Genomic DNA, 72,089 nt, shown 5'->3' on the forward strand with positions numbered 1-72,089 from the left:
GTTATCCAGCAAAATGTCCTAGTGTTCCCCAGTACTGGGCTGGAACAGGAAGCAGCCAGGCTTCCTCCCCTAAGCCAATCACAATGCTGCAATGTAGCGTTGTGATTGGTTTGAATGCCGTGGATCGGCGCTCAGCCAGGAAATGGGAATCTGGGCATGTTCTCCATGCATGCTGTAATGCAGCCTGAATGGAGAACATGCAAAGTGCGCATGACTGTTTTGGACGGCCCCAGAGGGCTGGCCAAAATGTAATTGCACACTTGGAGTGGGCAAAACACTCCTCCCCTGCTCTGAGATCAGAGCAGTTCTGCACAACCCACAAAGCTGCGCAGCAGTAACAAATACAATGATAACAACCTTGAGTTATAATCATTGTATTTGTTCTTTCTTTCACTGCTTTCCAGCAGTGGGGCGATGCTCGTGGCCTTAGCGGAGGATCCGCCACTGGATATGGTTAATTCTGTCTGTGGGGTAAGCCTACAAGGTGTAACATAAGAAGTCCCTCCAGATGAGGTGTGTGCAGATGGCTCTGCCAAGACCTATCACAGGATTGTCAATTCATCAGGAGGCCCCATATAAAAAGGGGTTGATATGTTGGACAGGGTCTCCCTAGAATAGCAGTGGTCAGATGTCTAACCCACTGGCACCAAGGACTTAATGTTGCAAATCAAATCACAAATCTAGTTGGACAACAGCCTATAGTATACACAACCCACTGAGCAATATTATAGTGTAGGAATTGTTTCCTGGTAACAATCAGTTAATTAGGCAATTTCTAGGTGCTAAGCTAGCATGTGCTGATCAATAAATAATAAGGCCATTCTTGAGTTTGAAACGTGGGAAGAAAACCAGACAAGAGATTCTGTTTTTCTCTCTGGGATAGCAAGCCTGCTATTCTGGGCACAAGGGCCTGGACAATCGCATCTGCACAAGAACAAACACAGCCACTGCACCAGCCAGTGAAGGCAAAATGCTTTCATAATAGAAAACAAAGATGATAATCACAGATACTATGGGTCTGATTCAGATCTCTGCGGATGGGTTACTCCGTCACAACGGTGACAGATATCACATCTGTGGAAGTATAAATCCCATTAAATCCAATGGGATTTATATTTCGGTGGACGGGATATCCGACATCATTGAGTAACCTGACCGCCAAGACCTAAATCAGGCCCTCTGTTTAAAAACAGCAAGATGTTATAGTAAACTCACCAACTATGATAAATAAAAATAATGTGAATCCATCAGCTTGATTATCATATTGGTCTGATAAATTATTCATATTTAACCAATCTTGAAAAACAGGTTCACCTGATGCAAGCGTGTTTAGCATTTCCTGATTATCAATTAACATACATTTTGAACAGGCCTGGTCTGGTGGCTCAGTACACAAATGTGACCACTGCAGGAGGCTGTATTCGACCTCATGGTCACAGGTTCAAATCCTGGTGAGTCCACTCAGCCTTTCATCCTTCTGAATTAGATAAAATGATTACCATTGAGTTGGGAAATATTAAACATCTCTTATTTAGTGCCAAGATGCCTATGGGTGAACGTGCACTTTGCAAATACACCCTGGGGCATATTTACAAGCCGCAAGGGGCTTGTAAATCTGCCCCCCTATGTTCTATAGGAGACAGGGGTACATAAAGGAAAACACGAAATGCTTAGGAGAAGGCCAGCTCCCTTGCACCCCCCTTTGAATACCATCGTCGGTTCTCCTTCTAGGACCCCGTACACTTCAACGGAGCTTGCTGGTTCAGTTGATGCACCTGTACTGCAGAGGGCAGGAAACCTCTCATGGGTGACATTTTCCAGTCTGTCAAGGGTCGTTCATCCCACAAGGGCCACTGCGACCTGGATATCAATGAGAAGGGGGCCCTTTCCTTCATACTAAACTTCATAGGAGCATCTTATGAAAGACTGTATATCTGCACACCTTGATGCCGGGCTATGGCGACAGGGCTGTAGGTTGCGTGTGTGTTTGAACTGCTAGGTTTTTATTTTACTACAGGGTAGTCAAAACGACTGGCCAGAGGATGAGGAGGCATTCAATTGGCATGTCTGAGTAGGGTGTTTGAAGCATAGGGTTGTTTGCCCATGCCAATCGGTAAGACCAGCACTGGCATGCTCAGCACGAGTTATTTACTTTGAGTTTGATGTTCCTGTAATGCACACCATCACGTGTCCCTGTAAAGTACATGGCTGTTCTTTCAAACCCTAAGAAAACAAAAATAAGCTAATTATCAGAAAGGAGCATTAAAAAAAGGTGAAATTCATACCCAGCAAAGGAGGCGGACCCACTGGGGCAGTCTGAACATTTGAGAAATAACAGCTTTGAATGGTTTAGTTGGTAAAAGACAGATAATATTAGACGTTGACTTTGGTTTCCGTCTTGGTCGTTGGCATAGGAATGAATAAAAACAGTCCCAGGTGATTTACTTTACAAGATCAGTCGCATCAGGTAGGAGGCAGCCCCTCTCGGGGCCACCAGGGGCTTGAATGCACATCAGACTTAAATCTTTCATGTGTTTATTGGTAACATCGGATTAATTAAGCAGTAGAAATGCTACTAATGACTTCGAAGATCTGCCCGAGGTGGAAATAAAAAACCCTGCTCATTGCCCTCAATTTCTGGCAGTGCAGATGAAAGATCCATGAGCAGAGGCATGTTTCATAGCTACTCAAGACGGTCCTGTGGGGGGATGTATGCAGACCTCCTATTTCACACAACATTACAGAGTATTTCACCCAGTTAATATACATCGGAAGCGACTTGGTAGTGAGTGCACCGACTCCTTAACAGGAGAGTTCCTGAAATAAACGAGTATTTAGGGAAATGAGAATGGAATCTAATTGAAAATCCCCAACATTCAATGACTTGCCATTTGCCACAAAGAGAATTAGTGAGCTGTTTATAACCCAATGTAAAAGGGTGAAATGCTGTTTTTGGGAAATCGCTTTCACTTTTAATTTTTTTCAGGAACCAGAAATATTCATGGGTGATATAGGCATGTTACTCATTATGATTTCAAGTACATCTTATGGAACATCTTCCCAGCTTCCTTTTGAGGGAACTAAACTGGTCTTATTTAGTAATCAGTGTTACAGACGAAATAAGGATTACCACAAAACCTTGATCTAAAACTCTGCTTCTGTAGTGACTTTTTGCCCATCATATTGCTTTCTATAACTCTAGGGACTACATGTACTACATTTAGGGACTGCAATTTCCTAATTGCTCTTCTTAACAAGTCGCAAATTAGGAAATCACAATTCCTAATATAACAAATAAATGCTTATAAAATGGTGATTCCTAATGGGTTCGCAAATCAAGCTACCTCATGAATATTAATGAAGTAAGTCACAATTAGTGACCCATTAGGAAGAGCAGCCATCACAGGGTTGGTGGCCTGCTGAGGTCAGCAGACCGCCATGTCCCTTATTGCTTTTTAATAAAGCAAACAGTTTTTTTCAATACAGCACACTTTCCCTAAAGGAAAAAGGGGTGCATTTAAAAAGAAAAAAAAAACTTTTAAGTTTCATTTTTTAAAAGTATGCAGTGGTCCGTGGGACTACTGCCTGCTCCTAAAAAAATGTATATTTTTACATTCTCATAGAGGAAGGGTTCCCTAAAGGACCCTTTCCCATTTGCAAATGTGCTACCTCCTCTTTTGAGGTGTCAGTAAAATATGAATGTTTTGCGACCAGAATTCGGATGCAAAACAATAATACATACCTCGATTTAGTATTTGGAAGGGACACCCTAAAAACACCCCATCTAAATACCGAATCACTAACTAACACAAATTGTGATTCAGTAACATGTTACCATTTTGAAATTTGTGCTTTTGTACATTTAAAAAGCATTTTTGCGACCCCCAAAATGCTTTCTACATATGGCCCTTTGTCCCAATCTTATTGTCATGCTCTCTGTGACATAATATTTTTATTCTAAGATGTGGAAATACTGAACCACTTGGGGATTGATTAATAAACTAGTAGAAATCTGCACTAAGAGATTTACATCTGAGTAAGGATTTACTCCTTTTTGGAACTAAAAAAAAAAGACCAGGAATCTGCATGGATATTTAATCCAGATGCAGGTTTTTATGTCGATTTCTGGAAGGTCATTTTTATTTTCCAAGCAGATTGCCTTTTGTAGCTGCACAAATTTCTCTAGAATGGAGATCTGTGTATGAGAGAAATTGAAGCCCCACTGGCCATAAGTATAACTTTACAAATTAATTTCCCTTATCTACAGCTGGAAGGAATTAACAAAGGATTCCTGGCAACCGTAAGCCCTCTTAAGAGTGCTGAGATTTCCAATATGAGTGTTGAGTATTCCGCAACCATAAAGCCCAACCAAGGAGTGGTAATATGGGTGTGCTTGGGGCTTCCAAGGTGTGGTTAGTCTTGGAAGTTTGTGAGCGCCCACAAACATTTGTGTTTGTGGGTATTGACAAATTCTCATCATGCCGTTTTCCAGCCTGGAAAGATTTAGATTTGTACTCCAGCCAAGTTCTGGAGTAAATACAATTTTCAAGGTGGAAAGGGGAATGAAACACTCCTGGATGTGGAGGGGTGGTAGGGGTCACTAAATAGACAAAGCAGTGTGCTGTTGTTATAAACTGATAAATGAAGCAAAGAGTAGATTGTTAATACAGGATAGGTTAAATGCGGGACAGAGAAAAAAAGTGCCAGAAAAGGCTAAAAATAAAGAGGACAAAATAAATGCTAGAACATAGTAGTCTCTGGTTAAGAGAATTCAAGGAAATATAAGTGTCAGACTCGTAAAGAGTATAGACACATCTCACAGAGAGTCTAAGGAAAATGGAGATAGACAAAGACAGCTGCAAAACCCCACATAACCCAAGCCTGATCAGCCTAAATCTAGGCTAAACTCTTACTAAACTTGAACAGCGAAAGTCCAAGAACCTTTATGGTTCAAATCTATTGTTATCGTATTTCGTTATTTCAATGAAACATAAGACAGAAATGTTGCATGCAGCCAGCCCCACACTTGCAGTGCTGCATGGCAGAAAGTTACAAAAACAACTCCCAAATGTTCCCTTCCATGCCCCCCCTTTGTTCTCACTCAGTTATAGTGTGCCTAACCTGTGAGCGATTCCCCTGTGTCCCTCCCCTGTTTGCTGCTGTCTCCCCTCATGTCTTATCATCAGGTGCTGTTAAGTGCAGCAGGCGTAAGCATCTAGGACATGTCAGTTAGCAAAATTTAGGATAGAGCAGCGATATATGCGGATTCCAAACTACTCAATAGCTGTCTAGTTGATGAGTTAGTGCAGGAGTCAGATGCTCCACACCTAGAGTACGTCATATCCTACGGACCCATGCTGTGTGCATTGGAAGCTTCACTGTCCCCCAGTGGGAAAGGATGGTTTGGAATGCTGCTCCCAATGCCAGGCCAATGTGTCGCCCCCTATGTGATTTGTGATGTAATCCCTGGGGAGGTGGCTGTCCCTGGGGCTGCGGGGCCATCGGGCCCCCTACATCTCAGTTTTGCATTGCCCTGGCACCGTGGGCTTAATGGAAACGAAGCACTGGAGCCTGGGCTTTTCATTTTTTACATTTTCAGCACCACGATTCCCCCCAAATTTTCTTTGTAAAAAAAAAAATGCTTTTTTTGGCCCTGGGGTCACCTGTGGGACCCCCTGAGCAGGCTTAGGGGGTAAGGGTGTTTCTACCCTGTCCCCTTTTTTTCTTTTTTCATGTTTCAACATGTGAGTTCAACCGAGTCACAAGATGGCTTCCACCACTTCCTGGTTTGAAGTGTTGGCAGCCAATCAGATTGCAGGCACAAGATCAGGATGGTTCGTGGATCCTCCGCACCCCCAGTTGTATATCTGAGAAATTTAGTGTAATTCCGTTCAGCAGTTCGGGCTGTAGCAGTGTCTAAAGTTTCCTATGGAAATTAACATGGAGAAAATGCATTTTGGGACTGCAGATTATGCAGTAGAGGATGGATTATGTTACAAATGCGACAAACTATAATCATGCAAAAAATGCTGTGGCTGCACAACCACAGAATTCAAGTGGCCCTTCATTTAGTGGAGTCAAGTATCATAAACTGGAGGACTGAGTTGTACGGTGGAATGGAATGTCAAACAGTAGAGTAGGGTATCAGGGACTGTCATAGAGTGGAGTAGAGTGGTTTAGAGAGAGTAGGGTGAAATAGAGTGTCATAGAGTGGAATATCATCAAGTGGAGTGTCGAAGAGTACAGTGGAGAAGAGTGTGGTAGAGTGGACTGCCATGTCATACAGTGGAGTTGCGTATCATAGAGAATAGTTGAGTGGCGTGTCGTCGAGTGTCATACAGTGAACTACAGTGGTGTAGAGTGGATGCGCATAGAGTAGAGTGTTATAGAGTGGCATAGAGAGTAGTACAGTGCTATGGAGTGGCGTTGCATGTAGTGGAGTAGATCGTTAGACAGTGGAGCGGTGTAGAGTGGAGTATTGTACAGTGGCCGAAAGTGGGATAAAGTGTAATATAGGGGAGTGGAGTACACCGGAGTGGGGTAAAGTAGAGTGGAGTACATTTTTCTAGAGTGCATGGTGTGTCATAGACTATAGTGCCGTGGATTCCAGCAGAGTGGATTGGCATAGCATATTGTCGAAAAAACGGTCATAAATTGGAGTACCGTGTTGTACGTTAGAGAGTAGTGGTGTGTCGTACAGTATTGGAAAGTGATGTAGACTACAGTAGAGTAGAGGGGCATACAATCTCAGTGAGTTTTGTAGAGTGGAGCAGTGTATATTACAGTCAGTGTTGTAGAGTGTGGTACAGTGGATTGGCACACAGTGTCATAGAGTATAATGGAATTGAGTGGTGTACAGTTGAGTGGCATACAGTGGAGTAGTGGAGTAGAATGGAGTACTGTGTCAGAGTAGAGTGGAGTAAATTTGGTTGCTGTGGCATAATAAGAGCTGCATACAGTGTTGTATAGTGGACTAGAGTATCATAGAGTATAGTAGAGTGTTTTACAGTGGCATACAGTATAGTACAGTTTTGCACAGTTGAATGAAGGAGTATAGACGGGTATAAAGCATTGGAGAGTGGTGTACTGTGTAGTAGAGTGGAGTTGCACAGCGTAAAGTAGTATGTGAAACAGTGGAACTGCATAGAATGTATTGTTGTATAGTAGCATAGAGTGAAGTAAAGTCTCATACAGTGGACTAGAGTCAATTGGAGTGGTGTAACATAGTGTGGCGTAAAGTATAATAGAGTGTATTGGTGGGTCCTAGAGTAGAGTCACATGGACTGGAATTGTACTGGCATAGCGTAGGTAGTAAACTGTTATTAATTGAAGTGAGGTCTCCTACAGTAGAGTGGAGTGCTGTGTCATTTAGAAAAGTCAAGTATAGTGGAATAGAGTCTTTTACATTGGAGTGTGCGGGGATATAGTGGAGTAGAACATCAGAGTGCCATTAAGTGTGGAAGACTTTTAAAGTGTTGAGTAGAGGAGAGAGTTATTCAAAGGAGCTGTGGCGTTGCATACACTGTAGTGGTGTAGAGTGGATTACCATAGAGTGGATTAGCACAGAGTGGAATAGCGTAAAGTGGAGTCGTGTATAGTGGAGTGGAATAGAGAGAAGTTGTATACAGTAGATCAGTGTAGAGTGGGATGGCATACATTGAAGTGGAGTAGTATAGTGTCAAAGAAACTGTTTTAAAATGTAGTGGCACATCATACAAAAGAGTAGAGTGGTGTGTCGTATTGTGTTGAAAACTGTCATAGAGTGGAGTAGAGTGCTGCACAACAGAGTATACAGGAATAGAACCAAGTGCATGTTTGGACAGTGCGGTGTATGGGGACAGATTGGAGTGGAGTCTAGTAGAGTGGCATACAGTGTAGTAGGGTTTTGTAGAGTGGAGTTATATAGAGGGGAGGAGGGTACACTGGAGCGAAGTAGAGTGGAGTAGCATAGACTGGAGTGGTGCACAGTGGAGTGGCATTGAGTGTAATAGTGTAGCAGCATACAGTGGAGTGGAATAAAGTGCAATAGCTTGTGGTATACTAGTATACAGTGGAGTGGCGTTCATTGAAGCGGTTTAGACTGGAGTGGTGCATTGTGGGGTGGAGTAGCGTGTAATATCATACAGTGGGGGGTAAAGACTGAAGTTGCTTACAGTGCAATAGCATAGGATGGATTTAAGTATAATGTTATAGCATAGAGTGGAGTACAGTGGAGTGGCATAGAACAGAATAGCGGAGAGTAGAATAGCATAGAGTAGGATAGCATAGAGTGGAGTGGTGTAGTGTAAACTGGAGTAGTGTACAGTGGAGTGGGGTAGAGTGAAATAGTAATAGTGGAGTGGTGCTGTGTGGAGTGGCATCCAATGGACTAGTGTAGAATGGAGTGGTGTAGAGTTGAGTTGTGTACACTGGAGTGGTGTACAGTGGAGTAGCGTATAATAGAGTGCCATATACTTGATTGGCATACAGTGGAGTGGTGTACAGTAGAGTAGCATAGACTGGAATATTATATAGCGGATTAGCGTACAGTTCAGTGTTGTACAGTGAAGTGCTGTACACTGGAGTGGTGTACACTACGATGGGATAGAGTGTAACAGCATTCAGTGGAATGGCTTACACTAGAATGGCGTCCAATGAAATAGTGGAGAATGGAGTGGGGTAGAGTGGAGTAGAATACAGTGTAGAGGCACAGAGTGGATTAGCATAGAGTGGAGGGCATACAGTGGAATCCTGTAGAGTGGAATAGCATATACCAGAGTAGCATATAGTGGAGTGGCATACAGTGGAGTGGCATACACTGAAGAGGCGTATAGTGCAGTTGCGTACAGTGTAATGGCTTAGAGTCGACTGGCATAGAGTGGAGTTGTGTACAGTGTAACCTTAAAAAAAAAACTTTTTAAAAAGTTCCAGAAAATGTAAAAATTGAGGAAATTAAAAATAACTTTAGTAAAAAAAAACCTATATTTAATCGCTAAAAAGATAAAGTATCCAAAAATTTACATTTCTGATGACCCAAGCGAAAATCTGTAAAAGAAACAAAAAACACCCACCAGCACAACATGTAAACTCTCTAAACATCAAAAAACAATATACACTTGAAAAAAAAACATAGAAAGGAATATATAACAAAAATACTAAACTAACCAAACTGATCCTGTAACCACTCCACATAACACTAAAAACCCCAAAAGTAATAAAACAAAATTAAAACGGAGAGCAGGAATGGGAAACCAGACCAACAGGACCCACAACCAACCTAAGGAAGCTAGACTGAAAAATAGAACATGGTAAAAACAATGGCAACCAAATAAACATCAAAGAGACTTGAAATCCCTAAAAAACGATAGAAAATAAAAACATGTTATTTCTTATTTTTTTTCATTTACATTGCACACTTTTGTAAAAATTAATATTGTAATAAATACATTTTACAAAATGGAACAAAATGAAACTGTGTAACAAATACAAAAATATATTTAAAAGAACTGTAAACAAATAAAGAATTATGTAAATCAGTTTTTTATATATGTAATATGTATCTGGATATATGATGTATACAATAAATGTGTATACAAAAAAGTATTATGTATGTAAATAAGTTAAAAAATATATGTATATAAAAGAGTAACAAAAAATGTAAAAAGCAAAAATACTGGCATATAAATGTGCGATACCGATTTGCAACAAATGGGTATATCCTTATCTCTCAAAGGAAGGCAAACAAACAATGTTGCCTATGGCCCTTGCCAGGTGTGTAGATATGCTTAAAGTTGAAGGTCAACATTGGTGTAAGCCGAAAGGGTCAACTTATATCCAGGAAACCCAACTGGTCAGTCAAATTCAAAAGTAGCCTCAAACTGCAGCGGTAAACCACACATAAAGTGTACTTTTTCTTTTCACGTGTGCCAAACTTCTGTGGCTAACCAGCTACAGGGGAGCTGCCACTTTAGACACATACTAAATTGCAGATTACCTTGTGGCAATCAGGCACTGTTGCTGAAGACTTTTCACTAGAGAAAATAAAAACACTGGATCTGGTCAAAGGGACTGTCCGGGACTATGTTGGGAACACAGTCAGGGACCTTAGCAAGGACTTGGAACTGGGTAGAAAAAGTACACAGAAAGAGTAGTACAGCACTGCCCAGGATCACACAGGAGGTTAGAGGAGAAAAAGGGATCCAAAAGCCTGTACAAGTGAACAAGTTGGCTAAGACTCAAAGGATTGGCACTCAAAAGGCAATTTAGCATTCAGAATAACTACACCCAGGATGGACGTGCGGACATGTATACACACATATATATACACACACAACAACATTAACAAAAAAGGGAACGTGGGGTAAAGCACTCAGGAGCTCCACACGGTAAGACTGAAGCTCAGTAAGTTCCTCACCCACAATTGTTGTTACAGATACTGACTACAAATATCCACATATAGGATATGCATGCAAGGGCAGGGTCTGTGGAGCGGATACCTATGGAGATGTTATACGGTAACTCAAAGACAATACTCACAGTGAACAAGAAACACCACCTAGGTTGTCAGCTGTGCCCATGGATCCTGACAATCAAACAGGAACACACAAGGCAGTAACAGCAAGGGGTTAGAACTTAATACAAGCACAATAGACAAGGAGCTAGCAAGGAGGAGTGCTTTAAAGGAAAGGAAGGACATCACAAGGCACACTTGTTAGAAAGCAAGTAACAAACATACAAGGTAATAGAAGCAAGACAGCAGGAATAGAAAGACTGTAAACTAGGAACTGGAACCATGGATATCGGAAGAAAAGCAGGGACTGGAAAAGGATATAAAGAAGGGAGGCTACAAGGTTATACTAGAATAGTATTGAATCAGTACTAAATCAGGAACAAGGAAAACAGCAGCAGCTCAGGAACAAGGAATATCTAATCCTCAGGAAACACTGGAAACAAGGATATCAAATGCTTAGGAAACACTGGAAACAAGGATATCAAAAACTCAGGAAACACTGGAAACAAGGGTCGGTCTCACAGGTACACAGCTACAATGACCAACCTTGGCCTGAAGGGAGCTGGGGTTTAAACGAGCTCACAGTAATCACATGAATCAGGTGTGAGCTGGCTAGCAGCAGCCAGCCACAGGTGAGCTGAATTCCTCCACCCATCCTTGGCCTGCAGGGATGGAGACGAAGCAGTGAGCAGGGAATTCTAGGTAATGGAGTGTCAAACATTATCAGCCTGGCTTCAAGCATTAGCAGGCTGGCTTTCACAAAACCCGGCATGGATTGTGAATGGATGTCAATACCCAAATAGTGATCAAATGGATGGAAGTCAGGATATGCTTGCAGGGGAGTATCTGGAAGCATATTAAATCACAGGAAAGTCACACTATTCATCTGGTAGTGCACACAAGAGTGCAGGGAGCGAATCGTGAGATCTGGATAGAGGGGTAGTGTTTTTCTTATTATAGGGTGGCTAGTCTTGGCCATGCATTTTATCATGTTTTGTCAGGCCATAGACTGGCCTAAAAGAGATTATTTGAACCAGGTCCAGTGAACTGCAAAATGTCCATTCTGCTCCTTTGCCTTGGATGCTAATTGAACACAAATGGTTGTAGTTGGATTCAGAAAGAATTCTACAGGGATGGGGAAAACAGGAGAGCAAAACTGGGGACATGCAGGTAGAGGAAGAGACAGTAGCATGAATAACCTATCAGTACTATGGTGCACCTTACAACTCTCAGGCCTACAGACATCAGAGGGAGCCCTAGTCTAGCCTAGTATACCACACCGCTGATGCTGCCATACACTCTAAGGAGTAAGCCCTAACAAACCACATGAATTTATGATAGACTCCAGCTGGCAGTTCAGGTAAAAAGGCTAGAACCTCTATATTATAATTAGCTGCCCTCGACCTTTAATAGTTTCATAATCAAATTACGGGGGGGGGGCAGTTCCCCTTCTTACAAGGATTATCACTTTGGTATACCATAAAACACAGAGCCCAGACCACCGTTGCTGAGATACATGCAAAAATGACCTAGCAGACCTGTGAAGCGCCTCATCACACTTGTCTCTTGGCCAAGAACATATACCAGGGCTGCGAGAATGACAAAATCAGAAGCAGATTGTTACATGGACATTTCTCAAAGACTTTCGATACTACACCACCTGATCTCATCAAACTGGCTTATGGTGCAAGTATCCAAGAGCTGACATGGAATACTCACAAACTATCCATCTAAAATAGAAACACATTTTTGGCTGGTGGCACATGTTCACTTCTCAGGTCTGATATATTTCCCCTTGAGATGCCAACTTTCTTAAAACAGTGCACTTTCTTAGCCCTTTTCGGGGATAGGATCTAGGTTTGGAGGACACTTTCTCATTTATTTCAGAATCTACACTTTCTATCCAGTCTTCAAAACAGAATTGAAAAAGATCTACTTAACACAAGGCGAAAAGAGAGGGGTGGAACAAGAAGACCCATCTGTGGTACTAACTTCGATCTTATGGTGATGCGGCACTTGAGAGGTTATCTTAATTAACTCTCTCTCCAGTTTGAGTGATACTGTGTTATGTACATGGGATGGCTAGAACTCAACACAGCAGTGGTCGAAGTGGTCTAGACCACGCCCATATAGTTCTTCATCCCTGTACAATGCCTATCCACATGAAGCAAGATGGCGTCTGTGAGCTGGACTGATGCCCGCCACTCCTGCGTTCCAAACATCGAATTTCAAGAAATTTGCTTCGAGCAGAACACAAAGCGCTGTAATTCGGAGAGGAATTGCTCCAGTTAGAGGGAACACAGTTTTAATTACCTGAAGAATGAACTTGAGAAGATTTCAGAGCCATAACTTTCAAATTGCTTTTTCTGGATCCCAGCACACATTTAGCATATAGACAACAATGTCCAGCAGTGAGTTGTTTCAGCGTGTTTTACTCTTTAAAAGCAGGGTAATGAATTGTTAAACAAAATACCGCCGCCTGTAAATATAACGGTTCGATGCTCGCAGGCCTCATTGTTTTGGATAATGTTTTACACCTGGCTGATCCTGACACTAATAATGCAAAGGACTAAGGATGTTTTAAAGGCTTAAGTGGAAAGTAAATTCGGTGGAGAAGGTGAAATCAATTCAGAGAAAATTGACTTTTTCCTGAGCCTCAGCCACTTCTGTCGATTGATTCCTAAGTAAAGTTCTTAATTTCCTTACAATGCAAGCATGCTTCAAGGGAACTTTAAGGGAACGCAACTCCGGCTTTACCGTAAATACTTCACAAACATGAACTTCTAACACATATATCTCTGAAATATAACCTAACTGGAAGAATGAGTGCAAAAAACATAGCTTGTTACATCCGACACATATTCAAGAGATTTGGGACTAAAAAGGAAAAAGCACCTTGGAGTTCAAAGTTACTGAGAACCTCACTTATTATTATTGGAGGTATATTATAGCGTGCTCACTCGTGCAATGGCTTTGTCTCAACCACCGTATACCCCCACCAAATTTAGAGCCACAGACAATTAAATTGGAGTAGGACGTAGAAAAGTTTACTTCATAAGAGCATAATACTGAGCAGGATGAAAATAGGCACATCACATTGGTCCTTGCATATTGTGAACATTTCAAGACAGACATAAGCATTAAAACATTTTACACATTTCGGGGCAGATTTATGTTAACTGGCGCATCCCTGCATATCAGCAGGGATGCACCAATTATTATGCGCCACAGCTGCGCCACCATGGATGCGCCGCATTTATAATGCGGCGCACCATGGGGCAAAAACGGCACAGATGCGTGACGCATCTGTGCCGTAAAAGTGGCGCATTGCTGGAGTTGCGTCGCAAGCGCGACGCAGCTCCAGCAATGTTCTGGGGGGCCCTATCTGTACAATGCTGCTTCAATCCTTACACCTGCTTCAAGCAGGCGCAGGGTTTTGACGCAGCATGGGCCTAAAAGTGACTGAGTGAAATCTTGTAAACATTAGGGAACCGCTTAACGCATTGCCCCTGCCGGGGCACCCCATGATGATTCAGTCACACCCCAAGAAAACTATGAGCACCGGAAGTACGGCTAGAAGGCGAAGACCACCAGCAAGTCACTCCCCCTTATAACCCCCGCTCATCCAAAGAAGCCCTCATCAAGAGGGTTCTGATGATTAACTCCAGGGCAAGAACTTAAGAACCATTCTTCATCATTTTGAACCATCGGAGTGGGTGGGCAGGATTTCAGCGATCTGTGTATCTCCAGATCTCAGGGGACAAATAGGGTATCCTAGGGGCTGATCAGCCTTTTCAATTCCCTGCCCCCACTGTCCTTTTATAATGACTACTTCCGGTCAGTTTCACACTTCAAATGCAAGCCTCATTGGGAGGCAAAAGCAAAGCCAAAGGTTGCTCGGAAATCCCTCATGGGAGAGGGCAGTAGCCCAGCCCCTGACAAATGCATGCATAGTGCTCTGCCCTGCATAGTGGATCGACTCATGCCGCCCCTTCGCTACTGTGGGGGCTTGATATATTTTTGTGTAATTAATCCACCTTGAACTACATACCCAGCTATGGAATATCCTTTATGATCAACAAATGCAGAAATAACAAAAACATAAAACTCAGTCTTCAGTTTTTACCGCCATTCTTAACTCATTAATACCTCGTTGAAAGCAGCTAACAACACTCATAGATTACCAATTTAAAAATAGGTATTCACTCTCAAAACAGAAAATGACAGTTGTTAGCTGGGTTCCCCTGTCACGTACACTTTATTTGTTTTCTTGTGTTTTCCTATGGGTCTAACTTTGTGTCCCCACCATTGCTGTGCTGTGCCTTGTGCCTGCTTTTCTCCTTCAATATTGCTCACACAGCACGTTCCAACCTTTCAGGTCCACATATGACCAAGCCACCACCCCTCAGCCTGAAGATTTGTGAATTTAATTACAAAATTGAGTATTGATTTATGCGTTGCTACTAGTACAGTTGCAACTTGTGCATAATACCAATTTATTTATGGGGATCAGAAAAGCATGATACCTGTGTTGTGGTTTTCTTCCCTTTTCTTTCCCTAATCACCAGTTTCCCTCCCGTGACTGACATTTTAGCCCTTGTGTACACTTATAGTACCTCTGTTGTCTTAGACTTCAGGAAGCCCTGCGTTCCCATCACATCACCATACACAGTCATGACACAAGCACACCGCATATATATTTCTTAACTGGTCATTTGTAAGGTGCGTCACAAAACTGCCAGCACTCAAAAGCGAGAAAAGGAAGTGTATTTTGAACATCTTTTGACCTGGTTCAAAATAGGAAAATATTCCAACCTGCGATTTTTTGGATGGTGTGGGAGACTCATTTTTAAAAGGACGCTGGGACTCACCTACCCAAAGATGGCATGTTTCATTCCCGGTACTACTTCTTACCTGTATTTAGAAATGTACTTATATATGTATAAATTGTATAGAAATTTAAGAAAGAGTCATAGACATATTAAAAAAAATATAGCCTTGCATGTAATGTAGTGTAAAAATACAATATTTTAATACATTAACGGGTGTTGAAATTTAAAAAAAGCGGTATAATAAATTAATTTTCGTTATAATTAAAATATAATATATATGTTGCAGCTTTAAATAATTAGAAAATAATGTTTACATACGAATAAGGAATATTTCATTTTTGTTCTTGAAGGATTGTCATTGGATACAGGGGTTGAGGAGCCTTGTTTCTTACCAGCGCCCTTTTTTCACATTTTCACATTGTTGGTGTCCCTTTCAGCAGTTGATGCGGTGTCGCTTTGGAGAGAAAGAACATGCACCTACCGTCCTCAAGTAAGAAACATACTTTTTAAAAACGTTTTAAGTCCAAAAGATGAGAGGGGTGTAGTTTAGTTGTTGTGGTAGAATGTCAATATTGGCAATGGTTGTGTGTTTTTGTGCTAATATTTTCTATAGAGGTCATGCAATTTAGTGAATATAGGGTCCATAAGGATCAGAGAATCACACTTTTGTGGGGGAAGGGAGTTACTTGGGGTCTCTTCCAACATATCTACGGTAAGGAAACATGCTTTTTGCAGGTCTCCCCTCACTTTCTTCCCCCATTTGGACTACTGGCTGCCGGCTTTCTTATAAGTACCTGGTATATGGTACCCAGGGTATCAAGGGCATGTAAGGTAGAGTGTCCACCCAGGGTTGCAGTACTTATTGTGCCACCTGTGCGTGACAAAGTACAAAATAACTCTCAGCCTGCTACTGCACACTGCTATTCGACTTTGCCATTTCCATTAATTTAAAGCCACCTGTTCCCTTAACAATATATGTAAGTGTCCCCTAAGAAAGGCCTAAGAGCCCTAAGCTGTATATTATTAAGTGGGACTTGTATGTTTATATGTCCTTGCAGCAAAAACCCTTAAATTGTTGTTTTGCTGTGGAAAAGTTACTACTTCCATTGGCTAATACAGGGTTACAGGATAGCACCCTGTCCTAGCAAGTGATAGAGATCAGGGTACCTAAAATAAACCCACTTGCACGGATAGAGTAATCTCACAGTTACACACACATACATTCATCATACACTAGGGCCCATTTCACTAACATACTCTCAAATACTCTACCAGCAATAGACCTGTGGGAAGAAAACTCCAAACCACCCTGCATCTATATCTAGGACGATAGGACCTGATTATAGTGGTTGTCCTTAAACATACTCTATACAATCTATACAATAATGATCAAAATGTACACAATAATTGACAAGAAAGGAAATTCAACACCATGTTTAAAAGTTATATTGCTTTATCTAAAATTAGTCAAAGTAAAATCAGAATAAATCATTTCTCATAGTTACCTATTCTAACTAAGTGTCAGAACGGGTCAGGACAAGTCTCTCGGTAAAGTCTCTCAAGACAAAGTCCCTCAGCATCGATCCTCAGCAACGCAATCACAATGGAAACACACATAAAGTTGGCAGAATAAACTGTATCACTGAGCAGAGCGAGAAGGAAGGGATGTAACATTGCTACATCTGAAAATCTTCGCTCAGGAAAAGTCACAAGACGTGAACTACGGAACAGGAACCAAGAAACTATTAAAATATCCAACTTGTTCAACTTCCCTCGGCAGCCGAGCCACAGTTCTTTGTCCGTTTCTGAAGCTCCTTTGTTTGCCAAGGACGTTCCATTTCTTTGGAGATCCTCCAAACTGCTGATGTCCTCATGGAAATTTACAACAAGGACCATGGTCAGTTGTCTTCGACCTTTTTCCAGCAGGGGTCTCCCTTGCCACATCACAGAATATGCCACAGCCAGGCTTCGAAATACTGTCAGCTCGGTTAAGGCCTTCATAGGCCACAATAGACCATCTTAATTAAAGAGACAAAATAAACGTTACTACAGCATAATAATTAAACAGTGTTAACCCCACTAATACCCTTATGTGTATGTATTTATCTAGCTTTGCGACATAAAAAGCATTAATTCAGACAGCGTTTTATGCTTAAAATAAATAGCACACAGCAACGTTTAAACATGAAAACTTGCACGTTATTATTAAACAGAAACAGCACAAATAAGCTAACCCTCGTATAACTTTCTCTTATGTTAGAACAAACGGATTGATTATTAAAATCACACTTGCACAAGACAAATAATTAATTGTTATTTATTAATAAATTAATAAAACGCATAGACATGCCAGAGCTTCAAAAGCCCATGAATTTTCTAAAAGAAAACTCTGCTCCAGCAATCCCCCCTTTGGTGATTTTATCACCAAATAAACCCCCAAAAAAAAAAAAATTAGTGAAAATTTAGTCCCATTTTTAGGAGAAATCAGAAATGTCTTTTCCCCTTACACAACATTAAACACCAGTCACTCTTTCATCATCTCTCTTTGTCTTTAAATAAACACTCTCCCTCAATTCTTCTAGTTCAATTTCCTGAGGTTCTCTTTTCAAATTCTTATTTTTCTTTTCATTTTTCAATTTCTCTTTCCCTCTCCTGTTTTTACAACACACACACACTAATCTTAGTATCAGTAAAGCAACAATTATACAAGACAATGGAAACAATATTCTACCTATAATAGTACTACCTATTTTTGCAATAAAATTCTTAACAGCTATCATCTTATTAGCTATTTTAGTCCATAAACTCCCAGTTTCAAGTGGTACTAATTCTTCATGCAAATCAGTAATATTTTTGATATAGACCTTCAGGTCTTTACTTTCGTCAGGAATGTAAGTACAACAATGTTGAACTTTCAAAATTCCACAGACTCCACCCTCCTTGGCCAATAAAATATCAAGGGCAAGTCGATTTTGCATTGACATGGCACGTACGGCACTTAATTCCGTATTCACCAAAAGAAACCCTCCTGCGGTATTCGTCGATAAGCGATCAACCACTGTAGACAGTTTCCGAATTCCATAAGCATTTAAAGAAATTCCCACTGCTGGAATCAAAACCCCAAAAATATCACCCACAATTTCAGACCAAGTTTCTCTCTTAAAGCGTGTTAATAAGTTAATATCTTCTACATCTCTTATTTTATCTGTATGAAAAATCTTAGGAAAAACCAGGCCCACATAACATGTGCCATACCAATGGTCAGGCAACTTGTAATAAGCCTTGTTCCCACAAACATAGTACACTCCTGGAAAAATCGTATCTTCTCCACCTCTGAAACCCCAACCTGTCGCAATGAAGTATGTATCATGGCATTCACTAGTTCCCACAAAATATGTATCATATTGGGATTTCCTTCTGGTAATGCAAAGTTTACCCTTCTGTGGCACATCTAGAGCTAAAGTTGGACTAGCCCCATTCTTTAATTCTTTTCCCATCTCAATGTCCCAAATTGTTTCACTCTCTTCATATTTTCTCCCTTTCTCATGCATGTTCACTCTCCTTTCTTCTACCATATCCAGGAAAGCTCTCTCCTCTTCTTTCAAACTGCAAGTTAAATTATTCTTAAAAATGTAATCTAATGTTAATCCTTTTTCTTCAATAAAAATCTCACCAAAAGTGTTAGCTTCTTTAGCTGGATTCAGCTCTTTGTTCATTGGCAAGTGCCCAAAAATACTATCTCTGTTAGACATCTTATAATCTATTTTCCCTAACAAATAAAAAACACTACTTAAAATACTACAGGAAATACCATATGTAGCTGGTAAATGGTGATAAGTAACACCCTCTGAAACGGATGCAGGTAACTGCATGCAGACATAGCAATCCCTTACTTCCATTGTCTTCACATATTCATATAACAGTTTAGAAAAAACATTACTAGAAAAATTATTAATCGACCTATCTTTGTGTATGTAACTACTACTTCTAATTGGAACTACTTTTTGTGAATTCTTCTCTACATTTGTCACATTTTCTATATTCATTGCAAACCCTACTCTAAAAGTAACTAATAAAACTAAAACACCCCATAGAAGCATTAATAATCCAGTACAACAGCAGCACATTCTACACCACCTCTTAAAGAAGGCACATCTATTTCTATTATCCTCTATGTTAGCCATTTTAGTTTAACCTCTACTACTCCACTACTGTTTGAACTTCTTCAATTTCTCCAGCAATTCTTCAGCTTTCAGTTTATCCAAATGATCTCTTTGTTCACTTGATCCAAGTGAATCCTTCTTTCACTCAGTTTGGATATTTTTCATTCTTCACTTCAATTTCTTCAACATCAAATTGTATCAGATCTCCAACGTCAGGATCCTCAGTACTCGACTCTTCTCCAATGTCAGTCAAGAGTACTTTCAGAATTTCACCAGTATCTTCCTCAACCACTTCTCTCAAGACCACTTCCGGATTATCTCGAGTCACTGTTTCTTCTTCTCTTCCTTCAGACAGTGCCACATAAGACCATTCCGGTGATCTGTACTTTTGGTTGGGTCTTTTAACTCTTTTTATTTCTACTGGTTCTTTCGATCTCTTTGATTCTTCTCCTTCAGCCTTTGAAGTTTGACTTGATATTTCATTTACTTGTTCAGCTTTCGATGAATTTGCTCTTATTACTCTGTATCTCACCCTTTTAACTCGGTTGTTAGGCCAACGATCTCCTTTCACAACCTTTTTCGGCTTCAATTCTTTAACACTCTTTTCTCCAATCGAAGTTCTCTTTCTCAGAACTCGACCCTCTGTTTGTTCATTTTCATCATCCGATTCTGTTTCAATTGCCTTTTGCTTTCGTTTCTTAGCAGTTTTCTTTTCTTCCACAGATTCTTTCACCACTATTTGAGACTTCCCTACTTCTGTCCCTCCTCGGGTCTCCGACACACAATCTTCTTGCTGTCTACTTGTCCCTTCACCTAGCTCCTCATGAATGTTCCCTACACCTCCTCGGGGGTCTTCCGCAATCTGTCCCTCTCTATCTTCTTCTGACCCTACTTCTTCAAGTATAATCTCAAGTGGTTCTTCAATCTCCTCTTCTTCTGATTCAGGAGTAGTCTCTGTGTGATTTCTTTTTTCTTTTCTTTTCCCTCCACTGCTACTTGAAACTTCAGGCTCTTTAACAGAATCTGATCTTCTCTCTGATACTCGCAGTGATTCTCTTGAAGCTCTCTCTGCTTCTTTTCTCACTGATTCCGTATCTTCAGGATCTTCACCATCACTGGAATCTGACTCTTCAAAATACTCTTTACCAGTTCCTTCTTTTGGGTTTGGAACTCTCAGAGTATGACTTGCATGTACCCAGTGCTTCACTCCAGCACACTTTACTGCAGTCGTTGTAGTCAGAATAACTTGTCTCGGCCTTCCCCACCTTGGAATCAAGCAATTTCTTCTTCTGTGCACCTTAATCCTCACCCAGTCTCCTGGACTTAGATCATGGGCTTGCTTCTTCTCAAGTGTGGTAGCTTCTTCTCCAACCTGGTGAAACACAGAATGAACTGCGTCAGCCAGGCCTTTACAGTAATCCAAAATCATGTCATCAGTTATTGTTACCAACTTATTGACAGGCACGAATGCATGGCGCATAGCACGTCCCATGATTATTTCATGCGGGCTCAAACCAGTAGTTCTATCTGGAGTAGATCTCATAGTCATCAGAACTAGAGGTAACACATCTGGCCATTTAATGCCAGTGGCTAAGCACATCTTTCCAATTATATTCTTGATTGTGCCATTGATCTGCTCAACCACACCAGAAGCCTCTGGTCGGTATGCTGTATTTTCAATGCTTCACAAATTAAACCTATGAGTTCATTTTGAAAGTGTCTACCTCTATCAGATTCAACTGTAACTGGAAACCCGTACCTAGGAATCAACTCTCTCAACAGTAATTTTGCCACTGTTAATCCATCATTTCTTCTAGTCGGGTAAGCTTCCACCCACCTTGAAAACAAACAGACTACCACCAAAACATACCTCAGTCTGTTTACTTGGGGCATCTCAATGAAATCAATTTGCATTCTTGTAAAAGGACCTCCTTCTCTGCCAATTGTCCCTAGACTCACCACTGTCTTTTTCCCAGTGTTAAATTGCTGACAAATTAAACACCTTTGACAGATGCTCTCTGCAATTGTCCTGAACTTTGCATTGTACCAGGTCTGTTTAAACGACCTTACCATCGCATCCCTCCCCAGATGTCCCTGGCCATGATACATCCTTGCCATTGACGACAATATTGAGTTTGGCATTACTGGTCTGCCATCTCTGTAGACCCAAACATGGTCTGTTTCTCTTGGAGCACATCCTGCCTTAACCCAATCTTGTTTCTCTTCTTCTCCTGCTTCATCTTGTAACTGCTTTACTTCATCCCATGTTTCTAGGACATTAGTAAACATCACAGAAAGGAAAGGCATTTCCCCTTCTCTTTCCCTATTAATCGATTGATTTGTCTTGGCACAATATTGTGCCACATCATTGGCGTAACGGTTACCAACCGTTATAAAATCATCCCCTGGACCATGGGCAGCACATTTTACAACTGCTAACTCCTTAGGCAGCTGTATCGCCTCAAGCAATTTTCCAATCAATTCAGCATTCTTTATCGGAGTCCCACCCGATGTCAAGAAACCTCTTTGTAGCCACAGTTGGCCAAAATCATGTACCACTCCAAATCCATACTGACTATCAGTCAACACAGTTGTTCTAAATCTTTCCCAATCTCACAAGCTTTTGTCAATGCCACTAATTCAGCAACTTGCGCAGATTTCACTCCTTTCAATGGTGATGCTTCCATGACCTCTGAAACTTTGCACACTGCATATGCTGCACATAGCACACCATCATCATTCCTCAAGCATGATCCATCCACAAACAACACATGGTCATTTTCAGGTAAGGGAATATCCCTTATGTCTGGTCTCGGTTTTGTACAATACTCAAGCACATCCAAACAATCATGATCATCTTCCATCTTTATACCCACATTTTCAATATCCGGCAAGAGTGTCGCTGGATTCACATTCACACATCTCTCAAGAGTCACATTTGATGCACCCAGTATCACTTTTTCGTACTTAGTCAACCGACTATGTGACATGTACTGAGTTCTGCTTCTTGTCAAAAGAATTGCCACATTGTGAGGTACGAATACCCTTACAGGATATCCCATTATGATCCCCTCACTCTGTTCCAGGCTTCTGCATGTTGCAGCCACAGATTTTAGACAACCTGGTAAACCCACAGCTACAGGGTCAAGTGTCGATGAGAAGTATGCAATAGGCCTTCTCAATTGTCCATGTTTCTGAATTAACACTGAAAGTGCACATCCATTTCTCTCACTGCAGTACAGCTCAAATTCTTTCTCATAGTCAGGCATACCCAAAGCTGGAGCCTCACACATTTTACTTTTGAGCTCTTCAAATGCTGCCAATTGTTCTGCATCCAGATCCAATGGATCTGTCATTTCACTTTTTGTCAATTTAATCAATGGCTTTGCTATCAGGGAAAAATTAATTATCCACTGACGACAATATCCCACCATACCCAGGAACATTCTCACTTCTCTCTGGGTTTTTGGAGCTTTCATTTCTCTGATTATTCTGATCCTGTCAGTAGTCACTTTTCTCAGACCTTTTTCAATATTGTGTCCAAGATAATGAACCTCTTTCTTGCAAAATTGCAATTTGGCTGGAGATACCTTTAACCCTCCATCTGCCAGATGATTCAGTAAAGCTATGGTATCTACTTCACAAGCCTCACGTGTCTTTGATGCCACAAGTAGGTCATCAATATACTGCACTAACACTGAGTTTTCGGGCATAATCAAACTCTCCAACGATTTCTTCAATAACTGATTGAATATCGAAGGACTCTCCGTATACCCCTGTGGGATTCGACACCATGCTAAGATACGCTGGCCAAACCTAAATGCAAAAATCGGCTGGCTGTCATGATGCAATGGAATTGAAAAGAACGCATGACACAAATCAATCACTGTATACCACTCAGCATCATGTGGAATTTGATACAGAATCACTGATGGATTTGGCACAATAGGACAACATGCCACCACAATTTGATTAACTTTTCTCAGATCTTGCACGATCCTAAATTTGCCATTGGGCTTTATCAGTCCCATTATCGGTGAATTACACGGACTACTCAGTAGTTCTCTCAGAACTCCTTGCTGAATCATTTTCTCAATTATAGGAGTTATCCCTTCAATTATTTCTGGTGTCATTTTGTACTGAGGAATGTTAGGATATGTAATTCCCTCTTTCACTGCAATTTTCACTGGATCTACATTATTCATCAATCCCACATCCTCTCCTGTAAAATCCCAAACTGCTCTTTTCACTGTGTCTCTCAGCTCTTGAGGCAAATCCTCCGGATTGAACACAGCAAATGCACCAATTAACTCACTTTCTCTATTTTCTAGAGTCATTCGGTAGAGAACATCATCATCTGGTGTTTCAAAAGCTATTCCATCTGGTGTACAAAAAATTGTGCAATTCATTTTACACAATAGGTCCCTACCTAACAGGTTCACTGGACTCGTGTCACAGACAATAAATCTGTGCATGTCTGAAAATTTCCCTATCTGTACTCTTACTGGTTCAGTAAGACGTGTTCTGATTTGTGTATTGGCTACACCAACTACTTGGATTGCTTCATCCGAGAGAGGAAGATTTCTAACATCTGTTGACCTGTGTACTGCTCGATTTTTCCGGCCTTTTCTTGTGATTAACTAGTGTGACTTCAGTCTCTTTCCATCCAAGTCTAAGGGTTAGAGTAGTGTATAGAGCCTATTTATTAGGCCTGTGTTCTTCCCCATAGATCAGGGTTTGCACACATATCCTAGGGGATAGATTCGTTAGCTTTGTTTCATATTATTCTTCCACCGATGTTAGTTCTGTTTAATGAATGTATAATAGACTGAAGTCAAGGGTGAAATGTACTGCTCCGGCCTTTTCTTGTGTTAAAGAATAGTTAGTGTGACTTCAGTCTCTTTCCATCCAAGTCTAAGGGTTAGAGTAGTGTATAGAGCCTATTTATTAGGCACTTCGACATGATCCTGTGTTCTTCCCCATAGATCAGGGTTTGCACACATATCCTAGGGGATAGATTCGTTAGCATTAGGGGTAATCTGTTCTGTAGTGAGGGTATTTCATGGAGCCGTGCTGAATTCAGGCCTGGTAGGCCTTAAACGGGAGAGACTCCATCTTTCCTCCTGCTCTGGCAGCTTGGGATGCTTCTAGGTCATAGGCAGTGTTTTAGTTAGGAGGTGTTATTCGCTTGGAGAGAACCGGTTCAGGCCGGCCCTTATCGAAGGATTGTATTTTTCTTCATGCCGAAGACACTACATCAGGCCGGCCGGCTGGGAACGTGTCCTTGGCACGGGGAGGTACAAGAATTTGGTGGGCGGCAGGTTACGGGCTGGAATTTTCCATGAGAAAATGCACATCTATATTAGTGAAAGTCTGAGGCAGACACGGGCACTTGCTTTTAGTCCGTAGGCGGCACCTGGCCGTTAGCAGTAAAGCTACTACTTATTCCAGGGAAGACAGATGACAAACTTGAAGGTGGAGAAAAACCGAGAGACAGATATTCTTCTAACAGAATAGCCAAAGAGAAGAGAGTAGCCGATGAGGAAGAGGTCCCAGTGACTCGGAGAAAAGAGAAGGGAGTAGATCTGTGACTGCGGAGGTGTGACTTCCAGGCGAAGCCGAGGCGCAGACGAGAAGGGAACCTAGATGACCATTGAGTGCAGGCTACATACGACCAAGGTGATGTCAACCCCTTTTTATTAGAGTGTACAACTTAATCTTTCACTTTTCTTTGCAGGTTGTATGTGATATGTATTATGTTCTGTGAGCGTGTATGTAGTGACTAAATAAAGTATCCAGTTTGTAGTGAATCAACATGTGCTGCGTGTTCTTGTATAAGAGGGTAGCCTATTCTTCTAGTCAGCTGTGACTTGACATGAACAGATGTTAATCCTGATCAGGTAAGTGGTAACTGAATAAGGGAGAAAGGAGCCCCTCGAACTGGGGAACAGGTTGTGCTCAACTAGCAGTCTTTGTGTGATCCGATGAATAATGATACCCCAGTTTGTAGTGGACCAACGTGTGCTGTGTGTTCTTGTATGAGAGGGTAGCCTATTCCTCCAGTCAGCTGCGGCTATATGAACAGATGTTAACCCTGATCGGATGAGTGGTAACTGAATAAGGGGGAAGGGGAGCCCCTCGAACCAGAGAACAGGCAGTGCTCGAACTAACAGTCTTTGTGTGATGTTATGGTGATCATAGGATGAACTTGTGCTGATACTGCCGTCTGGGTAGAGAGTCCTGGGTTCGTATGGGACCGCGAGGCCGCCACTTGTGATACTGCCGTCTGGGTAGAGAGTCCTGGGTTCGTATGGGACCGCGAGGCCGCCACTTGTGATACTGCCGTCTGGGTAGAGAGTCCTGGGTTCGTATGGGACCGCGAGGCCGCCACTTGTGATACTGCCGTCTGGGTAGAGAGTCCTGGGTTCGTATGGGACCGCGAGGCCGCCACTTGTGATATTGCCGTCTGGGTAGAGAGTCCTGGGTTCGTATGGGACCGCGAGGCCGCCACTTGTGATACTGCCGTCTGGGTAGAGAGTCCTGGGTTCGTATGGGACCGCGAGGCCGCCACTTGTGATACTGCCGTCTGGGTAGAGAGTCCTGGGTTCGTATGGGACCGCGAGGCCGCCACTGGTGATACTGCCGTCTGGGTAGAGAGTCCTGGGTTCGTATGGGACCGCGAGGCCGCCACTGGTGATACTGCCGTCTGGGTAGAGAGTCCTGGGTTCGTATGGGACCGCGAGGCCGCCATTTGTGATACTGCCGTCTGGGTAGAGAGTTCTGGATCCGTATGGGATCGCGAGGCCGCCGATTGTAAAAGGTCTTGGTATGTGTATTAGGAATTCCCTGTCCTTAGGCGGTAGATATATGTGGTTACCTATTGTAGATAGGTCCTAGGGACGAAGGAACGTTCTGGCTGGGTTAGTGAGGCTCTGATGAGCGAATTCTACCTGATCCGAAAACCCAAGCAGAACAACCTGACAGTTGATCTTGTCGCACCTGTGTCTACCAAAAAAGTAACACTCTCCTCATTTATTTTCCCATCCACAAATGGTCCTGCCTGGTCTATTTCTAGAGTTGCACCAAGTATGCACTCTTCCTCCTCTCTTCGGCACCGTCAATAATCACCCTCAGACTCACTCCCTTCACTCTTTAACAAGAACTGTTGTACTTTGTTAGAACGTCTTGGTTTGTTTACCTGCTCATCATTGAAGAATCCCGAGTCCTGATTGTACTTTTGTACCCCTCTATTCTGCGGCAAGGGCGGTTTTGGCTCCTGACTCTGCTGTCTCACAACTTTCTGTTGCTGTTGCTGCTGGTTATTCCCTTCATTCTGCACCTGTTGATTTAAGGATTTACCCTCATTATTCACTAATGGTGGATTAGGACATTCCGATCTCCAATGTCCCAGTTGGCCACAGTTGTGACACGTGAACTTTTTTTTCGCTTCCTCCAGACTTCCTTTTCCTTTTCCTGCATATCTAGGTCTATTTCCTGCATTATTTCCTGGATTATTTGCCTGTTCCACCAACTGTGCTTCCTGTCTTTCTGCAACTTTCACTTGTGCCCACATTGCTTTCTCTTTCAGCTTTCTTTGTTTTGCTTCAATTTCATCACTGAAGTATTTTGCATGTCTCAGAATCTCATCTACTTTCTTACTCTGCCAATCCACCGTGTGCTCACGAATTCTCTCACCAATTTCAGGTCTTAAACCATATACAAATCTGTATACAAAATGACTCAAATCCTTGTCACCCAGGTGTTCATCTGCACTGAATTGTTTAAAAGCCAGTATCAGCCTTTCGTAAAAAGCATGAACTGATTCTTTTGCTTCCTGTTGTGTTCGATCTATCTTAACCCAGTCTGTCTCTTTTGGAGGAACTTTACTCTTCAGGTATACCATCACCTGATCATACTTCCTCATTACTTCTGGATCTGGTGCCCCTGTTCTTGAATCTCTTGGATACTCCTCAGTAGGCCAACTCACAACTATTTTACACTCAGTCCACAAGTCTGCTGGAACAATTATATCAAACAGACTATTCAGGTCAACCCACAGCACTTTTGACAATTTCACAAACCTATCTACCTGCCTATACCACTCGACGGGCTTTTCTCTCAATCGAGGGAAATCATTCGTAAATGATAAAATATCCTGTCTGGTCCATGGAACATGTACATATCCTCCTCCAGGTATTTCTCTCATGGGATAATGCTCCACTGGTTTCTCCTTTTCTCTCACTGGAAATGCTGAATAAGTTGTTCTATCTTCAGATTCCTCTCTTTTCTTATACCACCTATCCTTCCACTTTTCTACATCACCCCATCTTCGCAATAATGCCACCATTTCTTTAATCTGTCCTGTTCTACCAGAAGTATTCAAATTTTCTATGTCTTTCTCTGTGAAATCCATCCTGTAAGTTTTCTGCAAAACCTTTACTTTATCAATGTCAACTCCTTGCTCATTTGCTATCGCTCTTAGTCTATCATGAGTATTTCTTGCTCTCCATGTTATGCTTTTACACATAAACATTAATTCACCATCATGATGACTCTTCAGAATTTCTGTTGGAACTGTTCCTGTCACAAGCTCTTCTAATTCTATACGTAACTTAACCACATCAATAACTTGTGAATCCTTATCCTTTTTCTGAAGAACCTTCATCCAACCATTCAAATCATCAACTGTTATTTCAGCAGTTTTTTTCACTGGAACCACTTTTTTCTGCGGTTCTAAAATTGGCATCCCTGAACAACTAGGTTCACTAGTATCCAATAGTTCACTACATGTGTCATGTCTTGTTTGTCTCAGGTCACTTCTTTCTGCTCTTTTATCTGAATCCCCTGAAGGACCAACTGAATTTGTCAGATTATTCCCAACATATGGAATCACTAGTCCATTCTCACCTGTTCTCTGTTTGTCAAACACAGGCATAACCGGACCTATAGTTACAGGCACCGTAACAGCTTCCAGATTCTTCTTTAACTCCCTAATTTTCTCAGTCAGTTCTGTTGTCGTTTTTGCTAATTTTCTGGCATTTTCCTCACTACTTCGATTCTCTCTCTCCCTGAAAGAACTATTACTTCTTGATTCAGGTGTCATTTTTTCTTTCTCAATAATACAAACTGTATCTCTTATCGGAGAAACAACTGGTGTAATCTCATCTGGTTCTGGTCTATATGGAGGTGGTCTCTTGTAAATCATGTCATTTAAGACCTCATCATCATACTCATTAACTCCAACTGCTCCCTCTTCAATTGTTCTCATAGGATATAATCCCTCTGACATATTAACATCTCGCCATCTTTTCATCCGATCATGATGTGTCTCACGATCATGTCTCCTCCCAAACATATTCCTGTAATACCCTCCAGATCTTTGCTTTTCTCGCTCATGAACTTCCTCTTCCCATTCCACTAAAGCCTCGAACTGTGTAGGTCTCGGCTTCGGGTCCAGACGTACCATCTTTTCCCGTAAATTTCTCAACACGGCCAAATTAAATGAACCATGTTCTGGAAATGCTAGAACACCATCTTCTTTAGTATACCTAACCCAATTCTGCAACCATATACAGGTATGTAATCCATATTTCGCAACCATGAAGGATGCAGGTGTTTTCGCTGGAGGTAACAACTCACCCTCTCTCGTTTTAACCTCTTTATCCTTGGTAAACCACCTTTTAACTTTCCCAAAGAACGTTTTTTTCTTTTTCTCCTCTTGATAATACATTTTAGCGCTTACTAAACTCTCTACTCTTTCCGTATTATAAATATACAATACAAGGTTAGGTTGAAAAGCTCGATTCCCACTAACGCACCAATCCTGGAGCGTTTACGTCACTAAACAGCTCTTCCAATCCCTGCGCGACTCACACTAACGCACCAATCCTAGCGCTATCCAATCAGAGCGCGGACCTTCTGACGTCAACAGCCGCTGCAGTCTCTGTCTCCTGTCTCTGTCACTCGTCTACCCCTCCTTTACAAAAACTCTCAGTAGACTTCGTGTCAAAATTTCTACAAAATCTATTAGTTACAACATAAAAACATCTCCATTGTCTGCTTCGCTAACCACAGGATAGTAAAAAAGAGTCTATTTCTCAAGAATCAACAATAACTGTTTCCTCTAGGACTTATCCAAAGAGTCTTACAATCAATTAATGTATATACATTCACGCACATTCATACAAGAAAAATATAGTACATGCACACAGAATCCTGCTTCCCGAGAACAGCGCACAATCTGCTCCACTACAGAATTATAACATACATCCACTAAGCAGCTTACCTCTGCCCAGTTCCTCAAACAAGCTCAGAGAATACCTATTACTCCTCCCGCAATAAGCTTTAACGGCAATCCTTACGGATCCCTGGGACTTAAGACCAGAGTTTCACAGATAACCTTCACTACGATACACACTCCTTATATACCAGAAATGTTTTCTAATAGTAACATACAATAATGTCACTGATTCCGAACCCAGACAATGTGAACGCGCAACTTCAATTGTCACACGTTATTCCTTACAATCCCGTCTTTCCCGAGAGCAGCATATACTTCCCTCTGCCCTTCTACGGAACTGCTACAACAGCTTCCAAGTTCCAGAAGCACTACATATAACTCAACATGACGACTCCAACATATAGTATTAGTACATATACCAACATCAACCAAAATAATCAATAATCAATAAGCTAATATACAAGCAATCTTATCTTATCAGATCAAGACAACCATCTATAACCATCCTCTGCTACCAGAGAAATTGATAGAGATCAGGGTACCTAAAATAAACCCACTTCCACGGATAGAGTAATCTCACAGTTACACACACATACATTCATCATACACTAGGGCCCATTTCACTAACATACTCTCAAATACTCTACCAGCAATAGACCTGTGGGAAGAAAACTCCAAACCACCCTGCATCTATATCTAGGACGATAGGACCTGATTATAGTGGTTGTCCTTAAACATACTCTATACAATCTATACAATAATGATCAAAATGTACACAATAATTGACAAGAAAGGAAATTCAACACCATGTTTAAAAGTTATATTGCTTTATCTAAAATTAGTCAAAGTAAAATCAGAATAAATCATTTCTCATAGTTACCTATTCTAACTAAGTGTCAGAACGTGTCAGGACAAGTCTCTCGGTAAAGTCTCTCAAGACAAAGTCCCTCAGCATCGATCCTCAGCAACGCAAGTTCACGCAGCAAAGGTAAAATGGCAAGTGGCAAAGCCCTCCCTAAGCTAACAATTCTTATAGTGAAAATTACAATAGAAACACACATAAAGTTGGCAGAATAAACTGTATCACTGAGCAGAGCGAGAAGGAAGGGATGTAACATTGCTACATCTGAAAATCTTCGCTCAGGAAAAGTCACAAGACGTGAACTACGGAACAGGAACCAAGAAACTATTAAAATATCCAACTTGTTCAACTTCCCTCGGCAGCCGAGCCACAGTTCTTTGTCCGTTTCTGAAGCTCCTTTGTTTGCCAAGGACGTTCCATTTCTTTGGAGATCCTCCAAACTGCTGATGTCCTCATGGAAATTTACAACAAGGACCATGGTCAGTTGTCTTCGACCTTTTTCCAGCAGGGGTCTCCCTTGCCACATCACAGAATATGCCACAGCCAGGCTTCGAAATACTGTCAGCTCGGTTAAGGCCTTCATAGGCCACAATAGACCATCTTAATTAAAGAGACAAAATAAACGTTACTACAGCATAATAATTAAACAGTGTTAACCCCACTAATACCCTTATGTGTATGTATTTATCTAGCTTTGCGACATAAAAAGCATTAATTCAGACAGCGTTTTATGCTTAAAATAAATAGCACACAGCAACGTTTAAACATGAAAACTTGCACGTTATTATTAAACAGAAACAGCACAAATAAGCTAACCCTCGTATAACTTTCTCTTATGTTAGAACAAACGGATTGATTATTAAAATCACACTTGCACAAGACAAATAATTAATTGTTATTTATTAATAAATTAATAAAACGCATAGACATGCCAGAGCTTCAAAAGCCCATGAATTTTCTAAAAGAAAACTCTGCTCCAGCACTAGCTTCTGAATGGGACTACCTAACTGGGTACTGTAAAGTATCAAATTAATTGTGGCATTAAACCCATCCTGATACCCATATGGAATTTATTGTCCCTGTAAAAGTAAAGCAACTTTTAGAAAGTTGGTACTCTGTGACCCAGCTGGTCCAGTAGCCTCACACGGGCACTGGCCCACAGACAGCATTCTGCCGGCCTGGAGAGTAGTGTGAATGACTCTCAGGCTCAAACACAGTGGAATCCCACTGTGGTAAGAGGTGTCACCTCCCCCTTGCAGGAACCCACTCGGGGTGTAAACCCAAAGGATGAGCTTCAATGGCAAAGCCACTTTTGGTGGGCAAATTTCGATAACACTCCTGAGAGGCTGCCCTTTGCTCAGGTAAACAGGCTGGAGACAGGGCAAGAGAGGGAAGACCAGTGGCCAAACACGTTTTCCCATTGGTGTATAGTCCCCAGGTAGCCATCCAGCCCCTAGGAGCCGAGGAAGGGTGCCCACATCTTGGGAGTGGGCAGAATAGTGCAGTCTGGGATTGCTAGGTGCCACACATTGCCAGAAAGTCATCACCAGAAGAAAGGAGATCTAGCAGCCCACTGTCTAGTGACTGCAAGGCCCGCAACCCTGGCACCCTGAACCTTAGAGTATGCTGGATTTGTAAAAAGGGCTGAAGAAGGACTGCCCTGCTGGCCTTGGAACTGTGCAAGAGAGGCTGCACCATCTGCTGGACTGCACCTGCTGCACTTTAGGCTAGCAAAGTTTGAACTGTGCCTGTGGGACCTAGCTCTAGGAAAAGTTGATCCCCAGCCCCAGATCAAAGACGGACTCTAAGGATCAATCTGCTGATCCCCTGTAACAAGCTCCAGGGACAATAGAACTGAAGAAGCCCAAACTGGCATGTAGCAAGCCATTGAAGATTCACTGCTAGATTCCTCTGGGCACCCCAAGAGACCATGCCTCGAGGGCCAAAAGTTAAACCTGACTCAGCCAGACCTGGGTGTGCCATCAGAGTCTGGAGCCCAAGAGGGACACTAGCCCCAGAAAAGGATTTTGCCCCAACTGCTTTGCCCTGAGACCTGTGGCCCAGCTGCAGCTGGCCTGCTACTGTCTTGAAGAGGACTTTGTGAGCCTCCAACCTCTATGGCCAAAGTCACCCCTCATCACCCATAGACTGAGGGATCACCACAACAGTACCCCCGTTCATCGTTAAGTACCCGGCGCATCTTTGAGCATCTTTTTATCCTCAATTCCAGCATCTGGACCACTCCATTCAAGTCTAGCACCATCATGCTGTAAAGATTGGAACTGGACTGGAAAACTTTATGGAGGCCAGGTAACTGCCAAAAATCTACCCTATTGGTCCCCCAGACCTTCATCCTTTTGGATTTAGTTGCAGAAGCAGGGCTGGAGTACTCAAACTAACTTTCACAAACTTTTACAGTTGCATTCAAAAGTGATAAGACCTTTAAAAATCTGTATCCCCGGAACCCACCAGTAGATGCTGCTCATCAAGGTCTCTAAAAATTCATAAAAATATAGCCTATTTTTATAAATTGGTATCTTGTTTCTTTTGTGTTGTGTGGCTTTCTCATTTTGTTGTATGGAATTGTTAAATGATTTACACTAAGTTCCTTTTGTCTAAGCCGTGCTGCTGAAAGCAACAACTACCCTGGATTGAGTTTAAGATTTACAAACGTGCCTGACTGGACCCAATAAAGTCTATTCCAAAATAAGGCTACCTAGCCATATCATATAATACTCTAAGATCCTCACATCTACCCTACTTCCTACGTTTTCAGTTTTCATTTTTTATATGTAGGTTTTTAACAGTTTTTGTTTTTATAGTATCAAAAATGGGTTTTGGATTTTGATGGAATGGAGGCATTTTTTCATTTAGGAAGGGGTGCCTAGAGTCCTCTCCCAAATGTATTTAGTTTTCGTTAGTGGTTAATTTATGTCAATTTTAAAGTTTTCATGGAATTGAAAATGCAATATGGGGTTGGATGGAGTGAAGGCACTTTTTTATTAAATGTGGGAAAAGTTGTCAGCACAATAATATTAATTATTTTTGGATTCCTGGATTGGTTTTGATATGTATGTTTTACGTCTAGGTTTTTGTGACATCAACAATAGAAGTATTGTATGGACTTACCCATCTTCTGGATCAAGAGTGAAGGCTACTGATCATCTATTTTTAAGTTTAGAGATTTCAGATATTAATCTTGGTATATAATACATTTTTTGATCTTGGGATTAGTAGAAGGTCGAGGGCAGGGTTGGGAATGATATTCTTTTTATACATTTAATTTCCAGTTGTCAAATCAGTATGGTGTTAGTACTGGTAATTGTTATTGGTTTGTAGAGAATGCAGGAGGAAGTGGAATATTTTTCAGTAATGTTGAGTGTAAGCTAATCGTTCTAGGAAGTCTACACCTGACAATGTGTAAAATGAAATTCTTATTTTACAAAATTTAGTTTGTAAACCACCTGGACAAATAGGCTTGCTACACTTCTCGAAAGCGTTGCTTTTTAAAAATTTTCAGGAACTCAGAAAGAAAGGTGTATCTTTCCAATTGTAGATGTAGAAGTCAAGACTAGCACCACTCACCAGACGCTACAAATCTCTGCTGCTAGGATGTTCGTCCCTTCCCCTACTTCATGTTGCATCGTATCCGCTTCCTGAATGCGGAGATGCAGAATGCGCAATTTGATGGTCGCACCTGCCATTGAGCAGCTGGGACTTTGGTGGCTTGTTTTTGTTTTGTTTTCTGGTGGCTGGATGTGAATATGGGGCAGCGGGGAGAAGAGGGTTTTTTTTTACCCTTGAGAAGCACAAGGATGCCACAGTCCCAAGCAGCTGTCTACAAGGAAATAAAAAAGAGGACAAAAAAATGATAGCTTCCGGAAGGGTATTACATAGGGAGAACCATCAGGTTTCACACCAGGGGAAAGTGCTTGGCGATGTTTTAGCCATTTGCATTTTTACCTGGTAGTGGGTCACTGTGTAGGATTCCCTGCAAACTCTGCAATGATTCCATGCTCCTGGGGCTTTGAATTTAGCAAATTAAAGGCTGGAATCAGGCACTGCATGAAGGAGGGGAGTAATTCAACAAAAGGGGGAATCAAGTATGGGGAAACACTTAAAAGCTGCTGATTTGATGGGGAACCTTGATGTCACCTCAACACTAGCACTTAGAGCAAAAATATGTGCAGCACAATCAAAATTAGCACAGCAAGAGCAGATCGCAGTTTCCATCAACTCCATGGGTCAGGGCTAGCAATTAGTCCACTGAGCTCTGAGGATGATTTATCTGTAACTTACAAAGAAGGAGAGCTGGGATTGGCAGGTGCCACTCAGGAAATATGGGTAGCAGACGGAACACCAGTGGCGGACTTACTGATAGAAGTGGAAATACAAAAAGAGTGTATTGAGACAGCAAAGTGATAGAACATGAGGAAAAAAAGAAAGAGAATGAAGCTAAAAAATATTTACTGCAGGCCGTTACAAAGGATGCAACCGCTATGGCAAATCAAAGCAAAACAAAAGAGTGTTCACTGTTCATTGAAGAGAAAGTAGTGCCATCCGGGCACCTGGGTATACTCCAGTCCTCAGATATGGGTCCGCCAGCAACCTTACAGACTCTTGCTCAAAGCTCAACTACAGGGCCATCGCGTTCCAAGGACAGTGATCCCCTGCAATTTCTGCAATCTCATTCGCAATTGCAGTCTTGGAGTCCAGCCTCTAGCTCAGAGAAGGTCTCCCAAGAACCTCCCCAGTCCCTATCCTTGGTATCATCTCGGCCCCAGGAGAAGCCGCATCTGAATGGGCAGGAAGGCATGAGGGTTACCGCACAGTGGAATATAAAGGCAATGGTGAATGTCATTCTGGCCAAAATTAGACAACTGAAAGCCTCTCAAGCATTTGAAATTGCAGCCTTGCACCAACAGTTATTTAAATCGAAGAAGCAGTGGAGAATTTTCCAGAAAGAATGCAGGCAGGCGAATAGAGAATTTAGCAACTTAAGGACCAGGTTATCACAATGCAAGAGCAAGTCAGTCAAGTTAGGAACCAAAATTATTCATTGTAAAATAAAATTTAGGAGCTGAAAAATCACTTGTGTTGCTCTAATCTATGCCTGGTTGGAGTTCTGGAGGGCTGCAAGGGTCCTCAGGTCCTTCAATCGGTAGATTCATTCATCAAGATGCATGTTTTGCCTGAACATTCAGGGGGCTTGACAATCACAGTGGTTAGGGGGGTAGTTGTGTACTTGGGTAAAGGGGGAGAATGATTGGTCTCTCAAGTTATCATAGACCCTAAAGGAAGATGGATCTGGCTCACAGACAGTGTAGACAGCAATCTCCTGAATTCGGTGAATTATTATGCCCCGATTTAAGATGACCCAGATGCAATTAGCCAGATTAAAAATGTGGCAATAAGATCAGTAAGCACAATAATTACAGGGGGAGATTTTAATTTCATCCAAGACTTAGTCTGGGATACATCTAAGAAAACAAAAAGACTTTTGAAGCTGTAAACAGAAAGGGTGACTATGTCCTCATTTCACGCTCCCTAAAATGTATAGGCTCACATATTTGGGCAAACTCATTTTAAGATCACTCTTTGGTCTCCATTGAAGTGGAGTTGGAGGTAAGGAAAAGAGAGAGGTCCAGGTGGCAGATGGATTGTAAAGTTCTTGCCAATTGAGAGTGGTTAAAGGTAAGAGAACATTCATTGTGGAATTTTTTCAGTTCTATAAAGGTGCAGCTTCACTGTTTGCTCTCGCTGGAGCTTTTAAGGCAACTATCCAGGGGCAGATCATTGTTTTCATGGCTCAGCAATCTAAACATTGTGTGGAATGTATAACTGAGCTCCAATCCACAGTGGACATTGCTCTACAGAAAAGGAATAGTTCCCAGGGGCCACAATCTCTAAAAGATACTCAGCTGAGTGAAGCTAAACATGAATTGAAGGATTTTTTATTTTTTTTAGGAGAATAATAGCTCGAGGGCTTTCCACAGTGGGTTCATGAGGAAAACCAGATGACTGGCATATATCTTGCCTGGTCAACGTGGGTTAAAGAGGATGCAGCACTAGCTACTGAGCTGCAGAGGCCAGGGTCTGGGGAAATAGTATATAATAGAGACAAGGTGTCAAAAGGTTTCATACAACACTATAAAAACTTGTACAAAAGTAAATACTTGGTCTCTCATGAAAGTATATCTCAATACTTTCAGTCCATTAGGTTGCCAAAGCTGGCAAATGTCCAGGTAGAGAGAATGGTTGTGGGTATATCAGCAGCAGCAATTCATCAGGCTCTTGTCTCAATGCCTTGTGGGAAGGCGGCTTGTGGCAATGACGGTCTTCAGACAGAGCTTTTTAAAGCTGTTGCCGGGAAGCTTACACCCTTCTTGACGGTGCTATTTAATTTGTTGAGGGAAGAATGGAGGTTCCTTCGGCTTTTAAAAAAGTAACAGTTCTAAGGGTAAAAATCCAAGAGATGTCAGCTCATATCAACCAATTGTTTTTTTAACACAAATTACAAGCTTTTAATGTAAATATGGGCAATTCGCATCACTCCAGCAGCGCAAGTGGCTATACATAATGATCAGACAGGGTTTCTGGCTCGTAGGGTGATGTCAGTCAATACAGGCTTTTTAGTGCACGCACTAGATTATTTTGAGGTAAACCACACCCATGCAGCCATAATGATGGTTGATGCAGAGAAAGCATTTTAGCAGGTAAATTGGGATGCCCTCTTTTATGGTCTAGCAAGGTTTTGTTTTCCTTCTCAGTTCACTGTAATGCTCCGGAATCTATATCGGGGGCTCAAGCAAAGGTGTATGTAAACTCTACTCTAGCAGGGGTGGTGGATATGAACAAGGGAACGTGCCGGGGGGTCCTCTGTACCCAGTTTTATTTAAAACAAATTATAGAACCCTTAGCAGTGAGGATTCGGGAGAATGAGGGGATAATGCTCCTATAGTAGGGATGTAAAAATGTAAATTATTTGGGGATGATATTATTTTTTACCTCAGGCCAGAAGATCAGATCATACAAAAGCTATCGGAGTTTGAGCAGTTCGAAATGATAGGGGGATATAAAATCAATCAATGTAAAACAGAACTGCTTTTGTTTAATACCTCTGTAAGTAATCTCCCATCTACTCTTCAGCAGCAGGCTAATTTTCTTAACCCGATTCAATATTTAGGGATACATGTAACAAATAGCTATTCCCAGCTCTCCCAATTAAACAATGTGGTTATGATGAAGAAGATTAATGATTTATTGGACAAATGGGCATTTCTTCCTCTTACAAATGTTCATTTTGTCCTTGTTGATATATCTTTTTTTTAAATGCCCTTGTAAAAATTAACAAGGTCTAGTTTATGGAACTCGAGGTACTCTTTCGGCGCTTTGTTTGGAACAAGAAGACCTCGAGGTTCAAACTCTCAGTACTTAAACTAGATATAAGTCAGGGCAGGCTGACATGACCTCAGGTGCAGACCAGTAATGGAGCATCTCTTATGGACTATTAGTAAGGTAAGATCAATTGATGCTAGTAGACAGTAGATTGCTTTTTTCTAGAAAAAATGGTCCAGGAGGTGGGATCTCAATTCCCAATCTTTATTAAGCTGGCCAAACTCCCAAAATATAAAATTGTGCAGTAATACGGTGCACGTTTTGAAGCAGTCTGTGTTTCAAAAAGTATATCAGCAGGCATTAAGTATTTGGTACTAAATTGATGTAAATATGCAGGCCTGAGAATATCATACAGACATTTAAGATTTTGGAACACAAACAGTTTTAATGAATTGGGACACTTTTTGGTGAGGAGTAAATACATTACTTGGCAAGATCTCCATGCAAGGAGTGGTGATCGATGTAATCTTTGTTTTTTAGGGTTTCAGCAGATTATTCAGTTTTTGAAAAAAGGTTACCCTGAATCTTGCTCAAACTCTCACCTGGCAAAATCTGCTCTCCATTGGTCAAAACCTAGGGGAGTTGTTAACTGGTATAGATTATTGCAGAACCAAGGAGGTAGTAACCAGACATTTTCTCAGAGGCAGAGTGGCAGTCGATCTTGCTATTCATAAGGTTTTAAGACCAGCAAATTTTAAGAGGGTGTCCTTTTTATCCCTCTGGATGGCATGCTGCACTCCAAGGGCTCTCCACAGAATGTATTCAGCCATGGAGGATATTTGCTTTCTCTGCCAGCAACAGTGGATGGGTGGTTAGTTTAATATATTTTTTACCTGCCAATGGGTTGCACAGCTTTGGGAAAAGGTGCTTTCTGCCTTGGTTTCCAGACTAGGACTGATCCAGCAAGTATGGCACTCTTTGGCTTCTAAAGTCAGATGCAGAGCATTGCGACAGATTATGAGGGTCAGGCATTTATTGCAATAGCCTCTTTAATCACTTGCTCATTGATCCTCCAGAATTGGAAGACATCTAGAGTACCAATGTATCAAGAGTGGCATAATAAAATGAATCAAATGGGAAAGCTGGAAGAGGAAAATGCAAAGAGGGTTGGGGGTATAAAAAGACCTTGTGGCAGTTTATAGAGGGAACAGAAAATGCAACAGTAGGAGGGTAGTTATCAAAGGCATAACATAACTTTTAGTTGGGTGTATTGCTGTATATGTAGTGTATAATATCAATCAATCAATCAATAAAAGCTTTATTCGGAAGCATGGCACATCCATAAAAGCAAAATACAAATGCAACAAAAGCAACGAATTTAACAGAGCATGTCAGATATAGAAAAATCTTGATTATGAACAAAGTTTATGTACAGAGTCGTTTATAGGACACAATTTTGTTGGAATTATTTGAAATGCAGCTAACAATCAAGACGTCTAATTTTTAAAATGTAAAGATTTGTTCTGTGCCTTATACAAAATTTTAAGAACATAGCAATATTAAAACATGTTGCCGGAGAATCCAGCATTTGTAGTGCCAGCAAAGCTGGACGACATTCACGTATTGACATTTGTTGCAGAACAGGTTTCAGCCACCGCTTTCTAGGTTCGGAAAAGTATTAACAAAAGAAAGTGACATGTAGAAGGGACTGTAAAGAAATATCGTCACAGGGACAGGTGGAAAGATCCCTTGACCAGTCATTTATTTTGGGAAAGGTGATTAATCGATGGAAGTTGTTAAATCTGAATCGGGTGAGTAAAAAAACATCGTGAATTGGAAAGTTTGAGGACAGGTAGGGCTCAATTTTAAAAGAAGTTTGGATTAGTAGAGAATGCTGAACAGAAGGTTTATTGACTTCAGTTGCTAACCGGAGATCGTCAAGGTGTTTTAGACATTCCGCCTTGAGTGATTTATGAGAAATCCTTAGCATATCATGTGGAGCAGAATAGAAGTTGGGGTGACCCAAGTCATTAAGAAATTTGTGGACATGGTGTAACCATGGAATTTTTTGGGAATAGTCCAGTTTTTGACAGTCGGTGATAATTTCTTTGGTTAGAGACGTCTTTTCTGAAGTCCAGGATCGGTTGCAGTCGTATAAGATTGGTAATAAATGGCAAACCGAGTTCTTGGTGGCAGGAGTAGGTGGGTGAGGATTGGGGGACCGATAGTAAATATCTCAAAAAGGTATTTTCTACTTTTTGGATGGAATCTACTCGGGCATGTCCCCATATGCCCGCGCCGTATGTGGCGGTGGTGATACATTTTGGGCGGTAGATTTCCAAGATTTCCTTTGGGGATCTCTTTCCGAGTCTCTTGGTAAAGGACACTAGAGCCATTGTGGCCTTTAAAAACTGATGGTTTCTAGACTCTATTGCCCTTTTCCAGGTCTCCCTATCATCTATCACCACTCCTAAGTAGGGATAGGTTGTTATGTGTTCAATCTTGGTGGTGGTAATAAAGATACCTAATCCCTTTGGTGATGTTTTGCCAGACGACATAATGAATGTTTTATGTGGATTGATTTTGAGGTCTAAGTTGGACATGAAGTTGTAATAACGAGTCAGGGAGCGTTGGAGTTCTAGTGGGGTACGAGCGAGGATTACCGCGTCATCGGCATATAATAACGCTGGTATTGGATGGTTATTGATCAGAGGTAGGTCCTGGCTCCCTTCCAGCATGGCTGCCTCCAGGCCATTAGTATAGATGGTAAAAAGGAAGGGAGCCAGGACACAGCCCTGTCTTACTCCCCGCTCTACCTTAAAAGGTGAAGAGAGTTGGCCCCCTGTGCCGAACCTCACTCTAGCTGTAGCGCCAGAGTAAAGTTCTCGGATGTAATTTACTAGGGACTTATCCACCCCTATGTCCAACATGATGGTCCATAATTTTGCGTGTGAGACGCAGTCGAACGCTGCAGAGAGGTCGACATAGGCCATATAGAAACTACCTCCCTTTGCGTTCACATATTTTCCTCTTAGCAAAACTAAATTCAAGACCTGGTCAGTGGTGCCCAAACCCTCCCTGAAGCCGTATTGGAGGTCAGAGATGATGCTGTTATGTTCCGTCCAACATTGTAGCCGGTCGAGTAGAACGCGACCCATCACTTTACCCAGGGAGTCAAGCAACGAGATGGGTCGGTAGCAGAGCGGGCTGTTACGGTCCCCTTTTTTTAAAATTGGAACCAAAATGGACTCAGACCATGAGTCCATTGGTCCAATCTCGCTAGTGACATTCAGCACTCTGGATAAGAGGGGGGCCCATAGGTCAATGTTGGACTTATATAAGTCTATGGGAACCCCGTCCGGCCCTGGGGCCTTCCCTCCCCTGCTGGCTTTAAGAGCTAAGGTAATATCAGCCAGGGTGATTTCCAGAGGAGGGGAGTTGGGTACCTGAGTGAAGGGTGGGATGTTCTGATCGGGAGGATATGAAGATGAAAGGAGGGAGTGTGTTGGGCTAAAAATATGAGAAAAATGGTTAATCCATTCTTGCTCAGTTATGGCAACCTCTAGGGTGCCGCGATCTTTTGGGCTTGAGAGGAAAGATGAATTAATTACCTCCCAGAATGCTGAGGAATCCTTCAATTTAGAGCTGTTTTGTAGGGCGGACCAAAGTTCTTCTTTTAATTCTTTTTTGCGATTTTTTAAACACTCATGGAAGAATTTTCCGTATTGGGAAACCTCAATTTGAACTCTCGGTACTTTCTTTAGTGCCAGTTTAAGTGCTTTAGATGCCTTAGAGCAGGTGGAGTTAAACCAACTTACTACAGAATGCTTTTTGGGTTCAAGGGAGATGGTTAGGGCCTTATTGATCTCTGTTGTGATGATTTTAAAGTTTACTAGGATCTCGAGAGGAGAAGAGGACTCCGCCAAGCAAGTAGTGAAGGCTGCCCTGTTCCCTATTATGAGCTCTCTTAGAATTTTTTCGGGATTGATGCGAGACCATTTTAGGGCGTAGCCATTTGGTCGGTTCATTGAGAGGTTATCTTGGTGGAGTGAATTAATTGCATGAATGGAGGAGCCGGGTAAATCTAATGTAATGGAGATGGGGAAATGGTCACTATAAGTGCAGTCATGAGTGGTGAAGCTGGTAGTGTATAATATCTTTTCATTTATCCTGATGGCAGCTATATTATGAAAGTTGTCTAAGGTACGATTGCACTATCAGTGGTGGATATTCCTCTATATGTACAGTATAATATCTTTTCATTTATCCTGATGGCTTGTATATTATGAATGTTAAAGGCACGATCGCACTTTGTGTGTGGGCTGTTTTTTAAATGGTTACCCCACCAATCCCCCTTTGTTCCTTAGTGGATGGCTGTTATTTCATCTGTATCTTAAGCACAATTGCACTTTGTGGGTTGACTGCTGTTATGCAAGTATGTTATAAAAATAAAAATAAATTATTTTAAGGAGCTGTCCCTCCTTTCTCCCTATTTTGTAACTACAAACTCTCCTTCTGTAGTTATTTAAGGGTAAGGAACTAGCGAGGCAGCAAGTTTAGCTGAGCATGAAGTCATTTTATTTCTATATGTGTGATAATGGTGTTTTAAATGATTGGCTACTTCTGAAGTAATGTGCTAGAGTACGACACTAACAGGAGATATTTCTCCTCGTTGCACCTGCCTTGGGGCGGCATACCATTTTGACGCATTCCCAGGTTTACAAGTGTTGGTAAATGTGGGAATGCACCAAAGTCCATGGGTGGATGCGTTGGAGCACCCACGCTCCACCCATGGATCGCCGCCTTGGCTCAGAGACCCGCAACATAGTGATTTGTGCTGCCTTGAGTTACTCCAGACTTATCAAGCCATGCAGGGTCACACAAGATGGGTAAGCGTGGCTTGATAAACCTTACTTTAGTGCTGCATCGCCCTTGCAAACCCCTTGCGTGGCGCAGGACGAAGCAACACTTTGATAAATATGCCCCTATATCTCAATCAGGTGACCCAACCAGGCAATTGTATCAATGTTTTCTTTGTTATTGCCGTTAAGTGTTACAAAGACTTTTTTTTATTCTACAAGGACGGGTTATCAAATTTGAATTGCTATTTGCTGTTCATTATATATTCCTATGGTGGTGACATTCTGAGAATTTTACAGACAACAGCCAAGGAAAGATGGAGAAAGCATCTCTGAATTTAATAATTTGAATGCATTATATTTACATTAATCATTGCTAGCTAAAAATCAATTCTATTTTTTTCTGGGTGTCATTTATTTGTTTTTAGCTACTCTTTTAAATTCTGACTATGTGAAGAAATGTTTATCTCACAGCAAATCACGTAGCATGGGAAGAAATATGTGTTAATTTCCACATGTATGTATTTGGGTGAATAGATGGCGATATGGTTTAAAAGTACCATACATCTTTCAAATATTATTTCTTTTGAGGGTTACTAGGTGTGGAGCATTCGAATAAATGAGTAGCATGGTTTTAGTATCTTTATTACAGCAAGAACGTTTCTTTGTGATAGGTTCGGTGGAATTTCAAGGTCAGAAAACGTTGGAGCTTGGTTAAATGATTCCTAACATTTTATGTTTTCTGTTCATGGTTTGTGTTGAACTGTGTATAGTTTGAAGTTGTCCAGCTATATGGAGTGGGATGTTTCGAGATACCTCTTTCAGGATAGGAACCTAGGGCTCCCGAGAAGTACCAGTAATATTTATAAATTGCTCTACCATTTCTCTGATTTCAACATTAAATGCAGAGGCAGAGTGTTTTTTCTCTGAGGTCCTTTCCAAATAGTTCTGCAGAGTCATAGCTCAGTAAGCCTGGGGTTCTGTGAGTCTTTCTTTACAATAAGCATAACCCATGTTGCTAAGAACCTTGTTCCCTCTTTTAGATTAGAAGTATGTTAACGGTAGAAGGTTTGCACATTCTACTCCTTTTGTGTACAATGAAATGTGTAAGAAATTGAAAAAAGGGTGTGTACATTTTTAGCGCATAAATTAATGTATATTTTTTAATTTGTTTGGTAATTTGAGGTTCTATTTTCTTTGGTTTTCGATCTCCCTTTGACTTGGCAGTGTTCTGTTTGATGAGAAAGTTAATCATTGTATTTACCTTTTCCTGCTAATTCAGTAGAAAAATGCTTATTTTTGTCTTTTACTGTTATTTATTTTTTGGCTTCATTTTACCTTTTGAAGTTGTAGAAGCCGTAATAATTTGATGCCTGTATATTTCCTTTAAGTCTGATTCCAAGCGGTTTAAAACACTTGGGTGCCGATTCCGATCCTGGAAAAACCGGGTACGAACCGTCGGTCGGAGCGTTTTCTCCGTCCGACTCGTACCCGGGAAAAAAACCCTACAAACCTGCAAGTACGATTCGTACAGAAACACCATTTCCGTACGAGTCGGAAAAAACACCGACCGACTGAAAAATACATTCGAATGAGATCCGGACGTGATGTCCGGCCGGAGGTAGGCTTGTTTTTACGAACCAGCAAGTACGATTCGTACCCACAGCAGTCCGGACGGCAATATTTTTACGGCACCCAAAAAGTGCCGGAAAAGCTAAGTACGCCGCGATGCCAGCGGAATAGGGGGCCCGGTACGCGCTGTACCCCCCCCTGCCCCCGTATGTACGCCCGAACCCCCAGCCCCCCCGCGGAAGTACGTGCCGAACCCCCTGTGTATGTACGGACCGTACCCCCAGCCCCCTCGTGTAAGTACGGACCGTACCCCCCGTGTATGTACGGACCGTACCCCCAGCCCCCCGTGTAAGTACTGACTGTACCCCCCGTGTATGTACGGACCATACCCCCAGCCCCCCCGTGTAGGTACGGACCGTACCCCCACCCGTGTATGTACGGACCGTACCCCCAGCCCCCCCGTGTAAGTACGGACCGTACCCCCACCCGTGTATGTACGGACTGTACCCCCACCCCTGTATGTACGGACCGTACCCCCAGCCCCCGTGTAAGTACGGACCGTACCCCCCCGTGTATGTACGGACCGTACCCCCAGCCCCCCCGTGTAAGTACGGACCGTGTATGTACGGACCATACCCCCAGCCCCCCCGTGTAGGTACGGACCGTACCCCCACCCGTGTATGTACGGACCGTACCCCCAGCCCCCCGTGTAAGTACGGACCGTACCCCCACCCGTGTATGTACGGACCGTACCCCCACCCATGTATGTACGGACCGTACCCCCAGCCCCCCGTGTAAGTACGGACCGTACCCCCGCCCGTGTATGTACAGAGCGGACCCCCAGCGCTACGCGCTGGGGGTCCGCTACGTACATACACGGGTGGGGGTATGGTCCGTACATACATGGGGGTCTGGGGGTACGGTCCGTACTTACACGGGGGGCTGGGGGTACGGTCCGTACATACACGGGGGGCTGGGGGTACGGTCCGTACTTACACAGGGGGACTGGGGGTACGGTCCGTACATACACGGGTGGGGGTTCGGCACGTACTTCCGCGGGGGGGGGCTGGGGGTTCGGCGCGTACTTCCGCGGGGGGGGCTAGGGGTTCAGCGCGTACTTCCGCGGGGGGGGCTGGGGGTTCGGCGCGTACTTCCGCGGGGGGGGGCTGGGGGTTCGGCGCGTACATACGGGGGCAGGGGGGGTGGTCGGCGCATACATACGGGGGCTGGGGGGTGTTCGGGGCGTACATACGGGGGCAGGGGGGGTGTTCGCCGCATACATACGGGGGCTGGGGGGGTGTTCGGGGCGTACATTTGGGGGCTGGGGGGAGGGGTTCGGCGCGTATGCGGGCACATGTCTCCATGGTTGCTATGGGAGTTCGGTCCGTACGGTGTTTTTTCCATGCAGTTGTAACATCGGACGCCCGGTACGGATCGTACTTGCGCGCTCGGACTTGAGTTTTCACATTTGTACGTAAAATCGTCCGGGGACGTGTCGGAAATGTTTTCCGACCCGAGGATGTGTGGGGGAATTTTCCCAATACGATTCGTATGGACTTTTTCCCATACGAATCGTACTTGTCAGTTTATACGGTACTTGTACGATTCGTACGGAAAAAAATCCAGATACGATTCGTACGGGGAAATTTTTTCCAGGATCGGAATTGGCCCCTATATAAGAAAATGAAAACACATTTTCTGTAATTTTTGTAAAATGTTATTATTGTCCTAAAAAATACAGTTTTTATTTATATACGTATCTTTTATTACTACAATTTTACAATATAAAAATAATTTTGGGTCATGTATTAAAAAAATTGAAAAAGATAACTGAAATAAAAATTAAAAATCCTGCTAAACATCATTTATATTTCAGATGTGTCAGCGTTCCGTGGTATGTGCTGTTTTGATCGTTGACATAAAACACTAGGCTTCACTTTCAAACAAGTGTCAGGCTGAATGAAGAACATTCTGTAAAAGGTAACCAGTACATTAAATATTGAAAAATAGCATTATAGCCTGCAGGGAAATACCTTAAAATGATATGCATAGCAGCTAAATTAAAAACAATGTACAGTTCAGCAAATTAAGCATGCTCCTATGTAAAGTATATAAATATGACATGCTTGTGTATTTCTGAGAGGTAACATACGTTGATGAAATGATGAAATGGCATGCAAAGTTATTACTAACAACCAATGATTGAAGTTTAAATGAAGAGAGGAAAACAAAGACTGCACAACTCTATTGCTGCCAGCTGACAAGTTCAAACCATGATGAATACATGATGGTGAATGATGCTGAATGCTGCTGAGAGGTCCAAGAGAATTAAGGCACTGGGTGTATCTTGGAATACGAAGTGGAGAAGTTCTCCCTTGATGTTTAGAAGTATAGATTCCGTGCCTCTCAAATGTCTGAAGCCTGATTGAAAGTCAATGAGGTGGCCCTGAGCTTCCAAAAGAGAGGAGAGTTTTTTTGAGACCACTGTTTCAATGGCCGTCCCAACACAGGGTAGGCCGAATACAGGTCCATAGTTGGAGTGACTGTTGAGTCCAAGGAACCTTTCTTCAAGTCGAGCGTGGTTGTTAAACAATCTTTTAGGACATACAGCAAAAAGGGTCCCACAATCTGAGGTGTTCTCAGAAAGTACACCTTGGAACATTTTGACACATACCCCAGCTTTTCCTGGGGATCACTATTTCCTGGCCGCAGAGGATTTAAGGTGTTTACCTGGGGCATTGGGCATATCAGGGGCCCGTCACAAATCCAGCTGACCCCCAGAACTTAATAAAAACACTCTGGGCCTAATTATGATGTCAGGCGTACTTAAGTCCACCCGACACCGTTGAGGAAAGGAACTGCCCGACCTTAGGTTGGCGGTTCCGACTGCAGGATTATGATGCGACCACCCATAAGGCATTCTCAAACATCCATTTGTCAATGGAAGCTTGTGCGGTGGACAGAAAAGGCCCGCAGCATAAGCTTCCATTGACAAATGGATGTTTGTAAACATCCCTGCACCGTGGGGCATGCACCAAGCGGTGCCTGCCACATGGGGCAGGGATGTTTAGGGGGGCACCATAGGTGCCCCCAAGCCCCATTGATGAGGACTGGGCGAAAGGGAGCCCTGCTAGGGGCTCCCAAAGTCAATTTTTTTGGGCCCTCATCCTAATACAGATGTTGGAATCAAATCTATGATGTCGGGTGGAAAGCCTCCGACTGCTGGTAGGAGGCTTTCCGATCGACATCGTAATCGCCCCTTAGTGATGCTCTTGCTCTTCCGGGGGCACCACAACTAAGACAATTTCAGAAAAGTCACAGTGCTTTATGGATTGCTCCCTCTCCTGAGGGCTTTGTTTGATGAAGTCATCTTGGTGGTAACTCATTACTTTTCCTATGTCTTTTCATTTAATACACCTGTGTTGGACCCGGCCTCGTAGAAAGGCCCTCCGTGCCCCCGCACCACGGAAACCTGGTACCTGCAGCCCAAGCACACGGCCCAGCCGAACCTCCCCACCAGGACACACGCACCGACCCGGACGTCCCCGTCCATGGCCTCTCTCCTTTCGGCCACCCCGGGCCCGCGTGCCCACTTCATGCACCAAGATGGCCGCCCGGCCCCAGCGCGACCCGGGCCTAGAGGCGCCACTCCGGCTGGAGGACATCACGCTTCCAGGGGATGAGAGAGGGAGGAGCAGTTTCTATCGCACCTCTGAACTCCCCCGGGACGATGGGTTTCGATCGGCCCTCCGGCCTCCCTGAGGGCTGGCTCCGTGCCTGCTGGGTGTCTGGGACTCCTCCCGACCCGGCCCTGAAAGGATCAAAAGACTATAGCAGGAAATCCCGACAAGCGACCCCCAGGTGACAAGACCCCTGCCTGCACAGACTCCGGACATCAAAGAGGGGTCGACCTATAACAAGGGGTGCTCTGGGTCTGTCCGGCAGATTCGACGCTGGAACAACGAGAGCCTGCCGACGTGGTCGCGGCTCCTGGAACTTGGACCCTCCTGAGCCCTGCTGAGTGACTCGCGGCTCCCTGAAGATCGTAAGACCTCCGAACTTGTACCTGAGCCCTGCTGAGTGACTCGCGGCTCCCTGAAGATCGTAAGACCTCCGAACTTGTACCTGAGCCCTGCTGAGTGACTCGCGGCTCCCTGAAGATCGTAAGACCTCCGAACTTGTACCCGAGCCCTGCTGAGTGACTCGCGGCTCCCTGAAGATCGTAAGACCTCCGAACCTGTACCTGAGCCCGCTGAGTGACTCGCGGCTCCAACCGACTCTCACGGTCCCGCCGGACCCCGACTACAACATCGTATCCCCCAGCTCGAGGATTGTGAGCTGTGCGCCGGATACGTCCCTGCTTGAACCTTTACCAGAGACTGTCCCGCTACCCCCTACCCCTTCCGAGACTCTTGAGCCCGTGCTCACCTTGTACATATTTGCAGTGATAACCTACTTGATAAAGATTGTTTTCTCAGAATACCCGGTGTGGTCACTCTGTGTCGTGTGGTGCCAGAAGTACGATCCTAGATACGAGATTCCTCCCCCTGGGGAGTCTCCCGCCAGTGCCCGGCTACGATACTTTGAGGGTGGGTCTCAGGGTAGTCAGGACCCCTTCCAGGCTCCTCTGAGGTCGCCGTCTAACATTGGTGGCAAGCGACGGGATTCGGGCCCATCACCTAGAGATCGTACCGTGAACAACGGAAGCACTACCGACAAAGATGGCAGAAGGAAGCGCCGTGAGCCCCGCAGAAACCAGCGCCAACAGGGTGTTCCAGGTGGAGCAGCTAGAAGAATACACACACAAAGAGCTAAAGCAATTTTGCAAAGAACTTAAAATCGCTACCACTGGTCTCAACACTAAAGAGGATTTGCAGAAAGCACTGAAAACTTGGGTGGAGACCGGGGCCTCCCGCCCGGAAGGCACGGGGGAGCGCCCCGACGAAGCCGAACCCCCCCAAAGTGAAAGCAGTAGCAATCAGGTGCGAGGCATCGTACCAGATGGGGGCCTATCCCCGGAAGAGCTCGCGGACAGAGAGAGAAGCCGCAATCATGAACTCGAGTTAGCCAAACTCAAAATCGAGGGCGAATTGAAGTTAGCGGAAAAAAAGCTAGCAGTAGAGCAAATGCGTGTACAAGGCGAACTAGAAGAAAAGAAGCTCCAACGGGAGCACGAAGGAAGGAAGCTCCAACTAGAGCACGAACGCAGCTTGAAAGAAATCGAGCTCAAGGCCAGAAGCGAGGAAGGAAGGCCCCCGGGAAACCGAGAGACGGCCTCCCCAGCGGAACAGAAGGTCCACATCCCCAAGGATGTGGTCAAGGAATATTATAAAAACGATGACATTCAGCAATGGTTCAGGGCCTACGAGGTCGCCATGACCTCCCATCGGATCCCGCAGAAGGACTGGGGGGCGGGGTTGTTGGGGCGGTTTCTGAGCGAAGGAAGGGACACCCTGCTCGACCTACCCCTCTCCCTGCAGACCTCCTACAGCCACATGAAAGAGGCTCTACTCACAAGATACGGCCTCACCCCAGAAATGTACCATCAGCGATTCCGGGACTGCAGGAAGATCCCGGGCACCACCTGGGTGGAGTATGTAAACTTTTTCAGTCGGGCCTTCGATGGGTGGATCAAGGGCAGCAAAGTCACCACCCTTGCCGAACTCACTGACCTCATGTTGTGGGAACATCTGGCTGCAAACTGCTTCATAGAACTACGTCAGCATCTGCTTGACAGCAAGCTCACAGATCCCCGGAAGCTGGCTGTGGAGGCCGACCGCTGGACCAACACCCGGGTCTCCCGGGGCATGGTAGGAGAGTACCCCCGAGCCAGTCAGGGACCACCCCACCAGAGAGGGGGAGGGAACCAGGGAGGGCCGAGAGAGTCCCAGCCTAGCCCCCCGAAGACACAACCTCCACCTTTCCCGGCGCCCCCCCCACCTTTGACAGGGCCCCCTGGGAGACGGGGACACCGGGTGACCGTCACATGTTTCCGTTGCCAGAAACCCCGGGCACTACGCCAATGACCCAGAGTGCCCCATGGCCACCCAAGTCTCCCCTACCACCCCTGCGAGACAGATAGCCAACGTAGCTCTGGGGGAGGAGGTTGAGGAAGCCGAGGAGTGGGAACCCGCAGCGATGGCCCTAGTATCCCTGGGAGATAGGGAGATGATCCCTGGTAGCCTCCTACCCTCCAACACACAGAAATACGGGCAGCTCGTCAAGATCAATGGCCACCAGGTAGAGGCCCTGCGGGACACCAGGGCCAGTATCACCGGTGTCCTCAGGCACCTAGTTCCCGAGGAGCAGATCCTCCCCAACGTCTTTTGCCCCGTAATATCCGCAGACAATAGAGAAAGTATGTGTCAGGTAGCCCTGCTGCCGTTTGAGTGGGGAGGGGTGATAGGTAAACTCAAGGTGGCCGTAAGAACCTCCCAGCCGGTCGACTGCCTCTTAGGGAACGACCTGGAGAGTTCTCCCTGGAAGCACGTCGAGCGCAAGGCCCACCTAGGAATGATGGGACTCCCCGAGTGGGTGTGCGCCACCACCCGATCTATGTCAGCCCGACTCACTCCCCGGAGAGAAGTCGAGAACACCCCGATCGAAGAGACCAGTACAGTCCCCGCCGAGGGTCCTCCCGTCCCCCCATCAGAAGGGTCCGTCGCCCGCGACGAACCCGCACCATCCGACCCTGCCCCGGTCCCCGAGTTGGGAGATCTACCCGAGTTGGCCCATTGGCGCCACGAGGGCAGGCCCACTCGGGAAGAATTTTGCCGGGAGCAAGCCACTTGTCCTTCCCTGGTCGGGCTGCGGCGCCAGGCCGAGGGCCAAGCCGCAGGTGACCAGACCGGGACACACCGAATCTATTGGGAAAATAACATCTTGTACAGTGAGCAGAAGTCGGTGGAGCTGGGATCCGGATGGGTACTGGTGGTACCCCTCCGCTTCCGAGATTTCCTCCTGGGCTTAGCCCACGACGTCCCCCTCGCCGGCCACCTGGGTCAGGACAAGACCTACAGCCGTCTCGTGACCCATTTTTACTGGCCTAGAATGAGAGCAGCGGTAGAAGCCCACTGCAAGTCCTGCCCCACGTGCCAGGCTAGTGGGAAGAGTGGGGGGAAGTGCAAGGCTCCCCTCCAACCCTTCCCGGTCGTCAGTACCCCTTTTGAACGAGTCGGAATCGACATCGTGGGACCACTGGACCCCCCCACCTCCCAAGGCCACCGTTTCATCTTGGTCCTCGTGGACCACGCCACCCGCTATCCTGAGGCTATTCCCCTATGCACCATTACGGCCCCCGTGGTGGGCCGGGCCCTGATGGGGATCTTTTCCAGGGTGGGTTTTCCCCGCGAGGTCGTGAGCGATCGCGGCAGTAATTTTATCTCGAAGTATATGACGTTCCTGTGGCAACAATGTGGGGTGTCCTATAAGTTCACCACCCCGTACCATCCCCAAGGGAACGGCCTAGTAGAAAGGTTTAATAGGACTTTGAAAGGGATGATCGCTGGCCTAGAAGAGCCCCTCCGGCGTAAGTGGGACGTCCTGCTCCCCTGCCTCTTGTTCGCTTACCGGGAGGTCCCCCAGAAGTCCTTAGGGTTCAGCCCGTTTGAATTACTCTATGGACACCCCGTCCGAGGTCCCCTCAGTTTGGTTAAGGAAGGGTGGGAGGCAGCACCCCAGACCACCCCCCGAGATGTGTTCCAATACGTCCTGGCCCTCCGGAACCAGACCAGGAAGTTCCGAGAACTGGCCGAGGCCAACCTGGAGGCAAGTCAAGAAGAGATGAAGCGCTGGTACGACCAGAATGCCACTCTGGTCGAGTTCCAGCCGGGCCAGCAGGTGTGGGTCATGGCCCCCGTGAAGCCTGGCGCCCTCCAGGACCGATGGACTGGGCCCTACAAAGTGGTTGAGCGGAAGAGTGAAGTCACATACTTGGTGGACGTCCAGTCGCCTCGGGATCCCCTCCGGGTCCTGCACGTGAACCGCCTTAAGCCTCACCTCCAGCGGACAGAACTGAGCCTCCTGCTGGCCACCGATGACGGGGCCGAAGATGAGTCGGATCCCCTCCCGGACCTCCTGTGTGTCAAGGAGCAGGATGGCTCCGTAGAAGGAGTGAACCTCTCCCCAGCCCTCACTGCCCAGCAACAAGCGGACTGCCGCCAGCTCCTAAGACAATTTTCCGACCTCTTCTCCCTGACCCCCCGGGTCACCAACTGGTGTGTTCATGACGTGGACACCGGGGACAGCCCGCCGGTGAGACACCGAGCCTACCGGGTTCCTGACCGGGTCCGGTCCTGCATTCAAGCGGAAGTCTCGAAGATGTTGACCCTGGGGGTGATCGAGCCTTCTGACAGTCCCTGGGCCAGCCCCGTGGTCCTGGTCCCGAAGGCAGCGGCCCCCGGTGTCGCCCCCGAGCTCCGATTCTGCGTGGACTACCGGGGGCTCAATGACGTTACCCGAGCCGATGCCCACCCCATTCCACGAGCCGACGAACTCATTGACCGACTAGGGGCAGCCCGGTTCCTCAGAACATTCGACCTCACCTGCGGATACTGGCAGATTACGCTCACCGAAGGGGCCAAGGAGCGGTCCGCTTTCTCCACCCCCGATGGGCACTACCGCTTCCGCGTAATGCCCTTCGGGATGAAAAATGCCCCGGCCACTTTCCAGCGACTGGTGAATAGGGTCCTGGCCGGGCTAGAACAGTTCAGCGCGGCATATCTGGACGACATCGCTGTCTTCAGTTCAGAGTGGAGTGAGCACCTCCAGCACCTCCGGAGGGTGCTAACCGCCCTGCGCCAGGCAGGCCTCACAGTAAAAGCCAGAAAGTGCCAGATCGGGCAAGGAGCCGTGGTCTACCTGGGGCACCAGGTCGGGAGCGGCCAGGTCGCCCCTCTACAGCCAAAGATCGACGCCATCCTGGCCTGGGAACCACCCATCACCCAAACGGAGGTCCGAGCCTTTCTGGGACTCACGGGCTACTACCGAAGATTCATTCAGGGGTATGGCAGCCTTGTCGGCCCTCTCACAGAACTCACGTCTAAAAGACAGCCAAAGAAAGTGCAGTGGACGGCTGCCTGCCAGGAAGCTTTCGATGCCCTAAAAAAGGCCATGTGTACGGCCCCCGTCCTCCAGGCTCCCGACTACGCCAAGGAGTTCATAGTCCAGACCGATGCCTTGGGTTGGCATTGGGGCCGTCCTATCACAAGTGAATGACCAAGGCCTAGACCAGCCCGTCGCCTTCCTCAGTCGGCGGCTGTTGCCCCGAGAACAGAGATGGAGCACCATAGAGCGCGAAGCCTTTGCCGTGGTCTGGGCACTCAAAAAGCTACGACCCTACCTGTTCGGCACCCATTTCAGAGTCCAAACTGACCATCGGCCCTTGCGATGGCTCATGCAGATGCGAGGAGAAAACCCCAAGCTACTGCGGTGGTCAATCTCCCTCCAGGGGATGGATTTCACCGTAGAACACCGCCCTGGTACGGACCACGCCAATGCTGACGGCCTCTCCCGGTTCTTCCGCCTCAGCGAAGAGAACCCCCCAAGCTGATGGGCAGTTCTCTCCGGCTTTCATCTGGGGGGGACGCGTGTTGGACCCGGCCTCGTAGAAAGGCCCTCCGTGCCCCCGCACCACCGAAACCTGGTACCTGCAGCCCAAGCACACGGCCCAGCCGAACCTCCCCACCAGGACACACGCACCGACCCGGACGTCCCCGTCCATGGCCTCTCTCCTTTCGGCCACCCCGGGCCCGCGTGCCCACTTCATGCACCAAGATGGCCGCCCGGCCCCAGCGCGACCCGGGCCTAGAGGCGCCACTCCGGCTGGAGGACATCACGCTTCCAGGGGATGAGAGAGGGAGGAGCAGTTTCTATCGCACCTCTGAACTCCCCCGGGACGATGGGTTTCGATCGGCCCTCCGGCCTCCCTGAGGGCTGGCTCCGTGCCTGCTGGGTGTCTGGGACTCCTCCCGACCCGGCCCTGAAAGGATCAAAAGACTATAACAGGAAATCCCGACAAGCGACCCCCAGGTGACAAGACCCCTGCCTGCACAGACTCCGGACATCAAAGAGGGGTCGACCTATAACAAGGGGTGCTCTGGGTCTGTCCGGCAGATTCGACGCTGGAACAACGAGAGCCTGCCGACGTGGTCGCAGCTCCTGGAACTTGGACCCTGCTGAGTGACTCGCGGCTCCCTGAAGATCGTAAGACCTCCGAACTTGTACCTGAGCCCTGCTGAGTGACTCGCGGCTCCCTGAAGATCGTAAGACCTCCGAACTTGTACCTGAGCCCTGCTGAGTGACTCGCGGCTCCCTGAAGATCGTAAGACCTCCGAACTTGTACCCGAGCCCTGCTGAGTGACTCGCAGCTCCCTGAAGATCGTAAGACCTCCGACCTTGTACCTGAGCCTGCTGAGTGACTCGCAGCTCCCTGAAGATCGTAAGACCTCTGAACCTGTACCTGAGCCCGCTGAGTGACTCGCGGCTCCAACCGACTCTCACGGTCCCGCCGGACCCCGACTACAACATCGTATCCCCCAGCTCGAGGATTGTGAGCTGTGCGCCGGATACGTCCCTGCTTGAACCTTTACCAGAGACTGTCCCGCTACCCCCTACCCCTTCCGAGACTCTTGAGCCCGTGCTCACCTTGTACATATTTGCAGTGATAACCTACTTGATAAAGATTGTTTTCTCAGAATACCCGGTGTGGTCACTCTGTGTCGTGTGGTGCCAGAAGTACGATCCTAGATACGAGATTCCTCCCCCTGGGGAGTCTCCCGCCAGTGCCCGGCTACGATACTTTGAGGGTGGGTCTCAGGGTAGTCAGGACCCCTTCCAGGCTCCTCTGAGGTCGCCGTCTAACAACCTGCTTTAGTGGGTCTATTTTTTTTCAGAATGTAGCTCAGTAAGTAAATGCTTGGCCCCCACCCTGACACACTTCCACTGTGCACCACTCAGTAGCCAGCTGTTTCAGCTCTAACGCTTGTGCCTGACATGGGCAACGATACTCAGTGTAGACAACACTCCTGCTAGTCCTGACAAGCCGGGGAGGAGCACAAAATCCCCTATTAGTGCCTGAGGCAACAACTTCCCACAGGGCCTCTTAACAGGGCTCAAGGTTTCTGCAGGAAAAGTTGTTATATAGGCAGTTTCCCACCTCTACAGAAGAGGAATAACTTAAAACCCAGCATAGTTGTGATGACGGTCCACACAGGCTTCTGGGAGTGGGGACCTGGAATAACTAATCCACTTTAGATTTTCTGAGGCCAAAGGTGCCTCTATCATCCCAAGCACCTGCTTTATAACTGACACCAGCACACATGAGCAACTACATTGTTTATGGAACTTTCTGGCTCCATTGCGCCAATTTATGCAGGGCATTCAGCCCTGTGCTGTGGGTGATGGGATCCGATCACGAGTATCTCCCAGAACTGAATGTTTTTCCTGTACAGCTCGGCTCTCCCTTTATAGATAGCGTCCTCATGCAAGACATATCGGCTGCACAGTTATGCACAGAACAATTGTCTATTCACTTATAAGGCAATTTTAGCCTCTCTTGTAGGATTAGGACTCATTCCCTTGGCACAGCTCTTTGGTCACCAGACAGCTGTGCCAGCCATTCCCCAAGGCAGACTTATCCTTTGGGAGCTAGCTGACCAGCAGCAGCTCCGCCTTACTCCATACAGTCTACAGCTGTCATAGCATGTGGAATGCCCAGATTATTCCTATGGGGAAGGAAGCCATCAATCAGAGATCTTGGCTCTGCAACATTTAATGCTATTCCATCCTGCTGAGTGGGTCTTATCACTGGCGGAAGGTTACTTCGCCTGAGCAAGCATTTTGAGTGTTTTTCAACTCACAAATATTCCCAGAATTATTCATGGATATCTGATTTATGAGCAGGATTCCAGGCAAACTTTTGGAAAAGTCATTTGTTCCATTCCCACTGTGTGAAATTCTTTATAGCATAATATTATATACATGGGCAATAGAAACCCTTGTACAAAAAAGCCCCATTTATATATGGTTTCTCCACTCAGAAAACATTTTTGTCAATGGAGAAAACCAATCCCCAACACCTACACCAAATGTGCTGATTATCGCTTCACCTTCAATGCTGGAAGGAGGGTTACTTGAGCTATTGTCTGCAGCAACTTTTCAACCAATTCCAGAGTAGGAATGGGCTGGATGGGAGTTTGAGAATGCCAAAAACATACATGTTTTGGTGTTCCTAAACTTCCAATCAAACCATGCCTTGGAATGCTCCCTTCAAATGCCTTAAAATGGGTTTACCACTGTGGATATCTCTGCACTCATGGCAAAAATTCCAACAGTACTAAATCCACTTATGCCCACCAGGAATCATTTTGTGCATTCCTTGATGGAAGTAGTTTCTGAAACATAGGTGTACGGTAAAAAATATGTTTGTGAATAGGACCCATAGATTATATTCCACTCTCGGATTGGTTTCAGGCAGTTCTTGACTTTTTGTGTGCATCTCCCAGAGTAGTCCAAGCCACACCTGCTGTACTCTATTGCCAGCAGGAAGGAGAGTAGGAGATGGTCTTGGGACTCCTGCCTGGGAGACAGAAAGAAAAGCCCCAAAGGAGTGGCAGGATTTCTCACTCAGCTCTCTTTGAATCTAATGGGGGAGATACTTCTGGAGAACAAATGGAGCAGCAAGGGGGAAGGACTGCCTCTGCTCTTGAACCTTGACCTGAAGAATGTTTTGGAGGCCCCATGACATTCATATTGGTGCCTGACAGGCTCTCCCCAACATCCATGCACTACTCACACAAGGGGAATCTAAAATATGTTCTTGTTACTTTACAGTAAAGCACTACAGATATACGACATGCTTACCATAGTCCACAAAATGAACATGAACATACATCTCCCGTGTGACTTAACCAGAGCCCTTTACCATTGCTGCCCATAGGCAGCTGGTCGTGTAAAAAATGTTGAGCACTACAAGTTGCAGCTCTTAATCGAATTTAAAAAGAGATCAATATCTATGAAACTCGATTAGGGATAGTCGTCATAAAACAAAAATCTATGAGTTTCAACTGGTTAGAACCCACTTTCCTAGCAGTAACCAACATAACCAAGCAGAGAAATTACAATATGGCTCCTTCTTCCATACAACAATACTGCAGGCTCTATCAAGGGCAGTAAAATGATATCACTATAAAAGGAGACATACACGGTTTTCAGTTTCCCACCCCCATGCTGCACCCTGCCAAGTACATAGTCTAAACGTCAAATGTTCAATATTTGCTCCTACATGTGTAATTTGTGTTACTGTACTGAAAGATCCAAGGAACATTTTAGAAAGTATGGCTGTTCATAGACTTTCTGTTCTGGGATATCAGTGCAGCAACTCCCTTCCTTAATGTCTTGAACCCATCCATAATCAAGTGGCATTTCATTGATACCGCCACATGCACCTTCACAACTTTAATTTATTTTATGAAAATGTGTAATGAAGTGTGCCATAGACATTGGAGGGGAGCTGAACAGTAAAAAAAACAAGATATTAACACAGTGATTTTATTGCAAGTTTGTCTGCAGGACGTTTTCAGAATCGGTCAACAAGATTATCTTTGAACTCGATGCTCTTGTTCAGCAGTCAATAATCTCAATAAAAAGAGGAAGTTTGGGTATTTGCGCATTTTATACATGTAGGTATTTAACCCTCCATTTTGGTACTTTTTGCTTCGCAAACACACAAGAATGTGGTTAATTTGACATTCATCAACATCACAAAGCTAAACTTCACATGGCTGCACATAGCAGATGCCTCTTAAAGGGTAACCCCCATGCAAATGTAACCCTGGGTCAGATACTCACATTTAAATGTCCTCTGATGGGGGTCACAGGAATATTAATCAGTTTACATCCCATAATAGTTTAAACATATGGACTGATTGGTGAGACCTGTCTCAGAGTTTACTTGTCTGATATATTACACAGGAAGTTAAAGGGAAAAAAGTGGTTGCAACATGTCTCTGAAGGGCCACAAAAAAGGACAGGGAAATGTTGGGGAAAAGAGGACACTTGAAAACAAAATATGTATAAAATACACTTTTTATATAAGCTGAAACATTTCTTGTTTAGTATTTAATACAGCATAAAGGGCATCCTGCAAACCACTTGAAATAATGTCTTCATCTGCCCATTTGATGTTCCTTGAAAATATATTCTTTCTTTTGTCAAGATAGTCATAAATCCTGTGACACGGATACATTTTTCAGTTTGACTTCATCCTAAATGACACTGAGCATTACTTGACGAGCTAATAATTTCATAGAAGATTAGAAGGGCAAAAGAGTAATAATTTTTTGTCTCTGGTCGTAAACATGCGCCAATAAATTATGTTCATATTAGACTATATTTGGATTTATGCCGCGTGAACTTTGGTAAGATTTTCATTGCAACTCACCAATATTTAATGTACCGTTAAAACAATTAATTGAAGCAGTGCAGTGGAATTTGTATGCAAGGGCGTATGGCATCTGCTCCTAAACCACATTAACTCACAATGATTAACATGGTTATTGTGAACAGCAGAATGAATTAGTAACGATTGGATACTAATTTGAAAGTGCTACACAATGGGCATGCACTGTTCCTACAAATGTAATTAAATATCACATTTCCCCATCTCTAAATCTAATAGTTTCAGCCATCATTAAAATGTTAGGAAGGAAAAAATCTCTCTCATTAAAGCAGAATGTAGCATGAATGATTTTCTAATGTGTGATTGCCCGTTCTAGCTATCACTCTCAGACAGATTTTAGCTGTCTGTTGTCAAAGACCTATTCTGTACAATACGAAAACTCAGAGAGAACTTTATGCCAGCCCATTGCTTATCATTAGTTGGTTTTATTGTCAATCTCATTTGCTTCCTTCTATTCTATGGCTTTTCTTCCTCTTCTTCTGTTCCCTCCCATGAATATTGTTTTATTAAATGTCCTTTGATTGGATGTCTTTTATCACTCCATGGCTCCACCTCAGGAAACTACTTTAGTTTTTTTTTTCATCACTCCTTGTGAGTGTATGTGTTTTCTTATTCTCGCCCCTGTGAGCTGCTTTCACATCAAATTCTCTAACACTGGCCATGATACTTCCCCTAGAAGCCGGTCCATTGCTTCTTCTGCCCCAACCCATCCTGTTGTCCTTTTTTTGTTGCTTTTTTTCAACAGCACTTCCGTTACTTCCACACCCCTTCTTGTCCCCATTGCTCCTTCTGCTTATGGGCACCCCAGCTGCCCCATTGTTTCTTCCTGCTGCTCCTGGTCGTGTTCTATTTTATTCTTTTTTTTTATTTATTGGAAGACCTGGCAGCTGCAATATGTCACCAAGCTATTCCTTTCTAAATAAGGACATTTTGCTCACTTTTGAATTTTTTTTAATTTACCACTTCAAGATGGACATTTGCCATCTTGGAATGGTAAATTAAAAAAGAATAAAACGGCAGCCAGGGAGCCATGATGCATATGTGTTCATATACATAATTGAGCTATATTGTTTCCAGTGCTGTTCAGCATTAGCCATAAACATTTTCTTTTTCAGTTTGCTGGTGCAGAACAATGTTGTCAAAACGCATTACCTACTGGTTTTGCCAATGCTTGTTTAAATCAAGGCAATCAAAGGATAGCTAATTTCTGACCATGGAATAATTTCTTGTGCTTTCCCTGAGCAGTAGTTATTTTTTAATACCATTATTAGATAGGACTGACGGCAGTGAAATCATATGTCCTTTGCAATTTCCACTGAGAAAGCATCACCAGAAGACTGGATAATATGCTGAAGAAAATGCCTTCCGTATGACTTTAGAATATGCCTCCTCCATGCGCCCTGTTTGACTTTTGGAAATTCATGGTATGTCTATTTATTCAAGTTTTTGATCTTCTCCTCAGTGAACATGATAATAATGCATGCCCACTGAGGGCCTTCCATGAAATGTTATGAGAACCCATAGTGTTGCTCTGAAGTCAGGAGGGGGACGCACAACGCCCTCCTCCTTTGAGACTGACTACTTGTTTCATCTGTAGCTTCTCAGCTGCCATAGGTGTCCTATAACCGTGGTACTTTGCAGGGTCCTGCCATTCCTGGGCCTCAGAAAACACTGTACAACTCTGCAGCTGCGGGCTGGGAGAGTCTCTCTTATACAACACAAAAGAAGGACCTCAGGAGATTTAAAGACCAGCAGAGGCCGACTCCCCACTATCACAACTAGAAAGCACATCAAATTGTCCCTGGGTCGATATGTCACAAAGAGTGCTGGGATGTCCCCTTCTCAGGACTGTTCCCCTCACCCACCCATAGGTGGCATGCTTCATCATCGGGTAACCTCCTCGAACAACAAACCTAGTTGTAGTGCGGGCTACAACCCCCTCACTGAGAGGGAGGAGCTCAGGGATGTTTTATTTGTGAAGGAAAGAGGTATCCTAAAACCTGTAGGTGAACAGGGTGAGAGGTAAGAAAAAGAAAGTGTAAGTCAACTAAAATTAACTCTATGGTAGGCCAAACGATTTTTAATGGGGCATCCAGAGGCCAGGATTAAAAGTTAGGCTATGACAGAGGATGATTCAATCTGTCCAAGAACTCTATAGGTCGACATGTTTCAGCCTATCACCCTCCATAGAGGTGTAGCGGCTTTCTTCAGGACCAATGTGCGAAAAGTGAATAATCCAATCATACCAAATTAAGTAAGTGGAAGGTGTATATAACCAGTAGTTTGAGTGAGGGACCACTCAAGCGTTGCTTGTACTGGTCAGCATGCACCCCGTATTGTCGGGTGTGCTAGTGACACCTTAAACCTCGAATCGCAAAACTCAAAGTAGCATCCAGTTCCTGTGTGGAGGTGTGCCAGCTGCATCAATGTCGTGCCTCACCTGGGCCTTTGTTCTCTCATGATCCTGGTCTTCTGGCTGCTGCTCCTTCTCTCCTCAACTCCAAAATGGCAATCTCCTGCCTGAGGGTTTGCAGTTGCCTTTTAAGGTGGCTCTGCAGCTAGTCCACTTCAGGTTTTCATTATATTTTCTTTTCCTTTTCCATCATGGCTGTTCTTCCCTTGGTTTCTTCCTGACTTTCCCAATCCATTATGCTTTCTGTAATGAGGTGTTTAATGTTATTTCCTTGCTGATCCTGACTCCTCCCTTCTCAGGAATTCCATTATTGGATTTCAGATTCCTGGTTTTCTTCTCTCCTCAGACGTTTTCATCTAGCAAGGAAGTTTTTTATGTCTTTGGTTTTTCCTTCTGAAAAGTTGGGAGCAGCTCAAGGGCACTTGACTTCCCCAAATTCTAGTGTATGTCTAAGTCCAAAGGCAGTGGATGATCGATCATAAAGAATCCATGGACAAAGCCAACACAGACAATAAGTAGGAGTTTTTTGCTTGTCAAATCTTCTTTGACAAAGTCAGTAGATAGTTTTTTTTATTGCCCAGACCTTTTGTCTAAGCCCACAAGCAGTGGTTTTCTTGATTGTGACTGTCTCTTGTCAAAGTTCACATGCAGTTGCATATTGATTATGATGTTATGTTTCATAGGTTACCCCAATATAGGCCTGAGTGTTACCCTAACCTTTCACATACATTTACTGTACCATTCAACTATATAACAGCTTTTGTATTGACCTTTTACCTAGTTAGGTGCTGCATATTATGCCGTGTGGTTTTTCCCAAAATCTAGGGTCATTAGTTATGGATGAAGATTCTCGGAATCACAGCAGGATTACCATCTTCTGCATAATAACTATGCATAAAGGTCATCCCTTCCGTCATCCTCGGCCGACATGACAAAGAAAGGTAGAATTCCCTGAGGGTACCTTTTGGGTATGTATACACCATATCTTTGCCAAGGCAGGCAGAGGAGAAAGACTTCCATGCTGACACACTGAAGCAAGACGCTGAGGTTCCTGCATGCAGACACTCCAGCTCGCAGTGGTCTGACATCCCTCGCGGGGTGTCCATCTCGAGACCAAGATGGGGTCCCACAGTCTGTCACTTCAGGTAATCGGGTTGGCTTTAGCCTAGGGGGATTCTTGGCTCTACACCTACTTACATGCTAGGTATACTTAGACACATCTAGTTAGGGTTGCATCGTAGGAGTACGCATTACTAGTGTCATATATTTATATTCTTGCATGTATCCATTGTTTTAGCACTATGGTAGAAACTACTATTCATTTACTCTGTTGGTGCTTAATATCGTTGATATCTGTTACTGTCTTATGGTTGTTTCAGCACACCTATTTTACACTAGAATGACGCAGGTTCAATAAATGCTTAATGAAAACGTCCCCACCGTTTATTCTGTGTATCTCTCTGGTACAAAGTGAGCACGAATGACTGAGCGAAAAGTAATGCACTGCTTCCACGATCCCTGATGGTACAGAGTTGTCATATTCGATAGTAGCCAAGAACTATTCTCTCCTTGGTAAGACGAGTTTACAGTTGCACTGTGAGCTAGCTAGGTACACAAGCGAACATACCCACTGGGGGTGTCTGGAATCAGTCTGGACACCAATACCATAGTGTATGTGGTCTAAACGTGCAGATCCTATAAAGGTTTATAGGAACTACACATCAATGAAATCCCTTTATCAAAGCCTAGAGGTACAGGTCATTTACATTTTGCCCAGGTATAATTTTAAGTAATCTATAGCCCCCAAAATCATCATACTCTTCATTCAACTGCTACGTTGGGCATGAGGAGTTATGGCTCAGTCACAAATAATATGCACTCTCCTCCATGTTCCAGATACAAAAAATATTATGTCTCCTTTAACCATCAACCATCACTCTCTGTTCCTTCCCCTCCCCCTCTTGAAGCTGCGTGCTCTGCTCTCCATCAGAGCAGAGAGCAAGGCTGCACTGACAAATGCTATTAAAGCTCTGTCAGAGTGGCCTGGAATTCCTTTATGTCATAGCAACAGTAGGAAACAACTTTTCTTTCCTACTGTTGCCACATTTTAGTAGTGAGTAGCCAGATTTATAATCTGATATTCACAGAAGTGTCTGTGAATGGAAGCCAAACGTTACAAAACATTTGATATAAGGCCCATCATTTCTGGAAAAATCCTAACAGATTAAATGTCAGAGGAGAAGGTGACGTATGATTGACCTCTCTTGAGTGCTTAGTAAAAAATGGCATAATAGAGTCTGGTCTAGCAGTAAACTGCCTGATAGGGAAGTGAGGAGATTATTTTGACAGGTCAATACATCTGAAAAACTGGTAGAGTTGTGGTGGGGCCAGTTACTTGGAAAACTTTGTGGGTAAATATGACCAAGTCAACTGTAAAACAGAAAATCCCAGCTACTCGGTGCAGATTGTGTGAGAAGGGGTTTTGAATTAAGCATTGCCATGTGACAAAGGTCCCTAGCGAAAAACAATTGTGGAAAATCATTTATATAGAGATGCAATGATACCTATGAAAAGTGGGATTGTCTTGCACATTCCATCTTTACGCCCTATCACCAGCACTTCGCTGTATTGTCTTTCCGATAAGAACCATGGAAATTCCCCCCCGCCACAAGACCTTCCGGTGACTGCATTAATCTGTGGTTGATGACACTCATATGCGCCAGACAATTCTGTGTTTCATCCCACTTTTGACGCAAGTCAACTGAACCTGGACCTAGCAATCCGCTATGACTCAAGACTGAGTCCCAGAACCTCGATTGACAGGCAGTTGCCTCAGGCACCCATTTGCTCTGTCCAGTATTTACTTAAAGGGATCGAAACGTCGTCGACTTTATGCACAATGACACAAAATGTATATCATGTATTAATGTGTTCTAGAGTACTCTCACATAATTTGATGTTGGCCTAACAGCTATAATCCTTTTTGGCCATGCCTTCCTGTATTGCCTGAGCTTTTACGGTTTTTATGGTACACGTGTCCCCACTTGTATATTTTTTTTAATACTTTTTCATTGAAATATTATGTTCATTTGAACAATCGAAGTATAGATATCATTGCATCTCTATATATATGATTTTCCACAATTGTTTTTTGCTAGGGACCGTTGTTGCTTAAAATAGTTCGTACCCAAGGTCCCTGTCTACCTATTGGGTTCCCTTGTCTTTGTAAAATATACTTTGCCATTTGAAGCATCCCAGTAAGGCAGAAGGAAAACTCAACATACATTAAAAAAAAGTGAATAGGGTGTTTCATCACTGTAGGTCAAAGAGGGATTTTTGCTTAATGTATTATTGTCTCCTTCATGAATGGTGGATGACGCAGAATGGGACTTTCAGGGCTCGGAATGTATTGACTTAAAGATGTGTTTATTATTTTAATGGTCATTACAGTATCAATTTCAATACCACTGGACAAAGCAATAAACTATTCTCCTGTGAATGTTTTTGCAAATGTAGTTATTTTTCTAGCCTTAGAATGGAGAGTTGTATTTCATTTCACTGACCCATTTTCTCTGGAGGAAAGTTTGTTCCTAAAACGAGCAGTAATGAGGTTGGTGTTTTCGGTTACTAATTTGGTACAATGCAATTTCTGTTAAATCCATTTTAGTGACACACTTTTGACATAGGATTAGACGTTATAAGTGGCCGCCAAGGCTGATCTGGGAATCCACACCTGGTCCAACACTGCCTCTAAGCCACAAGTCATGAAATGGGGGCACCACAAACCATCATTGGTACTCCACTCATTTGGGGAATTTGTACCCTCCATACGAAGACCAGTTGTGAGTTGCAGCAGACCCAGTCCCCAATCATGGCATCAAACTAGGTAGACCATAATCAAACTAAAGAAAGGTCTTGGTGGGAGGGTATGTCTAAAATACATGGTTGCACCAATGAACTCCACAAATTATTTCAGAATGTTCTGAAGGCTATAAGGCAGCTTCAATATTTCTATGTCATGTTGGCTCCTGTCAGCCCATTCAGGTCTCTCAGTCTAGGCATTTTTCAGGGCATATGCAGCCAGGACGTTTTGGTTGTGAACCTTGAGCACCTTAGAATCTGAAGAAATGCTGGGTCTTTGGTGGGTATGGTTATATTTTCATTTTTAGACGGAAAAACACGTGCACTTTGAAGGAATGTCAAGGGCTAGACATTCAGCTTCCCAGCCTCATACAGGGTTGGCTAGCCATTGGGAAATGAAGAGCATATTGGGTAACCTGTACTGTGTAGTGGTCTGCAAAATGATGATATGTTATATTACGTAATTCTATGTTACGCTATGTTATGTTATGTTGATTTGTTGAGCGCACTAATCGCCCGCGAGGATATCCAGATGCTTAAGCAGGTGTGCAGGCATGTAGTCCCCTTAGAATTATTCGAAAAGCCAGGTCTTCATCTTCTTGTAAGACTCATGTAGCAAGGAGGAGGCCTTGATGTGTTGTGGGAGGTCGTTCCAAGTTTTAGGTGTTTTGTGAGAGAACGAGCGACTTCCTGCTCTGCTTCATTGTATTTCGGGGGCGGTGTGAGTGAGAATGATGCTCAGTATAGGTGTCTGTTTGGGTTGTGGAAGTGTATGTGACAGTTGAGTAATGTAGTTCCTGTGTTTTGTAGGGCTTTGTGGGTGCTTGTGAGGAGTTTGAATTGGCAGGGTTTGTGAATGGAGAGCCAATGTATCTCTTTGAAGTGTGGAGAGATGTGGGTGTGGTAAAGAAAGTTGAGAATGAATGTTGCAGCTGAGTTCTGAATAACCTCAAGTCTGTTTAGGAGTTGCTTGGAGATGTTGGCATACAGTGCGTTGTTGTAGTCTTGGCTTTTGATGAATGCTTGCGTGACAGTTCGTCTGGTTTTCTAGGGGAGCCACTTGAAGAGTATTTGTAGCGTTACTGTACTCTTCCCCTTTGTTGGACTTGGCCCTTTTTGCAGGGTCATCCCTGAACTTTTTGCCTTCCTCTTGTATTTTGTCTGACCTGTTTTTGTTGGTTTTATGACTCTGGGCACTTTATTACTGCTGATCAGTGCTAAAGTGCATATGCTCTCCCTATGGTAAATTGATGTATGGATTAGTGATTCCATGATTGGCTGGTTTGGTTTACTTGTCAGACCCTAGTACAGTGCACTGAGTGTGCCCAGGGCTTGTAAATCAAATGCTGCTGGTGGGCTTGCAGCACTGGTTGTGTCACCCACAGAAGCAGAAGCAGCCTGTAAAAGTGTGTCTCAGGTCTGCCATTGCAGAGCCTGTGTGCAGTCTGGTACTGCCATGCTGACTGGGCAAGTGCACCCACTTGCCAGTTCCTAAACCTTCCCTTTTCTGCATATTAGTCACCCCTATGGTAGGCCCAAGGGCAGGGTGCATTGTAAGTATAAGGTAGGACATGCCCTGGTGTGTGTGGCATGTCCTAGTAGTGAATTACAGCCATTTTCGTTTTTCACTATTGCAATGCCTTCTGTTCCCCATAGGCCAGAATGGGCAGTTTGATTATTACATTTTATAATCCCAACTGACTCAGGGAACTAGATAGAAATTCGAGTTTAGTATGCCTGAACTCAGAATGATAAAATGCATCATTTAGTGAAGTTGGTTTTAACATTCTGGTGCCGATTACGATCCTGTAAAAAATTTCCCCGTACGACTCGTATCCGGTCTTTTTACTGTACGAATCGTACAAGTGCCGTACAAACTGCCAAGTACGATTCGCATGGGAAAATGTCCATACGAATCGCATTGGGAATAATTTCCCACACGTCCTCGGGTCGGAAAATGTGTCCGACACATCCTCGGACGATTTACCGTACAAACGTGAAAAGTGAAGTCCGACCGCGCAAGTACGATCCAACCCGTGCGTCCGATGTTACAACCGTATGGAAATAACACCGTCCGCACCGAACTCCCATAGCAACCATGGAGACATGTGCCCACATACGCGCCGTACCCCCCCAGCCCCCGTGAGTACGTGCCGTACCCCCCCAGCCCCAGTGAGTACGTGCCGTACCCCCCCAGCCCCCGTGAGTACGCGCCGTACCCCCCCAGCCCCCGTGAGTACGCGCCGAACCCCCCGTGTATGTACACCCGTGTACGTGCGGGTCGTACGCCCACCCGTGTATGGACACCCGTGTACGTACGGTGCGTACCCCCACCCGTGTATGGACACCCGTGTACGTACGAGTCGTACCCCCACCCGTGTATGGACACCCGTGTACGTACGGTGCGTACCCCCACCCGTGTATGGACACCCGTGTACGTACGGTGCGTACGTGCTGGGAATACGCAACTGTACATACACGGGTGGGGGTACGCACCGTACGTACCCGGGTGTCCATACACGGGTGGGGGTACGCACCGTACATACACGGGTGTCCATACACGGGTGGGGGTACGCACCGTACGTACACGGGTGTCCATACACGGGTGGGGGTGCGACTCGTACGTACACGGGTGTACATACACGGGGGGTGCGGCGCATACTCACGGGGGCTGGGGGGTACGGCGCATACTCACGGGGGCTGGGGGGGTACGGCATGTACTCACGGGGGCTGGGGGGGTATGGCACGTACTCACGGGGGCTGGGGGGGTACGGCGCGTGCCGGGCCCCCTGATCTGGTCGTTTCGCGGCGTACTTCGCTTTTCCGGCACTTTTTGGGTGCCGTAAAAATATTGCCGTCCGGACTGCTGTTGGTTCGATTCGTACTTCCTGGGTCGTGAAACCCTGCCTGAAGGCGTCCCGACGTCACGTCGGAGCATTCCCGGATCACATTCGTATGTATATTTTCGTCGGTCGGTGTTTTGTACGACTTGTACGGAAATGGTGTTTCCGTGCGAATCGTACTTGCTTGTTTGTGAAGTTTTACAACCGGGTACGAGTCGGACGGAGAAAAGCCTCCGTCCGACGGTTCGTACCTGGTTTTTCCAGGATCGTAATCGGCACCTCTGTGTTTGAAAATAAAACTTTTAGAAAGTAGGCATTTTCTTGTCTAACCATCTAAGCCTGCCTCTGCTAGGTTGTGTATTCCTTGTCTGGAGTTTGAGTGACAGTGGCTGGGGAAATTCAAGGAGACAGGGCGAGTCAGCACAGGGCTGAATATGGGTGGGAGGAGTTGTACCTGGGACCTGAATAGGGCTGTGCCTTCCCACCACAATGCTGGCTCCACCTCCTGTGGTGCGTCTGATGTCTCTGCCCTGCACTGTGCAAGGAAAGAAGGAATTCTGTCAACAAAGTGCTGCAGGACTGACCAGAACTTGTTTGGACTAGGCAAAGGCCTCTCTGCCTTCAGTGAACAAAGACAAACTGAGTATAAATATTGGGACCCAAACCCAAGAACTTTAGATCACTTTGGGAAACAAGAAGAAACCTTTGCTGAGGAGAGTAACCAGAGAGACAGAGGAGAGACTATCCCTAAGCTTGAGGGATTGGCCTGCAGTGGTTGCCTGACTGCCAAAGAGAGGAGAAAAGGAACTTTTTGTACTTTATTCAACTTGTGAAGGATCTCCAAGGGCTTGAGAAAAGAGCTTGCCTCCTGCTGAAGTCTCAGGGACAACAGACTTCACCTACCAGCTCCCCAAGAGTTCTTTGGAAGTGCCTGCTGTTTTGCGAGGCTTTCTGAGGGACTGCGTGTCACAAGGAGCTGGAAGCGCGACTCATGAACACGAAGCGTGTCGCCGAACTTCCGCTGCCACTTCACCGGAGAAGAGGATCAACGTCGCAGCAGACGCCGCCGCATCACCGGGAAGCGTGTCGCAGGAGAATCGTTGAGTCATCGCAGGGCCACCGAAGCGCCTCGCATCGCCAGGGGAGAGGATCGACATCGCAGCAGATGCCGCCGCATCACTGGGAAGCGTGTCGCAGGGCCTGTGGTGGCTCATCGCTGGAGAAGAGGACCGACATCGCAGCAGACGCCGCCGCATCACCGGGAAGAGTGTCGCAGGGCCTGTCGTGGCTCGCATCGTTGTGGAAGAAACTCGCATCGCCAGGAGAGAGGATCGATGTCGCAGCAGACGCCGCCTCATCACTGGGAAGCGTGTCACAGGGCCTGTCGCGGCTCACATCGTGTGGAAGCATCTCGCATCGCCGGAGAAGAGGATCGACGTCGCAGCTAACGCCGCCGCATTACCGGGAAGCGTGTTGCATCAAGAAGAAAGTGCCATCTTTGTTTCTTTGCACCAGATCTTCAACGCATCACCGTCCTTGCAACACTTTCGTTGTCTAGCGTTACGCATCTTAAGGTACATTGAACTCTGAGTGTCGCATTTACCATCTTAAGAGAACTAATCTAATTCTACCATTATATGTACAGTATTGTGGATTTTTGTCGTTTGTGGTCTTGTGATAAGTCTATATAAAGAATACTTACATTTGATATAAAACTTGTGTGGTGTCCATCTGTAGTGTTGTCACTTGATTACTGTATGTGTTCACAAATGCTTTACACACTGCCTCTGAGATAAGCCTGTCTGCTCGTGCCAAGCTACCAAGGGGGTGAGCAGGGGTTATTTTAGGAGTGTGCCCCCTTACCCTGACTAGACGCAAGGGTCCCTAATTGTCAAAGGTACCTACCTCTGCCAACTAGAGACCCCCAAATCTAACACCCTTGAACCTGTAAGCTTGGGTTCATCAGCAATCCTTTATCTGTTTGATATGGTAAGAACTGGGTGAGCCATATTCTCGGTGATGCATTTTATTGGCGTCGGCTGGGACAGTTGTAATACTACAGACTTGGGCCAAATAATTTCCATTTTAGCCTTCCTCGTTGCAGCATGTTGCTGCATGCAACTGGACATTGCAGTTCTTAAGATGATTTAAAGTAGGTTTGCAATGCAGTAAAGTGTACCTTCTTCACCTTCTTGTCACAGTAACAGCAGTGGAGTGCCCTAAGTCTTCAAATTCGGTTCCAGCTGAGTGAAAGTGCAAACAATCTTAGTGACCCAGGTAAAAGGAAAAGCAATTTTCCTCTTGAGTCAAGGGTGAACAGGCTAATAGACGAGCTCTATGTTAACAAATAGAAGCAAATGAGCTTGAGTCAATCCACCACTAAGAACTGGTGCAGCATTTGAGTGTAACAATTGAATTTAAGTTAATCTTTCTTCAGATACTCAGCAACAAATAGCCCACAATGTTCATTATATTTCTTTAAATATCTTTAATAAAATTGTTAATGAAAAACAATCCAGGTTGTTGAAAACAAAAAATAACTTCATACAGGAGATACCATACAATGCATAAGGGATAATCACATTTAACAAAAAAATATTAAGGACAAAACAATGGTGAATCCTCCGCTCTGGCAGAGGAGTGTCGCCCCCTCCTGCCAGCCTCAAAACTTGAAAAAAAAATGATAATAAAACTTGTTTATTATAATTTTATTTGCAAGGTTCTGAGGGCTGGGCGAGTGTTGGGGATGGGGCTATCGTGAGGGCAGTCAGCAGTGGCAGAGGAAGTGGTTGCACTGAAGTTAGTGTGCATGATGCCATGTGAACTGAGTTCTCTCCAACCCAGCTGCACTGCTGGGTCAAAGATAGCAAAGCACAGGCTCCCAATCTCTCTGGGAGTGCAAATTCACAAGCCTCAGGCCAGTTCTGAAGCTGCTTTCAAACATGAGAGCAGTGTCAGGATTTGCTGCAGGGGAGGCTGGGAGCCAGAGCTGCAGTAAGGACATGGAAAAGAGCATTGGGTGGCAGGCGAAAGGTAAATTATTTTAATTTATTTTAAATGTTTATTTGTTTTCTGTTTCAACTACCTCCCCCCACCTTCGTCTGTCGACCCCCCCAGCCCCCCACCTCGCCACTCAACCCACACACCAGCAGCTGCTGGACAAAAAGGAATATTTTTCAAATCAACTACATTTTAACAATTTTTATATTAGAGAGAAAAATACATACAGGAAACGGTATAAGGGATACATTGTCACTCTCTATCCAAAGTTAATAAAATTTGAATACATAAAGAGTATGTTCTATTGGTGAATTACAAGACTAAGGGGCTGATTTAGAGTTTTACTGAGAAGGTACTCTGTTGCAATGGTCATGGAGTACTCTCGACAACAAATCGAAGGTCCACCCATCTGATTTACGGATAAACGAACCTTAAATATGGCAGTGATGGAGACTACTCATGACCCTGGCACCAAGTTATACCTCGCTAAAGAGCCCCAATAGCGGTCCTGGGTTGCTTACTCTGGTTCAGGGAGGACTTGGCTAGGCAGTGCGGCCTGGACTGCTCCCTTGAAGCAGAGTCACGACTGATTTGCATATGGTTTGGTCCAAACTGAATGTGAAATGGTGGCCGAAAAATGGTGGATTGGGATGTGGCCCAGAGCGATTTACGGTGGCTGAGATTAATTCAAGTATTCCATTCTTCAGCTTGTTGTTTTTACATTTGACACCCTAAATGCATCGGGTGTGCCCAGGCGTGGGTCTGTGGTTCACTGTGCTACTGCAACAAAGATATACTGGTAGAAGAGCATGAATGAGGGCGAAACCAGTCCTGGGTTGCTTGTTCAGGTTCAGGGAGGTCCTGGCATTGCAGTTCGGTCTGGACTGTTCCCATGAGGAGCAAGGTCAAGACCGATTTGCATATGGCTGGGTCCAAACTGAGGTGGCATGGTGAGGGAAAATTGATGGATTGGGATGCAACCCTGATTGATTGCCAGTGGCTGGGATTAATTCAAACATCACAAAACCGAGTGGGTTAGAGGGTCTGAGGGAGATTAACAGACCAGCGCGGACAAGTCCCCCTACCATAACTATAATACCAAAAAATCCGCGGGTCTCGTGACAAGATAAGTATGAACTGGCTGGTACAACTCAACAGG

The sequence above is a fragment of the Triturus cristatus genome, chromosome 1_2, assembly GCF_964204655.1.
Source record: "Triturus cristatus chromosome 1_2, aTriCri1.1, whole genome shotgun sequence".
Lineage (NCBI taxonomy): Eukaryota > Metazoa > Chordata > Amphibia > Caudata > Salamandridae > Triturus > Triturus cristatus.